The sequence below is a fragment of the Cornus florida genome, unplaced genomic scaffold, assembly GCF_030987335.1.
Source record: "Cornus florida cultivar Cherokee Brave unplaced genomic scaffold, ASM3098733v1 CherokeeBrave_3.0.0_Hap2_Chr10, whole genome shotgun sequence".
Lineage (NCBI taxonomy): Eukaryota > Viridiplantae > Streptophyta > Magnoliopsida > Cornales > Cornaceae > Cornus > Cornus florida.
This window is the reverse complement of record NW_026775580.1, coordinates 90,362,342-90,430,799: the sequence shown is the minus strand read 5'-3', so window position 1 is coordinate 90,430,799 and position 68,458 is coordinate 90,362,342. Positions and strand designations below refer to the sequence as shown.

At 34.6% G+C, this 68,458-nt stretch overlaps 6 protein-coding genes and 1 long non-coding RNA gene across 10 annotated transcripts in view; 3 read left to right on the top strand and 4 right to left on the bottom strand.

Moving 5' to 3' along the window:
- Nucleotides 1–20: 20 nt before the first annotated feature.
- On the bottom strand, nucleotides 21–3,319 carry LOC132280103 (uncharacterized). 2 transcript variants are annotated; one of them, XR_009471451.1, is made up of 3 exons: nucleotides 3,025–3,240; nucleotides 1,855–1,950; nucleotides 21–412 (listed from the first exon to the last, which is right to left on the bottom strand). It is a non-coding gene; the product is annotated as an uncharacterized LOC132280103 (long non-coding RNA). The 2 variants fall into 2 exon arrangements; XR_009471450.1 differs by lacking the exon at nucleotides 1,855–1,950 and having other exon boundaries at nucleotides 3,025–3,319.
- A 20,310-nt stretch (nucleotides 3,320–23,629) lies between these two features.
- Nucleotides 23,630–24,869, bottom strand: LOC132280101 (uncharacterized). Its single transcript, XM_059782226.1, has one exon. The coding sequence runs from the start codon at nucleotides 24,608–24,610 to the stop codon at nucleotides 24,002–24,004; it is 609 nt and encodes a 202-aa protein (XP_059638209.1). The 5' UTR covers nucleotides 24,611–24,869; the 3' UTR covers nucleotides 23,630–24,001.
- Nucleotides 24,870–32,453: 7,584 nt separating this feature from the next.
- Nucleotides 32,454–35,159, top strand: LOC132280098 (uncharacterized). Its single transcript, XM_059782223.1, has 2 exons — nucleotides 32,454–32,762; nucleotides 33,935–35,159. The coding sequence occupies exon 2, from the start codon at nucleotides 33,977–33,979 to the stop codon at nucleotides 34,919–34,921; it is 945 nt and encodes a 314-aa protein (XP_059638206.1). The 5' UTR covers nucleotides 32,454–32,762; nucleotides 33,935–33,976; the 3' UTR covers nucleotides 34,922–35,159.
- A 654-nt stretch (nucleotides 35,160–35,813) lies between these two features.
- On the bottom strand, nucleotides 35,814–37,558 carry LOC132280096 (pentatricopeptide repeat-containing protein At1g77170, mitochondrial). Its single transcript, XM_059782221.1, has one exon. It carries the CDS (start codon nucleotides 37,463–37,465, stop codon nucleotides 35,951–35,953), a length of 1,515 nt encoding a protein of 504 aa, XP_059638204.1. The 5' UTR covers nucleotides 37,466–37,558; the 3' UTR covers nucleotides 35,814–35,950.
- Nucleotides 37,559–48,336: 10,778 nt separating this feature from the next.
- On the top strand, nucleotides 48,337–51,520 carry LOC132280094 (protein phosphatase 1 regulatory inhibitor subunit PPP1R7 homolog). Its single transcript, XM_059782216.1, has 6 exons — nucleotides 48,337–48,787; nucleotides 49,369–49,599; nucleotides 49,880–50,026; nucleotides 50,153–50,295; nucleotides 50,390–50,504; nucleotides 51,081–51,520. The coding sequence occupies exons 1-6, from the start codon at nucleotides 48,488–48,490 to the stop codon at nucleotides 51,159–51,161; spliced, it is 1,017 nt and encodes a 338-aa protein (XP_059638199.1). The 5' UTR covers nucleotides 48,337–48,487; the 3' UTR covers nucleotides 51,162–51,520.
- Nucleotides 51,521–52,916: 1,396 nt separating this feature from the next.
- LOC132280093 (protein unc-13 homolog) lies at nucleotides 52,917–59,649 on the bottom strand. The gene is made up of 5 exons (XM_059782214.1): nucleotides 58,877–59,649; nucleotides 56,946–57,812; nucleotides 55,806–56,261; nucleotides 54,561–54,750; nucleotides 52,917–54,461 (listed from the first exon to the last, which is right to left on the bottom strand). Exons 1-5 carry the CDS (start codon nucleotides 59,318–59,320, stop codon nucleotides 53,527–53,529), a joined length of 2,892 nt encoding a protein of 963 aa, XP_059638197.1. The 5' UTR covers nucleotides 59,321–59,649; the 3' UTR covers nucleotides 52,917–53,526.
- A 6,368-nt stretch (nucleotides 59,650–66,017) lies between these two features.
- LOC132280090 (pentatricopeptide repeat-containing protein At2g22070-like) overlaps nucleotides 66,018–68,458 on the top strand; it is a 4,808-nt gene continuing 2,367 nt past the window's right edge. For all 3 annotated transcript variants that reach the window (XM_059782212.1, XM_059782210.1, XM_059782211.1), the window contains exon 1: nucleotides 66,018–68,458. This exon is cut by the window's right edge and continues 266 nt beyond it. In XM_059782212.1, the coding sequence (XP_059638195.1) occupies nucleotides 66,222–68,309 (2,088 nt within the window). In that variant the 5' untranslated portion in view covers nucleotides 66,018–66,221 and the 3' untranslated portion in view covers nucleotides 68,310–68,458.

Genomic DNA, 68,458 nt, shown 5'->3' with positions numbered 1-68,458 from the left:
GGATGTCTGCCCCCTGCCCATTACTAATGGTAAGAAACATACTTTTTCAGTTTAAAAGAACAAAATGTTTCATTTTCATCGCAGCACAATGTTTGCTTAATAATATACTATATGCCTTCATAATGATCTAATTCCTATAAAAATTGTGCATATGGCCAGATATCGATACCTGAAGGCAATCAACAGATACATCAAGAAGAGATGAACAAATACCTGCAGATAGTTTCATAGAGTTATTGTGGAATTCAAAGCCTTCAGTTTAAGGTTGCACAAACAGATTTTGTGTAAAGATAATCTTATCAAGTCTTCCCACCAGATAGAAGAGCAGGAGAACTCTAGCAGTTGGATGTCATCAGATAAATCTTGCGGCCCTGACAGCCCCAGAATCCAAAATTTTTGCTGCCTTCTGTAACTGGATTATTCAAGTTCAGAATTTCAGATACAGAATCAGAAACAGAAGTAAAGGGGAGCAAAAATGAAATGAAATAAGAAGGCAGGAATACATGTATGCTTGCCCCAACCATATGGCGATGACGCAGGGGGAGAGGCCTACAATTACTACTTTGTGAGAAAGAATAAAATACGGGACACCCAATGAACCACATAACCTCAAAGATGGACTTAAAGAGAGATGATTTGGTGATATCCATACAAAGGAAAGATGGTTCATGTATGGCCTTATTCCACTTCTCAAAACAACCCATCTTTCGACTTATTTAGCAATAAGAAAGAGATCAGAAAACAATTAAACTAGAAAAAGTTCAAGAAATAGTAAGTGAACAAAACCAAATTTTTGTAGGATATTGTAGCACCAGTTTCACCTAAATTTTATTACCTACAAATATATCAGGAAATAATATAAAAATAAAATCAGTCAATTCCAAATATCCAGTAAATCATTAAGTCCAACTAAAACCTTTAACATGGTTCCAACTGCCACAGTAAGATCCACTTTAGTCTGTTCTCACCTCTCCAATACGATGGATCAAATACTTGATTTCTCATTTCCCAATGAGAAATCAGTTCTCCTCAAAAGGCGACTCCTTTTCTGCAATTTGCTTAAAAGAAAGATTGCATTGCATTCAGTAAGCTAAATGTTGTCATGAATAAGTTAGTTTGAAAGCGCGGTCAAGTGATTTAGAAACAAGGGGACTGTTGAGAATCTATCTGGCCTGGTCGTACTCCACAATTTCAGCTTATTCATATAGTGTTGCTTTGTTTTAGTTGTATTTAGATGGGATGGCTTCATCACAGGGTTAACGAAATTGCATTGGCGTGTAGGCACTATATTGCAACATTGATAAATTGAAACATGAATAGGCATCCTATCAAATCACATGATCATTTCTTATAATCAAGGACTCTCATGTGCATGCAATGTTTGCGTCAGTGGCCTTTTGGTGATAAAATCTTATCTTGATTTCTTAGCATATATTATGATGTAATAGTAAATAACACGCAGAAGCTCAAGGTATACTCTAGATGGCAGAACATCAGCTACAAGTACATTCTAAACCTCCAAGGTATAATTGTGATAGTCCACATTCTGTAACTCTGAAGTAACAAAACAATCTAAATTCCGGTTATGTGAAGCTAAAATGCCATCTTTTTTAACACATTGAATATCAACATTCTAGAAGTTCACGGATGGAAAAATTCCTAATTTAATAAGGAAGCAAGTGCTTTCATGTCAGTGTCTTCTTCTCAAGATGATGATGCTCGATGAGAAGATCTTCTCCTTTCTGCTTCTACCTAGTATTAGAATGCAAATTCATTTGTAAACTATTAAATTTTATATTATAAATTACTACAAGAACGGAATATCATTGACATTAATCAATACGCAGAGCAGACCTTCGCTTCTTGAAGACGCTTTAACTCTTTCTCCAATTGAAACTCTTCGACATCTTTTTCACTAGCCATGGCTTCCAACTGTGTTTGCTTGTAATACTGAACCATTAAATAGTGATTATGCTTATTACAAGACAGAGAAATTATTGGTTTAACAATGTGACCCAATGAGCAATGTCTAGTTTTGAGTAACAATCCAATAAATTAGTTAGTTACCGTTTCTCTAATTCCATATGCTCCTGTTAAATGGTAAGCATCACCTTAAGGATTAATTTTTAGTATATACTGAGTAATGTAACTAAACCTACTAGAGAACAATAATTTATTGAAAAAATGGAGGGCAAAGGGAAAACAGAAAACGAGAACCAACTAAACCTCTAGGTTCCATGATAATATACATAGTAGACCTTCAGTTTAAAACACAAAATTTAGCAATATAGAAAAAAATTCATTTTTTTTTCTCAATCATTGTGTTGTGGTAAGTCCGCAAGTACCCAAAACCCTAGCTAAAAAATTATGAAATTAATAGTTGCTTCTTTTCTCCTTCTTTTCTAAAGCAAATCATGTCATCTCACTACCACAGAAATCTATCCTAAAGCAACATCGCTGCACTAAATTAGATGCCACATGCTAGTAACCATCATAAATTTGTTGCAGTCATCGCAAATTCCCGAGTCATAATTTTTGGAGTCATGAAATTCCCACATGTCTTCATCCAAGCCAACCATAAACAATATATTCATGAATCCATGATTCTGAGTTCCAAATTCCAAAAAAAATATATATATAAATGTGCAGAATAAGCTAATACATTGAGCTACTCTATGTTTACAATTAGGCAGATATAAGCCAAATTATTAGTGTTAGCTATATATATATATATAACCAAGTGAATTATTTCTACGCTGTGAGAAACTCCCAATGCAATTAAATCCGTAAAAGGCAAGCAAATTTATGCCTCTCACGGGCTGTTTCTAACAAAGCTTCATCAGTTAAAGTTTACAACATAATGTTCAATCATACATATTCCATATCAAACAATTCGAACCAAAAATATCAAATTTAGTATATATTTCGGGCACATGCCACTTCATATCAGAATTTGGAGAAATGAAACAAACAATGCACAAAAAAATTGATCAAATAACATATATATTGTCACAAGTTTCATACCTTCAGCGGCTTTAAACCACGAAGCCATCAAATGCAGAGGGTTTGGACCTGAACAATGATGCCCTAGTGAGGGAGATCAAATGACCCTGTTTCTGCCCTTGTTTTAATTTCCCACCCTGGCCCTAACCACCCTGCTCTGATTAACAATATTTATTTTTTTATTATTAAGAAACAATATGAGTTTCTGAAATGGTAAAGAAATAAAGATATTTAGAGAAAGAGTTTAGGTGTTTTAATTTATGAAAGTATGTTTTAGTAGTTTTAGTTTTATACAAGGATATTTAAGTAATTATAATGTGATATAAGGTCACCGGATGGGTTTAGGGATGATAATGGGTTGTTTGGGGATGGGATCTCATTTTGCATCCCCATTCCCATTTACTTTTTTCACCTTTATAACCGTCTCAAAACTCACAACTTTTTCAAAATAGCCCCCATTTATATAATTGGTTCCCCAAAATCGTCCCAAACGGGACGGGACAACATCACCCGAAACTGTCCAAAAATTCGTCAAATTTTTCAATATAGCTCATATCCCTGTCCCCATTTACAAAATTGGTTCCCCAAAATCGCCCTAAACGGGGCGGGGTGGGAATTTTTGCCATCCCTCATGGGTTGTTTATCTCCGATTCCACTCTTCATACTCTAAATCCCATCCCGTATTCGAAAGAAAATGTAATTTGTCATTCCTAATTATAGGACACTAAAAAAAAAAAAAAAAAAAAAAAAAAAAAAAAAAAAAACTTTATTGCATCTATAACCCCAAATTACCCCTGGCTCAGTCACAATTAGTCCATGTATTTTACGAAAGTTGGTGCATATGGTGGTTTGAATTAATTTTCTTAAAATCCATATAATTGATGTTTGTACATTTGATGATTGGAAGAACAAGTAAACATGAAATCTGGTTGAATAAGGCCCATCGAGCACTGTTGGGTTGGGTTGGGTTAGTTGGGCCTTCAACATTGGGCTAAGCAACTAGGCCTAAACTTAGTGTAATGTAGTACAGTATTAATAAACCAACCATTCTGCAGATCCATAAGTTATGGGTTCGCTACCCCCAAAGGCCCGAAGTTAAACAATGCTCATTGGATATATATACTTTGAAAAATAAAAAAATAAAAAATTGTTGAAATGCATTTTATACAGAGTCACATATACACACTTTAATTAACTCTTGAATTTTAAGGAATGTATTTGTGTTTTTTAGTCTTTCAAATTAGTGAAGTAGAAGGATGTGGTGAAAAGGTTGGTCCAGTAAAATAAGCAAGACTTTCAGATATTGGAAGGACACGTAGTTTTAAAATTCAGATAATACTACTAAAAGATCGATCATGTACGCAGACCTGATTAGAAATTGATTATTACTATATCTTAAGAGAAAAAGTAACTTTTGAAAAGAAATTCATAGTAATTTGAGAACCAAAAGAGATTAAGATCGATATAGACGTTTGCAAAAAAATGAAAAAATTCAGCCAATTGAAGAAGCCGGGAATACTAACGCATTTTGGGATACTAAATACTGACACGTAGTACTTTTCATACATTGTCTTCCACTATCAAAATCGAACCTCTGCCATTTATCACATCATTTGTGAATTTTATAAATAAATAATTAAATTTAGTATTGCATTCATCAAATATTCAAATATGAAGAGAAGTCATAAATTAAAAAATAAACAAGACTTTCAGATATTGAGGAAGGACGCGTAACTTTAAAATTCAGATAATATTACTAAAAGATTGATCATGTTGTAAAGCATAATTAATTTGTGTTAGAATTTAATCACAAATAATCATAAATTCCTAAGTCTTAAAACTTCAATTAATTTCATGATATCAAACTTTATTGAGATTAAATCTAACGTCTAGATCATTTAACCACGAATTAATTTGTAACTCTGATCAACAGGTAAAGGTGAAAACTGGTTTCTCTCTCTCAGCTTTTTGCACATATAAAATTTTTACGTGTTGTATCATTAATTGTACATAATTAATGGAGTATATACACTTTTATAAAGGTAGGGAGATGACCAATTTTTTTTATTAGTAACTTAATTCTACTTTCCATCAAAGTAAGGAACAATAAAGGAAAACACTTCTCCAATAAGTAATTACCATAAAAGTAATTATAAGTTGACCAATAATAAATAATATTAATTGATATCTATTTACTTAGCCACCAAGTAATATGTCGCATATCCAAATCATGTGGGTTACAATTAAATAAATAATCTTACATTCTCCCACTTGGCACATATGATAACTTCTGTAGTGGTTTAATAAAATAGTCATCAGTGTGCAGTATAAATCAAATTAAGATATTAAATTGGTCATCATAAATACCATGGTAAACGAACTACCAATGTGAGTCATGGCGATTGTATGTCACTAAATGACACAATCCCTTCTATGTACCACAACACTAGTAACCCATTTAATATAGTCTATAAGTAAGAAGAAACAATAAAGGTCTAACAATAATGTCTATTCTAAGACTATTCTCGTTTTCATCATTTAAAGTAATACATGCATGTACATATATAAATTAACAGGAAATATCATAAACACATTTTTAATGAGCTTAAAATGTCAAATAAATATAAGCATTGTTAAGCAATCCACAACAAAAATAATAATTAACTTTGATTACATTCAAGACCCATTATTTCAACATGCCCTATGAATGTCATGGGTGGTAATCCTTTTAGTAATGGATCTGCAACCATAAGTTGTGTGCTTATATTTTCAAAAGACACTCGTTGTTTCTGAACTTCTTCTTTAACGATAAGATATTTCAGCTCCATATGCTTAACGCCATTAGAATACTTATCGTTTTTAGTAAAGAAGACAGCTACGGTAGTATCACAATAAATTTTCAGCGGTCTAAAAATTGAATCCATAACACCAAATCCCGAAATAAAGTTTCGCAACCACAAACCATGATTTATAGCCTCAAAGTATGCTACAAATTCAGTTTCCATAGTTGATGAAGCAATAATGGACTGTTTTGCGCTTTTCCATGATATTGCCCCTCTAGCTAAAAAGAACAAATAACCAAAAGTGAATCTTCTATTATCCACACATCCAGCAAAATCTGAGTTTGAGTAACCAATAACCTCTAAATCACTAGTCCTTCTAAATGTGAGCATATAATTCTTTGTTCGTTGTAAATATCTCATGACTTTCTTTGCAGCTTTCCAGTGAAACATTCCTGGATTGCTTTGGTATCTGCCTAGCATTCCAACTGCAAAACCAATATCTGGACGAGTGCAAACCTGTGAATATATCAAACTTCCCACAATAGATGCATAAAGAATATTTTGTATTTCTTTATGTTCTAATTCATTCTTTGGGCATTGTATCAAACTAAATTTATCTCCTTTCTGTATTGGAACAATACTAGCTGAACAATGTTCCATACCAAATCTCTCTAGAATTCTCTCAATATATGTTTTCTGAGACAATCCTAACAATCCACGTGACCTGTCACGGAATATTTATATCCCTATCACGTAGGATGCCTCACCCATATCTTTTATCTCAAAATTCTTAGAGAAATAATTTTTAGTTTCATGCAATAAACCAAAATCACAACTAGTAAACAAAATATCATCAACATATAGAATCAGAAATATAAACTTACTCTTACTAAGCTTCTGGTATATACACTGATCAACAGTATTTTCATTAAAACCAAAAGAAGTAATAGTATCATTAAACTTAATATACCATTGTCGGGAAGCTTGTTTAAGTCCATATATTGACTTCTTAAGTTTACAGACTATGTGTTCTTTACCCTCTAATCTAAAGCCTTCAGGTTAATCCATATAGACTTCTTTTTCTAAACTCCCATTTATGAAAACTGTTTTCACATCTATTTGATGCAACTCTAAATAATAATGAGCTACAAACGCCATGATAATTCTAAAGGAATTCTTCTTAGATACAGGAGAGAAGATTTCTTTCTAATCAATGCCTCCTATCTGAGTGAAGCCCTTAACTGCAAGTCTGGCTTTATATCGTTCAATATTGCCATTAGAGTCACGTTTGGTCTTAAAGGCCCATTTACACCCGACTTGTTTAAATCCTTCAAGCAATTCAACGAGTTCCCAAACTTTATTTTGTTCCATTGACTTCAACTCCTCATTCATGGCATTAATCCAATTAGTAGAATTATTAATATTAATGGCTTGTGAATATTGTAATACCGCGATAATTTTAAAAGATTTATTAATTAGGATTAATTATTTTATTTTATTTTTCAATGATTTATTTTATTTTATTGAGTGCTAGATTAATTATCTTATTTTAATTAAGTTATATTTCGTGATTATGTATGATGATTGATTGTTTGTGTGGTTGATTATTGATTGAATTATTGGTGTGTTGATTTTATTGGTATTATATGACTTAGTTGTAAATTCTTGTTTGTTTATGTGCTTCATGTAATTAGTTATTTTAATTTCTGTATTTAATTAATTATCTTATTTATTTAAATTAATTGGATTGGGCTTAAGGAAAGTTGGACCAAAAGATGTGGTCTTGGGCTTGTATGAAACCTTATTGGGTTAATTAATGAAGGTCCGTGGTTATTTAATTATTTAAATGATCACTTTTGTATCAATTATATTTATATATATATATAATTATATATAAATATAATTCATTAATAATTGTTATGGAAAGATATATATATAGATATATATTTATTGATATTTATAAGTATATATGATTTAATTAACTAATGAGTTAATTATGGAAGGAATATATATTTATATATATATATATATATATATATATATATGTTTATAGATATAAATTATTTAAAGATTATTATTTTAATTCATAATACTAGTTGGAATAGGATTTGGAATTTAAGGTGTATAAAAATACACATAAGGCTTTAGGGTTAAAGGTTTTACACGTTAGAAAAATAAAACAGACAGAGAGAGAGGAAGAAGAAGGGCTGACAAGGAGGAGGTCGGATCTGAAAAGGAGGACGTCGGAATTGGAAGAGATAATTAAAGCTTAAAGCGTCGGTTTCGTTTCGAAACCTTCAGGCGAGTTTTCTCTAACTTTCCTCTTAGAACTCATAAGGATTTCACCTTGAGTATCAAGGCTTTAATTAAATTTATTTGTTTAAAAATTATGGTTAGATCGGAATAATTAAAAAGTATAAACTATTATATTTGATTTTTAGATTATTGGATTTTAATTGATATATATAGGTGTTAGATTATTGGATTTTAATTGATATATATAGGTGTTATGTATATTTTAAAATCAATCTATAGGTGGATTTGTGACCCAAGAGAGTTAATTATGGTTTCTTTATTTTCTAGAATTGTTCTGTAATTTTCTGAAATTTTTCTGATATTTTAGGAATTTATTAGGATTTATTTTCCTATTATTTGTTAGGAAAATAATTTTATATATATATATATATATATATACTAGGTAACTGACGCATGTGGAGCGGCGGCACAATAAAGAATTGATCCAGTGCGGCGCGGTGTAGGATAATAGGGTGTATACGCCAATTAGGGCCATTAGATTAATTAAACTTATGTGAATTGATATGGTGCATCGCGGCGCATAAAACTTTGGTGCGCATGTGTATCTGGACCATAGAAGTGGTCTGGTCAACTATGGGATATTTGGTGTATTGCAGACCATGAGAAGATGGTGCACTCGTTGATCTGGACCTTAGATCTATTATAGTTAATAGAAAATAATCTAGTGTGAGCGTGTTCATTTGCGCACTCATTTGTGACCATTGGATGCGGCATAAAGGAAGTGATGGATTCAGTGTGGTGAGCTCACGGTAGCTGAAAGAGCTTAGCCAATACCAGCACACAAGGAGGCTTGAATCCAGCGCGTGCAAGTGCATAGTAAGCACGTGGGCGCGCGTGGGAAACTATGTTGACCTAATTCGACACTAGAAATTAAAACGGTCATAACTTAGTCATTTTAAATCGAAACTGGGTCATTCTTGAGCTCAAATTCAAGGATTTTTCGTCCTCTTTCCAATGGTACCAATTTCATTATCAGATTCTTATCCTAATAAGAGATATTTACGTTTTAGTGAGACGGTGTCGGAAAACTATTTAAACCGGTATGGAGTATTTAAAGGAAACTATTTCTGACATATTTAGTTGTACTAATTTGTGTAAATATAATAAATTAATAATTTGTTATGGAAGGAAGTGTATGTATATATATATATATATATATATATATATATATATATAATTATTTATATATGGGTATATATAATTTGTCTATGAGTTGTATGGAAGGATGAATATATATATGTATGTATGTATGTATGTATATTGATTTTAAATAATCAAGGATTATTAAAGAAGGTGTTAAACACATATATACATTAAATAACATATGTGTAGGTATATATATATATAAATCATTTAAGATGATTAATATTATCATTCTTATTTGGCATATCTTAATAGGCTGGTTGTTAAATTAATGATATGCGTATAATATGCATGTGATGGCTATGTATGATTTAGCGTATTGTTAATTTTAAAGTTAATTCATGGTTAAAGTGTTGGCATGGATGAATTGTCAAATGATTAAATATATTACCTAAATATTTGTATGAATAGAATACATATATGGAAAGCATGGATGAATTGCTAATTAAATGTATGAATAAATATACCTGTGGAGGCATGGTTGAATTGCCAATGTATAAATATACATACACGGAGGCATGGTTGAATTGCCAATGTATAAATAAATATACTTATGGAGGCATGGTTGATTTGCCAAAGCATAATTACGTTGTTATGTGTTAGGTGATTAAAATATCATCTATGGTTGTTGTATGTATGGATTGGATTAGGGTTAGATATTCTTAAATGAGAATAGTTTAGTACTTACTGGTTAGTGTATTATTTTACATTAATAAAATAATATTGGGGAAGACGTGGATGATTTGTCAAAACTTGAATTTTGGATATGTGATTTAAACAATTTAAATCATTATCGGGTTGGGATTAAATAGAGTATTTCTTTTATTATAATTTGTTGTTTAAATGATTAGACAACTGACTAGGATGGGATTAAGGTCAAAGGAGTTTTTATAAAATGAAATGGTAGATTGGTCTAGGTATGAATATTATTTTAATAATTATTTAATAGGTATGGAAATTTAATAAACCTATTAATGGATGTGATTAGTATAGTATATATAATTATATATAGACATGTATATCGTGCTTTATTAAAGTTAAAACTTTATTAGGTTTGGTTTTGATCAGAGATGATCTGCTTATTGGTTTTCAGAGGCCTGGTAGAGTAAACTTGCTCGTAGGGTTTAACCCACGATTTATTTTTCAGGTTATTAGAGGTTCCAGTCTCGAGGTTGAGGATCCGCAGCTGGGAGACTGTCATTCGTCTATTCATCTTGTGTACTTTTAAATAGTATTGGATTATTGGATAATGTTTTAAGGGGTCCTTGAGTTATGGGATTTCCGAATTGTAATTGTTGGAGAATCATTAAGTAATATTTATTTATTAGTTTTCTTCAGCGGTTTATTTATTTTTTATTATTCATCTTTGTATTCTGTGCTTGTTAAATACTTAAATTGTTTTGATATCCCTTGATTTTGTGCGCGGACTTGATCAATCCGTGTTCCAAAATTAGGGGGTATCACAGTTGGTATCAGAGCACTCCAGGTTCAAGTGTCCCTAGGGTGTCTTTCGTTGTGTGACTTCCGCGTTGTGTACTCTTTTACTTAGAGCTTAAGTTTAGGATTCATTGTATTCTATATTCGGTCCGTTAGTGTGTCCTAATGGTAAATCATTGAGTCTTATCAGGAAAATGGTAAGACACCGATTTAGAAGGTATTGGTAAATCGTTGAGTCTTCCACTAATTTTGAAGTATGGGTTTTATGGATTTATGCACCAATAAAATAATATGGAGGTATTTTAGGGACGGATTAACGGAATAGTTAAGTCCTACCTATTTATTTATGAATTTTATGGTTTAATACACCGGTATGGAACGGTGGTATTTCAGGGACGGATTAACCAAAGAAGTTAAGTCCTACCTATATATTTATAAGGGAACGGATTAACCATAGCGTTAAGTCCTACTTATTTGTGTCAGGTCAACGGAATAGTTGGATGGTATGCCATTGAAATAATATGGTTGGATAGTTTACTTTTATGTGGATATAATGGATTATATATATATATATATATATACATACACACACACATATATGGGCCATGATATAAGCTTGAGTCTCAGGATCAGTGGTTAGGATGGAGGCGTATATTGCCGATTGAGATGTGTAGCTGGGTTTAAGGATGTGTGGGCTCTGGTAGAAGGAGGACTCGTAACCACCTTTGTGTGCGTTTTACATGAGATACCCACTATCCGGTTGAAACTGCTTTAGTCCAGTGAGAGTCTCTAGTATGTACTTATATTTATCAATTATATAAATATGGAATTAGCTAATTACGTGATGTGTCTGCTAATAATGAATATGTGTGGATAGGTTAATTTCCACACGGATAAAAGGAATAATGAAATTTGAAATTAAATAATCAAAGTTTTTATTTCATGGATTTGTGAATTCCGAGGACGGAATTCCGTTTGTTAGGGGGGAAGAATGTAATACCCCGATAATTTTAAAAGATTTATTAATTAGGATTAATTATTTTATTTTATTTTTCAATGATTTATTTTATTTTATTGAGTGCTAGATTAATTATCTTATTTTAATTAAGTTATATTTCGTGATTATGTATGATGATTGATTGTTTGTGTGGTTGATTATTGATTGAATTATTGGTGTGTTGATTTTATTGGTATTATATGACTTAGTTGTAAATTCTTGTTTGTTTATGTGCTTCATGTAATTAGTTATTTTAATTTCTGTATTTAATTAATTATCTTATTTATTTAAATTAATTGGATTGGGCTTAAGGAAAGTTGGACCAAAAGATGTGGTCTTGGGCTTGTATGAAACCTTATTGGGTTAATTAATGAAGGTCCGTGGTTATTTAATTATTTAAATGATCACTTTTGTATCAATTATATTTATATATATATATAATTATATATAAATATAATTCATTAATAATTGTTATGGAAAGATATATATATAGATATATATTTATTGATATTTATAAGTATATATGATTTAATTAACTAATGAGTTAATTATGGAAGGAATATATATTTATATATATATATATATATATATATATATATATATGTTTATAGATATAAATTATTTAAAGATTATTATTTTAATTCATAATACTAGTTGGAATAGGATTTGGAATTTAAGGTGTATAAAAATACACATAAGGCTTTAGGGTTAAAGGTTTTACACGTTAGAAAAATAAAACAGACAGAGAGAGAGGAAGAAGAAGGGCTGACAAGGAGGAGGTCGGATCTGAAAAGGAGGACGTCGGAATTGGAAGAGATAATTAAAGCTTAAAGCGTCGGTTTCGTTTCGAAACCTTCAGGCGAGTTTTCTCTAACTTTCCTCTTAGAACTCATAAGGATTTCACCTTGAGTATCAAGGCTTTAATTAAATTTATTTGTTTAAAAATTATGGTTAGATCGGAATAATTAAAAAGTATAAACTATTATATTTGATTTTTAGATTATTGGATTTTAATTGATATATATAGGTGTTAGATTATTGGATTTTAATTGATATATATAGGTGTTATGTATATTTTAAAATCAATCTATAGGTGGATTTGTGACCCAAGAGAGTTAATTATGGTTTCTTTATTTTTTAGAATTGTTCTGTAATTTTCTGGAATTTTTCTGATATTTTAGGAATTTATTAGGATTTATTTTCCTATTATTTGTTAGGAAAATAATTATATATATATATATATATATATACTAGGTAACTGACGCATGTGGAGCGGCGGCACAATAAAGAATTGATCCAGTGCGGCGCGGTGTAGGATAATAGGGTGTATACGCCAATTAGGGCCATTAGATTAATTAAACTTATGTGAATTGATATGGTGCATCGCGGCGCATAAAACTTTGGTGTGCATGTGTATCTGGACCATAGAAGTGGTCTGGTCAACTATGGGATATTTGGTGTATTGCAGACCATGAGAAGATGGTGCACTCGTTGATCTGGACCTTAGATCTATTATAGTTAATAGAAAATAATCTAGTGTAAGCGTGTTCATTTGCGCACTCATTTGTGACCATTGGATGCGGCATAAAGGAAGTGATGGATTCAGTGTGGTGAGCTCACGGTAGCTGAAAGAGCTTAGCCAATACCAGCACACAAGGAGGCTTGAATCCAGCGCGTGCAAGTGCATAGTAAGCACGTGGGCGCGCGTGGGAAACTATGTTGGCCTAATTCGACACTAGAAATTAAAACGGTCATAACTTAGTCATTTTAAATCGAAACTGGGTCATTCTTGAGCTCAAATTCAAGGATTTTTCGTCCTCTTTCCAATGGTACCAATTTCATTATCAGATTCTTATCCTAATAAGAGATATTTACGTTTTAGTGAGACGGTGTCGGAAAACTATTTAAACCGGTATGGAGTATTTAAAGGAAACTATTTCTGACATATTTAGTTGTACTAATTTGTGTAAATATAATAAATTAATAATTTGTTATGGAAGGAAGTGTATGTATATATATATATATATATATATATATATATATATAATTATTTATATATGGGTATATATAATTTGTCTATGAGTTGTATGGAAGGATGAATATATATATGTATGTATGTATGTATGTATATTGATTTTAAATAATCAAGGATTATTAAAGAAGGTGTTAAACACATATATACATTAAATAACATATGTGTAGGTATATATATATATAAATCATTTAAGATGATTAATATTATCATTCTTATTTGGCATATCTTAATAGGCTGGTTGTTAAATTAATGATATGCGTATAATATGCATGTGATGGCTATGTATGATTTAGCGTATTGTTAATTTTAAAGTTAATTCATGGTTAAAGTGTTGGCATGGATGAATTGTCAAATGATTAAATATATTACCTAAATATTTGTATGAATAGAATACATATATGGAAAGCATGGATGAATTGCTAATTAAATGTATGAATAAATATACCTGTGGAGGCATGGTTGAATTGCCAATGTATAAATATACATACACGGAGGCATGGTTGAATTGCCAATGTATAAATAAATATACTTATGGAGGCATGGTTGATTTGCCAAAGCATAATTACGTTGTTATGTGTTAGATGATTAAAATATCATCTATGGTTGTTGTATGTATGGATTGGATTAGGGTTAGATATTCTTAAATGAGAATAGTTTAGTACTTACTGGTTAGTGTATTATTTTACATTAATAAAATAATATTGGGGAAGACGTGGATGATTTGTCAAAACTTGGATTTTGGATATGTGATTTAAACAATTTAAATCATTATCGGGTTGGGATTAAATAGAGTATTTCTTTTATTATAATTTGTTGTTTAAATGATTAGACAACTGACTAGGATGGGATTAAGGTCAAAGGAGTTTTTATAAAATGAAATGGTAGATTGGTCTAGGTATGAATATTATTTTAATAATTATTTAATAGGTATGGAAATTTAATAAACCTATTAATGGATGTGATTAGTATAGTATATATAATTATATATAGACATGTATATCGTGCTTTATTAAAGTTAAAACTTTATTAGGTTTGGTTTTGATCAGAGATGATCTGCTTATTGGTTTTCAGAGGCCTGGTAGAGTAAACTTGCTCGTAGGGTTTAACCCACGATTTATTTTTCAGGTTATTAGAGGTTCCAGTCTCGAGGTTGAGGATCCGCAGCTGGGAGACTGTCATTCGTCTATTCATCTTGTGTACTTTTAAATAGTATTGGATTATTGGATAATGTTTTAAGGGGTCCTTGAGTTATGGGATTTCCGAATTGTAATTGTTGGAGAATCATTAAGTAATATTTATTTATTAGTTTTCTTCAGCGGTTTATTTATTTTTTATTATTCATCTTTGTATTCTGTGCTTGTTAAATACTTAAATTGTTTTGATATCCCTTGATTTTGTGCGCGGACTTGATCAATCCGTGTTCCAAAATTAGGGGGTATCACAAATATGTAACCGGATCCTTACATATCCCTATATCAAAATTAGATTCATGTAGATATACCACATAATCATTTGGAATAGCAGGTCTCTTTTCTTTTTGAGATCGTCTTAATGTTATTCCTTGTAATTCTTCTATAACATCATTGGTAACAGTTTCATTATGGAGTTGTTGATTATTTAATTGTTCTTCGTTATTATGCATTTCAACAACTGGAGAAGCAATTATTTTTTTAGAAGTTGTGGGGCAAAGGGATTTGTACCCTAACTTCTTGAATGATCACATTTTCATTTCTATCACTCCCACTGATTTCACCATCCTTAATGAATTTGGCATTACCGGGTTCAACAATTCTTGTACTATGTGTAGAACAGTAAAACCTGTACCTTTTGGATTTTTCTGGGTAACCAATAAAGTACCCACTAACTGTTCTAAAATTCAATTTCTTTTCATGTGGATTATAGATCCTAACTTCCGTTGGGCAACCCCAAACATGCAGGTGCCTTAAACTAGGTTTCCTTCCTGCCCACAGTTCAAATGGAGTTTTTAAAACTGCCTTACTAGGAACCCTGTTTAATACATACATAGCAGTTCTAAGAGCATACATCCACAATGATATGGGTAACAAGGAATTACTTAACATACTCCTAACTATTTTCATAAAAGTAGATTACGCCTTTCAGCTATACTATTCTGCTATGGCGTGCCTGGCATAGTGTATCGAGCACAAATGTCACGTTTTTCAAGGAGTTTAGCAAATGGTCCAGGGCATTGACCCATTTTATCATACTTTCCATAATATTCCCACCTCCATCTGACCTTACTATTTTCACTTTTTTATTTAGTTGCATTTCAACCTCATTTATGTATACTTCAAGAGTATTCACTGCTTGAGATTTTTCATGCAACAAATAGATATATCCATAACATGAAAAATCATCTATAAAGGTGATAAAATATTTTTCTCCACTAAAAGATGGAACATCAAAAGGTTTACAAATGTCTGTATGAATAATTTCAAGAAACTCTATACTTCTTGTGGCTCCTTTCTTTGTGTGTTTGGTTTGTTTACCTTTAATACAATCCAGACATACAATAAAATCAGTAAAATCTAGATTCCAAAGAATTCCATCTTTTACTAATCTTTTTAACCTTTCACTGGATATATGACCCAATCTTTTATGCCACAAGAAAGATGAATTTTCATTAATTGAGCTACGTTTGGTTTCAACATTATGATGCAAGGTCAAAAGTGTTTCAAAAAATAAATCATCAAGCATTATCTTGTATAAACCATCAACAAAAATACTAGAACCAACAAATTAGGATTTTTTGAATAAACTGAAACATTCATTACCAAATTTAAATGAAAAACCATCAACATCAAGTTTGGACATAGAAATCAAATTACGGGAAATTGAAGGAACATAAAGAGTTCTAAACAAATCTAAATAAAATCCACTATCTAAAACTAAACGAAATGTCCAAATGGCTTCAAATGGAATTTTCTCCCTATTCTTTGCGAACAAGAAATCATCATTTGGATTTGTGGTTTGGGTTGAAAGGAATCCCTGCATCGTATTGGAAATATGAACATTAGAGCCTGAACCAACCTACCAAGTATTAGAAGGAACTTCAATTAAATTTGATTCAAAACATACAAAAGCCCTTACCCTTCTTTGCGAACCATTCTTTATGTTTAATGCAATCTTTTTGAAAGTGTCCAGATTTGTTACAAAAATGACACTTATCATTCTTGCATTCCTTCTTTTGAGTAGCTTGATCAGAAACCTTTATTTGGGGTGTTGCTCGCTTAATGCCTTTTCTAGGCCTTTTCCCAAATTTCTTTCTAGCTTCTTAAGTCATGAGATGAACATTATGATTATCTTGTTGCTTAAGCCTTCCTTTCTCCTGAACTAACATACTGGCCAATTCATTCACATTCCACTTGTCCTTAATAGTGTTATAGTGAATTTGAAATAGCCCATACTGAGTAGGTAAGGAATTGAGAATAAATTGAACGAGAAAAGTTTCATCCACATTCATCCCTAAAGTTTTCAATTTCGCAACAAGAGTAGTCATGTCAAGAACGTACTCATGCATACTGCAAGTACCATCAAAACGCATAGTAGTGAGGTCAACCATTCATTTCCCTGCAAAAGACTTATCTGTAGTACGAAAACGTTCTTCAATATATTTCAAATATTCCTTAGCATTATTAGTTTAAGGAAAAGTTGTTTTGATATTGTTTGCAATAGTTATTCGCATAAACATAATACTCAATCTGTTCGATTTCTCCTAAACTTTATTGAGAGTTTTTCTTCCTCACTGCTTTCACCATTAATAGCAGTAGGTTTCTCAATTTGAAATGCTAAATCAAGATCTAGCACACTTAAGTTGATCTGAACTTGCTCATTCCATTCTGAGAAGTTAGTCCCATTGAGAATTAGAACAGATGAAGCATGCGATTCACTGAAACAAGAAAAGATACTGCAATAAAATAATCATAATAAGGTAAATACTCATAACATTAATACTTTGAGATAACAACACATATAAAAATAAATAAATACATTGTACAATTATGGTACCCCTTTGGATAGTAACTACAAAATGCAAAAAATGATACTTAGATGTATTTATTTATATATAGCTTCATTAGTGATGCACTAATTAATTAAATAGACAAGTTACTTTTGGATATCCTATATCTGCCCAATTAAAAATTACATACAACTGCTTAATGTTTATTTAATTACTTGAAAATTAATTCCCTTTGAGGAATTATTTCTAATAATTGAATAAACCCAATATTCATGAATTTTACAAAAAGTTATTAGCATCATTATTCATGAAATATTGCAATTATGTCTACGACTGAAATTAATATCTATTAATCATTATGATTAGACTATTTTGATAGCTACCAACCTTTCTATAATATGAATATTTAATTATCCAGTGATAAAATTAACATTAAGTTACCCATCACATTATACACACAAAATTTACAAAGTCAAAAAATTTTCCATTCTGTATCATTGAACGCGAAAATAAAAATAAAAAAAAAAAAGAAAAAGAAAAAGAAAAAGCTTGTTTTGTCTCTGTATCATTATACGAAAGAAAAAAAAAAACAAGCAGTTTGTTTTGTCTCTGTATCACTGTACGAAAAAACAAGAAGCTTGTTTAATTTGTCTCATTACGTTATATATATATATATATAAAATCTACAATTACCCAGATTTGGTTTCATAAAGTAATCATATCTTTTTGTTGTTTATTATTAAATATACAAGTTTTAACTTTTTGTATACTCATCCATTATGTACGAAAATCACGGCAAGCTTAAATTGTCTTATAATATAAAACTTTCAACCATTCATTAGGTACCAAAATCAGGGCACGCAATTTAATAATAATCAACAAATCTGGTAATTGATATATTATGTTGACTAAGAGATATATTTCATGAAGCCGAAATTTGACAAAACTGATCATATACAAACATATATATATATATATATATATAATGAGACAAAACTGATAACATACAAACAGATCCATATATATGCATGTAACTTTCATCTCTAAATTCGAAAATCAATGCAACTAAACTAATCATTATATATACAAACAGATTCATGACAGTAATTAAAAAACGCTACTAATGTACTGATTAGAAAATTTTGATCACGAGCCTCTATTAAACCAGTGTTCGTATTTAATAATTTTATTTAAATTTACATTTATTATTTATGCAAGGATAATGAAAAATAATAAGTTCTAAAATTACGAGTTCTGATACCACATGTAAACTCTAATTAATTTGTGTTAGACTTTAATCACAAATAATCATAAATCCTTAGATCTTAAAATTTCAATTAATTTCACATCCTTATAACGCATATAAATATATATAGTTAAATATACATACCTCGATTCGTGATATCAAACATTGTTGAGATTAAATCCAACGTCTAGATCATTTAACCATGAACAAATCTGTAACTCTAATCAACAGGCAAAGGTGAAGACTGGTTTTTCTCTCTTGGCCTTTTGCACACATAAAACTTTTACGTATTGTATCATTAATTGTACATAATTGATGGAATATATGCACTTTTATAATGCAGAGAGATGACCAGTTTTTCTTATTAATAATCTAATTCCACTTTCCATCAAAGTAAGTAATAAGAAAGGAAAACATTTCTTCAATTGATATCTATTTACTTAGCCACCAAGTAATATGTTACATGTCCAAATCATGTGGGCCACAATTAAATAAATAATCTTACACATGTATGTGGATCTGATTATAAATTGATTATTATATCTTAAGAAACAGTAGATTTTGAAAAGAAATTCATAGTAATTTGAGAACCAAAAGAGATTGAGATTGATATAGAAGTTTGCAAAAAAATTGATAAATTCAATCAAATGAAAAAGCCGTGAATATTTATACATTTTGGATACTAAATACTCACATGTACTTTTCATAAATTGTCCACTATCAAAATTGAACCTATGTGATTTATCACGTAATTTGTGAATTTTATAAATAAATAATTAAATTTAGTATTGCATTCATCAAATATTCAAATATGAAGAGAAATCATAAATTAATAATAATTTCAAAAATAAAAGAAGTTTCAAAATATAAAAATGTATATGGAAAAGAAAAGTCCTGAACATTATTCATATACTTACTTAGTATAGAGGTATGGACCTAAACCAAACCTTTTGAGATAGTGATAATAACACACACCCCAAAAACCTAAGAGAAAAAACAAAAAGAAACAAGTAATTAAAGAATGAACGCTATAGACGGCCTCTATCCAACACCTAACAAAATAATGGCCTTGATAAATCAAAGTACAACTTCTAGCTAAAACCACGGCCACAACCTTCTCGTGACACAGACTCATCATCAATAGAGGGTGTCCGTGTCCCTCCATAACCATGCACCAGTGCCCAATCACGGAGGGATCTCTGTGTCAACCTTATATGTGTGTGTGTGTGTGTTTCAACGTGTGCGTGTGTGTGTGTAGCACGTGCCCATTAAAGTTGATCGGAATGAACTCTAAAGTAATGTCCCTTGCCCAGAAAAAGAAAAAGAAAACCTTTAAAATTGTCAGAGCCTCAAAGTAAGCACTAAATTTGCCTTTGGCCCACCAAAACCCATAGTTTCATTGAAATTGCTTCTCAAAACAAAAAAAAAATAAAAAAAAATAAAAAAATAAAAATAAGGTTTATAATGCAACGTGGATGTTATTGTTGGAAGGTTTAAATTGATTTTAATTATCTCCACAACCAAAAAACATAAGAGCTTTCTAAGTTAGATATACCATCAATCCTATCTGAATCTCCATTGAACAATTTTTTAAAAATAAATAAATAAATAATCAGTAATAAATGTAAACCATTTTTTCATAAGACCATACGTGTTATGATGTAGTTGAATCTTGATGTGGATATGTAGACTCTTTTCCAATTGGGTGGGCAATGATTAATTTGGAAAAGCTTGGCGTGCCAAGTTTCAATAAACTGATTGCTCCATTTCAAATAATTGTGCATGGCACGTGTACTCTCTTTTATTATTATTATTTTTTGGCGTGTGAAGAAGATTTATAACGTGTCCTCTCTTTTTTGCGTGTTAAAACTTTAGATCTTTTAATGATCAATAATGTTACCAAGAGAGAACAAGAGCATAAACTCATATAATTGTTAATTATTGGATTGAAATATATTGTGTGAAAAAAAAACTCTCCTATATAAAAAATTACAAAAAACACACTTGCATTTTAATTTCTATATATAAATTTCTAATATTTTAAGATATATACAAATTGTCCATTAATCATCAAATTTAACTTAAAATATTATTAATAATCAGATTTTTATAAAATCTATATTTTTTTAAACGGTATTTGAAGTATTTTGATCTTCAAATTGATAAAATATCTTTATTGGTTCTATTTTTTTTTTTTTCGGCACTTTACCCATTTTATATTTTTGAAAAATCAAACAAATTTCTTAATAAATCTATTGCCAATAAAAAGGATTCATGACTTTTATTACAAGAAAGCTTTCTTAATAAAATTACTTTATTTGCTTCCATGCAAGAATCAAGATAAACTTCAATCACATTATCAACTTAGAGATAGAGAGAGAGAATTCTTAATCAAGGAGTACCATATCCATCCACAACTCTTCCACCTACTCTTTTTCAAAGAACTTTCCCCCCTTAAATGTCTACAACCAAATTAACAGTATGCTATAATTGCTATTGCAACTCCAATCTAAATGTACGTTATATAAAATTATAGTTATCTGAAAATATGTATTTTTATAATTAAATTTTTAAAAGACGAAACCAAACAGAATATTTTTTGTACAATTTTTTGTTTTCAATTTTCTAATAACAGAAAACTATTTTTATAATTACAACTAAGCATATTCTTAAACTATATTAAAAAAAAATATGATTTGTTTTCAAAAGAAATAGAAACACACACATACATAGTTTTTGATAATTGTATGAATCTTGAAAGTTGAAATACACATGAAAATAATAAAGTAGAAGTGGAAATGATTTGACGGAAAAAAAAAAAAAAAAATGGTATAATTTAATATGGTTGTGTTTCATGAAGAGACTAGCCAAAAAGATGTAATGTTGGAAATTGAATTATTAAGAGAGTCTGTGCAGGTGAAATAACACCACTAACACAAAAATTCTGATGGGTGGGGTTAAAAAGCAGAACCACTACCTTGACTTTTCAAAGTGATCAACCAACAACCCTCTTTATTTTGTTTGGACACTGTCTCTGTGTTGTTGCTCCAACCAAAAAAGGTCAAATGAAGCCAAAGGACTGGACTACTATGAGTGCCAATAAGTTCAAAAGAAGCCAAAGACTAGACTGCTATGAGTGCCAATATTATTTTATAGCATTCGAAAGAAATCATGAAGGGTCAAATGGTTGGTAACTAACATGTACAAACAAATGATAAAACTTGATTTGTGGATCACCATAATTAGTCATAATACTTGTTGAATCATAATCAAGACTTGAAAAACACATATACATATATTTAAGAAGAACAAAAAAAAGTAATGATATTAATCAAGTCAAAAAACCAATAAATTACGTGCCAACCATTAGTGCGGGTCTCATACGGTCATATGATTTTGTGTTACTTCTCTTTCGTATTAATTAGCCTGACTTAATTGTTCGTATTTAGTGTCATTTTCATTGAGAAAATTACAAGCTAGTCCTATAGGTAATTAAAGCAAAGAACCATGTCATGAGTTATGACCACTTGATCTAAATTTTTTTTTTTTTCTTTTTTTTTTTTTCCACCATTCATTTTGATTGACAAGATAGAAGGACAAGAACCATCTCGATGATTAATACAAATTAATCAACAACTAATATAAGATGTATTAAAGTAGTGCTGTACGTATTTAAGGCATATTGTGAGTATATATTATATATAAACTGCATGAATCCCCACAACATTTGTTTTTTCTGCACATATATTCCTTGAAGACCCTTGTCATTTGCATATTGTTATAGAATGGACGGAATAGTATCACGTCCATAACACATGTGATTTTAAGTTGTAAAATTTCTATAATATTAGAGTAAATTGTGGATAAAAAAAAAAAAAAAAAAAAAAAAAAAAACCTCTCCAACTTTTACGACTTTTTAGATTATCCTCTTAACTTTTGTTTTTACACATAACTCCCTTAAAGTATTAAGAAATGCCGTCCTTAAAAGTTGAGGTTTTTCTTTTGTAGTTATGGTCAAGGGTAAAATGATAAACGTAGCATTTTAATAGATTGAGGCAAGTGACTATTTGCATCAGTAAGAGATATTTTTGTAAATCCTTAAAAGTTGAGAGGTTTTTTTATTTTATTTTCTTTTTGCTTTTCAATATTATATTCTCTAGCTTGTTAATGTTATGTAATTTCTGAAAAAAAAAAAAAAAAAAAATTCTGATGAGCCTAAGGGAGGCCAGGAGGAGCTTCCCCTCCCAATGATTGGCTCGCACAACTGGGTCAAGAATGATTCCTACCTAAGCTTGACCAAGATCCCTTACAACCTGTAAGCCACAAAATATATAGTATCTTACCCTTTTTTCTTTTCTTTTTTTTTTTTTTCTCATTTTTTTTCTTTTCCCTTTTTTTTTTTTTTTTTAATGTTTTGAGGGGTTCAGTGTTAACCCTAAATATATATATATATATTTATAAAAATAAAGAATGAAAATAAAATAAAAAAATTGTCACATTTTCGTGTATTGTGCATGATACGTGACATCCAACTACTTGAATAAACCACAGCCACTAAAAGAGAGACCATTACACAGCCAAATCCAGGTCATAAACATCTTTTAAAAAAAAACCTAATAAATCCAAAGCGCGCTCCCAACCCACCAACCACTGAATGGAAATAAATTAAAAAGCTAGGCTGGAGAAAGAACTCATGAACCAGTCATTCTTTATTGTCAAACATTGACATTTAGAAAAAAAAAAAAAAAAAAAAAGATCGAGAGAAGGAAAAAGATTAATTATCGTGGGAGAGAGAATGTTATGTTTGGTGTTGCAGCCATTGCACTCCACAAGCAAATTAACCCTAATTCGTGGCATCAAAAGAAGTCACATGACTATATATATTAGAAAGTAAATAAGCATGGTCAAGCCCAAAATCATGTGACTTCATTTGATGTCGCAAATAGTAACCAGTTCACTCAGGTGTGGTAGATATTTGGCATGCACTTGTACGTTCAGCACAAATCATTCAACCCTAGCCCGGAATCAAAACAAATTCACCAGAAATTCGATATGATAATCATCGGGCCCATAGGTGGAATGGTGATGGTGATTGTAGGGCAGCCATCCTCTTTTGATGCTTCAAGTCCTTGTAAAACTTCTTTATGAACTCTTCAGCTTTCTTGTCCACTTGACCATCATCCTTATCATCATTTTTCAATGGAAATGGCGAGTCCGTTATCCTCAACTGCCTCACCATCGGGCTTTTTCCGAACCCCGGTAGGGTTAACGGGGATGCCTCCACGGCCATCTCATTATTCAGCATGTCAATCACCTTCTGAACGATGTTTATGTCGTCGGAATTTTGGTAGTGGCCTTGGCGGTGGTGGTTATAGTGGTGGCTTTTGCGCCTTGTGTGGTACGAGGGATAAACAGGGCTGTTGCTGCAGCTGAACTCGTACTCTTGTGGAGAGATGAAGGAGAAGCGTACGTCGTCCGACCGACAACTCAAGGCGGAGTGGTGGTGGAGCTTGAGGTTGCCGGCGGCAATCTTGCCGCGTTTCAGCATCATGTGAAGATCAGCCATTAGTTTGCTCTTTGATATGCCTTTCCTCAACATGTAGAACAGTACCCGTACTATGTTCCACATTTTTTTGGCTATAACTGGTGTACTTGGTTCCATCTCCATGTCTAGACAGAGAGAGAGAGAAAGCGAGTGTCGTTATATTTGAGAGTGAGAGAGAGAGAGTTCTTTGTATGTTGTGTGAGTCTGTGTGTGTGTGTGTGAGAGAGAGAGAGAGAGAGAGAGAGAGAGAGAAAGTTCTTTTGTATGTTGAGTGAGAGGGATATTTACTGCTTTGGTATATATGTTGAGAGAGAAGGGAGAGAGTTCTTTGGAATGTTGTGAGGGGGGGAGAGAGAGAGAGAGAGAGAGAGAGGAGGAGGAGGAGGAGGAGGAGAGAGAGAGAGAGAGAGACTTGTTTACTTCTCTGGTATGTTGCGAGAGAAGACAGAGATGAGAGAGCCATATATATAGGTCCGTATAAGAAAGGAGGCAGCCACAAAAACAAATATTGTAAAATATAAATAATATGAATGTTATAATCACTCTCGGTGGTAGAGCGTGGTTACAGTCTCGGGTCAAAAGATAGTGCACTGCCCAATAAAGGAGTTCAAAACTGGCAACCATGTCAATGCTTTTTAGACTTCAAATTTTCTAAAGTTTATTATAAAAGTGGTGATTGATTTTCACGCGTTTAGATCACGTATGGGGTTGGCCATAAATGTGGTCGGAATTTTCTTTGATTGATATTTTTGTTTTTGCTTTATTTAGAATTTTGTTTTTAATGGTAATTACTGGAAGGCCCCTTTAATTATAATAAAATAGCATATTCGTTCCGTCTTCAATGATTAAAGATATTTAGGGTACGTTGTCTTCAATGCCAAAGTTAGCCTCTTGCCTTGGACATTAAGGTAAGGACCAATGAAAGAGAACACACTAGCTTGTGACTTGAATATTGTACTAGTTACATCGTTTTAGTTAAATATTTATAATATATACTAATTATATATATATATATATATGTGCATGTATAATTAGTGGACGACTTAATTCCATTTCTTTTATTAAGTACAGTAATTAATTAAAGTGATATGTATAAAAATAAGGGGAAAAAAGGAACTGAATATATAATATTTTTTTCAGTAATTAATTTTGTGGTGGCCAAGAAGTGAATAGCTTAATGGAGCTTAGGATTTACTCTCAAATAAAAATGGTCTTCTTTTGTTGCCTCTGGAATAGTATCTTGATGTTCAAAAATGAACACAGAGCAATCGAGAATATTCATGATTCATCGTTCAAGTACTAGACGTACATTTACACACACAGTATATATACTATATATATATATATATATATATATATAATGTAGTATATAATAGCTAGAGTTGTACGTGAAAGTTCATTAATTATAGTATATGTTGAAGTTCTCCAATGTACAGTGGAATAATTAAGTAGTTCATGCGGCTCCACCGTTGTTGGTGAGAGATCGTTGCGTGCCAGCCTGACTAAGTTGGCGGGAATGAATAGCAACACCTACTCAGAAAGACATGTGGCATTTCTATTGAGAATTAGAATGAGAGATTCATAACAATTACTGATTCTCTTTTTCGATTCTGTTTTTTTGGGAACAATTACTGATTCAAGTAACAATAATTGGCGGCTGTTATACATGAGTAAATCCTAACCCTAATATATCATCGGAAACATTTTACAAGGAAAAAGAGTATATTTGCCCTATTGAATTTTTTTTTTTTACAAAATTACTTATAAATCTTGTTAAATTTTAAAATGTTTTTACTTTATAAAAATGCCTCCACTCAATTTCTAATAATACACTATTATATATGATTATTATTATTCAAGGCTCTCCTCTTTCTTACAATTCTCTGAATTTGTTAGTGCTGGTTTCTAATTATTATTATTCAAAACCGTCCTCTTTCTCACAATTCTCTGAATTTGTCCGTGCTGATTTATCTATCAAAATCGCTCATGTTATCTATTGAAATCGGTCGGACATAACATTACTCAATTGCAATTTACATGCTTTTCAGCGAGTCTTAGAAGTTAGCAGCCTATAAGCATATCCATACACACACAAACTCACACACACACACACACACACATACATACATATATACATACATATGTATATATATGTGTGTGTGTGTGTGAGATTATTACAGCTTCATAAGCATATCCATTGGTACATGAAATTAATAGTAATGATAATTTGGACAAATAAATAATATTTTTTCATGCCTACGTCCATTAACATTTTGGTAAACTTTAATGTTAAAAAAAATCATAACTTTGACTTCATCAAATAAGAAATATGAGTCCGTATGACCATCTCTTCGTAATGATTATACCAACATATAATTATATACTTCTTATTATATGCATAAACGCGCATATGCCAGTGGGAAGCTGAGGCGAAGGAGTGGAGAGCAAATGGAACGTTTTGGTCGGTAAGCTCCTTCTGCGTCCCTTCTCATCAAGTTCAAATAGTATAAACAAGAAAAAGGGGAGCTAGACAGCTAGCAGGTGTTTTAATTACTTAGTATAATGGGAGCTCTACAATTTTTTATTTTTACTTTGATTAATGAAGATTTCTTTATCTATTACTCTGTATTTAACTATGGAATTTTTTTTCTTTTTCTTTTTCAATGGAAATAGAATATATATTTATATTTTGACACCCTTATCAGACTTTCCAACTCTGACACTAAAGGTGTAGCCCATTTGTGTATATATATATATATTTTTGAAAAGTACCATTTTCTTTTTCCTTTCAAGGTAAAAGATAGAAAGACAGAGTTAAAAAATATATATATAATAATTGTGAGTCGCAATTTTAAAAATAGAAGATTTATTTTAAGACGGTAATTTTTATTTTTTGTTTTCTTGATTCAATTATATAAAAGTTCGGTTTGCAGTTGTAGTGTGATCTGCCTCTTGGATCGATGGAAATGAAATAGTGAAATCTAGATCCCTCTTCTCTCAACCTTCTCTCTAAGGAAGAATGAATTGATGTTACAATCTAAATTAAATTCTTCTCTCTCTCTCTCCATTTGTGAAATATAATTAGTGAAAATGATAGGACAAGCCGCCTTGCTGCCCAATTGATATATAATATATATATATATATGTTCACACGTACAAGCGGAAAATAAAATGGCAAAAAAGTATGTTTATTGGAGATATTGAATTGCTTCTAGAAGCTAACATTTCTAAGGACTAAGGAGCGCTAGTTGTCGAGGCGAAGGGTCCACCATTGTCCCAACTTAACCATTAATCCTGCTTCTTTCCTCAGTTTATGGTATTTGGGGGAAACCTTTATAGGGCAGGTCATTAGCCTCTAATTATATATTTAACTTAAAAACTTTTGTTCCTAACTATTTAAGGTGGATTACATAAAAGATGACTGACATTCTTTTCTAAGTTTATGAATTTTTCTTACATAAATAATGTTTTGGTATATTCGATCCGCACATAATAAGATATATACATAATCAGATAGTCCCTCTTTTTAAAGTACATATTTTATAATTATATATATATAGAGAGGCAGAATTGAAATCTTCTTTTAGAAATTTTTATGTTCATCTATGCATGTAGCGATCCCACCACATGTATTCTGTAAATGCAAAAATCATTGGTAGAAAACTTTGATTTGACTGAAGTATTGAGTTCATATAGTATAGTCTTTATTTGAATTAATGATTGTCACATCCTTATAGTTTCTAGGTTTTCAATTTAATTTCTTCGTTAACTTCTTGTCGTTTGGTCCTAAGCATATACTTGAGGGAGGTCGATCTAGTGGGGTCGATTGATCATCCCACTCATATATTGAAGAAATATTGAGCATTGTATCCTTAAATTTGAGGGTCTAGTACTGCAATTGATTCTTGCGAATCTTTCGAAATATAAATAATAAAAACGTAAAAAGTGGGGGATTAAAAAATATTACTCCGTAATAGGGTGCGTGATATTTCTAAGAATATATAGAAAATTTTTAAAGTTAACACTTTATGGTTTTTTGTTTTGCTTTCATTAATCTACTTTTTTTTTTTTCATTAATTTGGGCTTGAGTTTCTTATGCTCATAAGTTCATAACTTAACTTCAAATTATCTGCAAATCGTGATTTAAGAGAGAGAAAGAGGTAAAAGAAGAAGGGAAAATGAAAATGAAAATGAATTATGCTTTAATTTTTTTTTTTTTTTTTTTCATGAAATATGTATCATGTATTTATTTGCATACTTTAAGTAGATAAATGTTTACATATTAAATGTTAGACGAGAAATGACTGTGTAACCAAATGGAAAGTAGATTAATGAATCCATTACGTGGTTTCACACATTGATGATGTACTTAATTAATGACATTAACAATGAAATTGGGATTAATAAGGATTAAAATAAAGAGATAGAGGGGATTATTGGGCCAAAGATTGAGAGAGATTGAAAGAGCATGTTAACGTCAACCAAATAATCTTGTTCCCCTTTTTTAATCCTTCTCTATCTAGACCCTTGGAAGATATGGGATGTGGCAGAAGATGGAATTAATTAACACCGAGTTACTATGATTTAAAATATGATACATAGAGAGTCCGAGTTGATATTTATAGATATTTACGTTTTCAATATTGAAATTCAATTTTTATTGTCTTTCTAAAAAAAACTCCGACACTCTCTATCTATCACTAAAATATCACAAGTCATAGTTAAGCAGATTAACAAAGTCATCTTCTATTGGGACACACACACTAGGACACACACACTATAAAAATGGGGCCTTTCAAGTTTGTTGTAGAGAGTCACAATAAATGGAGATGGTAATAGAAAAATTTTAATGAAATAATAAAAAATTAAAAAAAAATAAAGAAATAATTCAGCTGATCTGATCTCCAATTGGTGGATTTCCTTTTCCTTAATAAAGTAAACTGAAAAACATAAAGTCATAAAGAGAAGTAATCAATCCCATCAACATCAGTAGGGCCTCTGATGTTCACACCTTTTGAATAATTCATGTGAGAGGGTTGGCTTTTTGGCCTTTGCTTTAATATATAAGAAATTAAAAAATGATAATAATAAGTATATTTAATTTTGAACTTTGTTCTATGTTGAATCTGGTATGTATATATGAAGCAGTGAACTTTGAAATGCTTTTAATTGGGGATTGGACTTTGGGAGTATCCTAAGTTAATAAAACAAAACCTAATTAATATATTACTTCTCGCTATCCTTAGTCCATACATAATATATGTTTTTGAGTGTGTATATACACAGTTACATACCAATCCACACATATATAACAGTGTTCATTTAACTCTCACAATCAACCATTTTATAGACCATTTTAACCTTCATAATTCTCAGATATTAGCATGATATATTGGATTCTTGTGTGTTAGAATCCAACAAGAATCCAATATATCATGATAATATTATTGAATTAATTAATTAAATTATATTTTTCTCAATCAACCTATTCGCTATACTCTAGGATGATTTGTAAATTTTAAATCAAGCTATTCGCTATACTCTAGAATGATTTGTAAATTTTAAATATGACACACGCATTATAATAAATTCATATATTTTTGCAACTTATAAAAATCGAATTTCTGTATTCACCTACAAAATGAATTTACTTGAGTTTGAAATTAATTAATAGATAATTCAATTGACAAGATGGGAGTATATTAGGAGAGTTTGTCCTATATAGGATTCAGATGAAAAAATGATTAGGTATGCAGCACTACCCAATAACTTAAATTTTTGGGTAAATGGGTAAGCGTCCTCTCGTTTCAGTTGTTATCAAAGTCAGATTCAATCCTTAATCCGGTGTCACTCCAAGCGCCCGATCCGGAAGACGTACGGATTTTCTTCCCGGATAGAAAGGGTGACTCGAGCCGCAATGAGGGCGTTGCGAGTTCGGGTGGGAGAGAATGTTACAGGGGGGAGTTTGTTCTATATCGGATTCAGATGAATAAATAATTGGGTATAAATGGGTGGGTATGTAACATTACTCAATAGTTTAAGCTTTTGGGTAAATGAGTCATCCACATGTTTTAGTTGTTATCAGAGGTATACTCAGTTCTTAATCCGGTGTCACTCTAAGCGTTTGGGTTATCTTTCTGGATAGTCAGAGTGGCCCGAGAAGCAATAAAGTGTTGCAATTTTAAGTAAAAAAGAATGTTATAAGAAAGAGTTTGTTTCACATCGAATCCAAATAAAAAAATAATTAGATATAAATGAGTAGGTAAGCCTACCTGTGTTTCAAAGTCCGATTGAAGATGAGGTTAAACCCAAAATAAAGGGTGCCAACGTGGCAAAAAAACCATTGTTTATGGTCTCAAAGTGGAAGAAGAAGAAGAAAAATAAGGAGCAAAGAAGGACACGAAAATTAAATAAGAAAGCAAGTGGGAAATGAGTTCCTTCGCATTGGGGAATAGCAATGAATGCAAGCGTGTCCACTCAGAACCACTCGTAACCATCCATCCAACCACTTTTGATGATTTTTCTTCTGCAAATTATTTGAGATATTTAAGTCCTGAAATTATTGGTGCTCCGCCCAAAGACCTATACTTAGAACCTTTCTCTTCATGTCATTTTCATTTTCATTTTCATTTTCCATGAGTTTTCTTGATAAACTTCACACTTAATTAACCCACCTTCTTATCGTCTTGAACAACTTTAAATCCAAGAGCTTTAAGGCTTTTCAATCTCAATCATTTTTATATTTATTTGTTTTTGCTTTAAACATTCCCTAGTTGCCATCTGGCACAAGTGCGGTAACAATGGTTTGACTTTTATCTCGTGCAAATGAGTGGAGGATCTTGATCGTAACTTTTGTCAAAGACAAAATTCTCCCCACATTGTTTTAACGCTTTTAAATAGACAATACAAGAATTATATAAAGTTAAATTGACAATACAAAAATTATATAAAGTTGTTATAATTTCAATTTAATGATGTTGGAATATCATACGTTGTTGAGTATTAAAAGGGTGTTATATCACTGTTACATATGTGATCTTAATGTTATTGAGTTGAATTAAGTTACTTTGTTCTTCCTATCTTAATCAAAGATTCATTCAACATAATGTGTAAAATACTCCCATGTTGTTAAAAAAAAAAAAAAAAAAAAAAACTTATTTTTTTTTTTAAAAAAATTGAGCAAATAAAGATATTTTGTCAATTTGAACACTGAAATACCTAAAATGTCCTTAAGACAAAAGAAGAAAAAAAAAATGATTATTAAGGGTATTTTGAGGTTTTAATAAATTAAAACTTGGTTAAAATTGACCAGAGCAATTTGCACATATTTTTAAATATTGAAGATTTATATGCACATATTAAATAGACTGACCCTTTTTTTTTTTTTTTTACCACTTTACCCAACTACGTTTTACAAAATAAGATCCTTGCCCAAAAAAAAAAAATCATTTCTTGGCATAATTATAAGCTTGATTTTTAAAGTACATATTAGCTTGGTCTTGGGTTGGGTTAGATACGATCTCAACCCAAGCTGAGCAAGTCCTTAAGTTGGGTTGGACTTTGTAAGCCCAAGCCCATCCTTACCACTAAATACGCACAAGGTTTCAGATCAAATAGTTTGATCTGGATTAATATTGGGCCAATCAACCCCAACCCAAGTGACTGAAGGCCCAAACATTACATCAATGTGATGTTACAATGCATACGATCATCATCATTTCAGCTCAGCAAAATACGACCAGTAGGTGGAAGTTGGGCCTTCTCATCCAATTCATTTATTGGTCCATCTAAGCTAGGGCTCTTCCTAGCATCGGTAAATTAAGTGTTGCTTGAACGTGGCAATAGTTTATTGGCTTGCACGATTAAATGTCAACGGTCTCAGCAACTCAAGTTACTATTTTCCACTCCCTAACTTCGATGAAGCCGTTTCTGAAGGCGGCACTGACGGCAATAAAACACTTGAAATCTCCAAATAGCCCTCAACACCTCATTTTATTTACTGAACATCCTTACCGTAAGTTCTCACACAGAGATTGTTCAGTAGGGCTATTTTGGGGATTTGGCAAAAGAATAACCGCTGCTTTGAACTTCTCAAACTTCTCTGAACATTCAACGTCTATACACTTTCTCAATCGAAAGAAAAGAAAAGAAAATAAAAGAGAGAGAAAGGAAAGGAAAGGAAAGAAAATTTAGAGTTTAAAGCTCAAACTCGTCTTTGTTTTAGGGTTTCTCGGCGAGCGATCTGAGTTGCTCTCCGTTTGGTTTCTCGGAAAAGGTGGGTTCCACTCTACTGTTTCTTCTTTGTATATATTGATTCTTATTTGAATATGTGATTTATATGCTTATTGTATCTAGTATTACTAAGAAGTTCATCGCTTGGGCTTTTAGAATCTTGACTTCTTTTGTAAACTGAGTTGACTTTTATGTACCAATCTTGGGTCTGATATCGTTCATCATCACTTCACTCTGTTTGGTGGTTGAGAAAATGATGGAAAAGGTAAGAAATTGAAATCTTGAAGATTATATTTCCTGATTCCACGTAGTGAAAATGATGAAGAGTGTGAAATGGTTGTTTTAGTATCAGTTGGGTGGAGTTGGTCACTTTCTCATGTGTCACAACTCACAAGCAATGAAAAATTCACTATTCAAAATGTTAATTTGTTCTAACTGCCTACATTTTCTCGGGAAACAAACAGAGTGGTTGTTTATTGTCATGATTTCTTTACACACTTCAGTTACAACACATTGAGAGAAAGGAAAAGGAAAGAAAACAAAAGGAAATTAGAATTCTTTCATTTGGTTGGTTGACCAAACCAATTGAGGGGATGGTGGATTAATTTTCGTGAACCAATTTAGCTTCCTGAGAGTTTTTATTTTCTCTTTTTTTTCCCACCCACTGATAACAAAAATGTCAGACTTTGCTCTGTGCCACTTGATTCCTTGATCTTTTTTAATCATGTACAGGTTAAAGGATGTATAGAGAAATTATTTCTTCTTATATATGCTTAGTTCCTTTCATGTTAAAAATGAAAAAAACGATAAAAAAGAGAAACGATAATGAAAATTATAGGAAATTCTTTCATAGCGAAAATGAAAGTTTCTTTTCTGCTGCAAAATCTTTTCACCTATAGCTAATTTCCATGGAAACTAAAGATGCTGTTGTTCAATTAGCTTTGCCATTTTGGTTCTTTTTCATTTCTGTGAGTTATTTCCACTTTTGATGCTAGCAGTGGAACTTATCTCACCATTATAATTGTTACATGTTTAAACATATTTATTAAAAGATTCTGTAATTAATCATTAAAATCCCTGTGAATGAATTTTTTAAACCTGTGTATATTCCAGTCATGACAGTATTTTTTTTCTTAATCTCAATTTGCTTTGCATGTTAGGTCCCCTTAGTCAAATACTATGAATGATAATTTAAATGATTTTTCTTCTGTTCAGTTTTTTCTTGTGAATTAGGAAGTCCAAGGGACACAGATTGCGATGAATTGCCAATCTAATGCCCGAAACCAGCGAGCCAAAGGTTTTAAGGTTAAGCATGCTGTTCAGTTTGTGTTACTATTGGCTTGTTGTATCTGGTTGGCTTACCAGATCAAGCAATCTCATGATCAAAGAAGGGACAATGGTGCCAGCATGCAAAGCAAGCTTAGTGAAAAACATGGAGCTATGGCGTTGGGGCGTAAAGGGAATGCAGGCTGGTCAAGCAGTGGAGGTGAGTCAGACTCGGAAAATGTAGTAGACCTGGTGAAAGGTTTTGAAAAGAAAGAAGAAGGGGGTGTGGGAGACGATGAGTTGGATAGAAATGTTGAAGAGAGGGCTGAAACACATATAGAGGAACCACAGAATGCTGAGAAGAATCTCAGTACTCTAATACAAGACGAAGATGAAGCAGTTGAGAAGAATGATGAGGATAAAGGCCCTTCAAAGATTGAAGAGAAGAATTTAGTGCCACCGGGTGGAAGTTTTAACACCTCTTTTCCCATTCAGCATGAAATCGAAGATGACATTCATGGCTTTAACGATGAGAATGGGATTCCACAAGATGGTAGTGGTGTCATAATAGAGTCAATTCCTACATGGGCAACTGGTGATCATAAGAACATTTTAAGCCGGCAAATTATCTCAAGTTCGGATAATCAAAGTGGAATCATTGAAAGCATAACATCTGAAAGAGAAATAGTTGAAACTAAAGAAGGAATCAGTTCTGCTGATGCTGAAACTGAAAATAGGTCCATACTAGAAGAATCAGAAAATGAAGAACCCACTAATGCTAAAATTGATGCGGAGACTAGTGTTGCTTCAGGCATTGATCATCCTTCGGAACAGGTACAAGAAAAAAGTATTGTTTCAGAAGATTCACATTCTGTTTCTTCTCAAGAAGAACTAGAGGATGTTACTGATAATAGCATGTTTCCGCAAGCTGAATAGAAAAGCAAAAACAGAGATTCCTTCCAATGGAGTATCAAAGCACAAGAATCAGTTCTTTGTTTCCTTCTCCTATAGATTGTACACTCTCATCTCAGTTAGTCATTTCTACTTTTGGTCCACCTTAAATTTGGAATTTTCTTTGGTGGGATTTTAATGTACGGACTATAGGTGTACATTTTCATACAGAATTTCAGATATACAATCTCATACAGAAGAATAGCATTTTCCCCCTTTACAATCTTCACGCCTTGTGTTGGTCTTATTTCACATGAGTTTGCCATCTAGTAAAGAGCAGAAACATTTTGAACATTTTCCCAAGATCATTTCTTAATTCTTACTACTTATTGCAGTCAGTTGATTATATGTATGATGATATTCTTCTTTTGATCTCATAATTCGTGTTGCTTAATAGAATTGTTGATAATCTAAGTTGTTCTTTTGACATGTTGATTCTAGACAGTGTGTTCTATACTTTGTTGAAGACATCATACATTCCACTCCACAATCAGTAGTATTAAGTTGCTGAAATTGGAGGTCACGCAGACACCACCAAGAACTTCATGTTTACCATGAATTGCTCTAGAAGTTGGAGGGGTAACTAATTTACTTGCAACTTTATATGAGATTAACACTGTAACATGTAATCATGTATTCGAATTCTTTCCCCTTCATGGAAATTGTTCTCCATTACAACGAGTGTTAGTCATGACAGTATAAGAATGTTCCCCCACAACATTAAGAAGTGAGAAACATGGTAACTAAAACATTTTTTATTTTTAAATACTCATGTCCAATATATACAGGTGAAGACAGGCATCATATTTCTTAACGTAACAGAATGCGCAAGAAGGGAAGCATGGATTGAAAGCCATGATGATTTTAAATGAAATAATGGTGAAAGAAATCCTTCATTACGATAAATAAATAAACTTCTTTGATAAGAGGTACACAATTGGATGGTGTTAAAAGGATAAGAATGAACACATAATAATTGAAATGTCATAGACAAAATTGAAAAAGACCTGTGTTTCAATCTGATCTTGTTGCCAGACTATAACCAGGAATTTTAGCAAGTCTTATATTTTTCATAATCCCTCTTATCTTCTCAACCTCATCCCACAAACCATTAGCGGCATATATATTGGACAGGACCACATAAACCCCATCATTCCAAGGTTCCAATTCTTGCAAATTCTTTGCCACCCACTCCCCCATCTTTACATTTTCATATTTCTCACAGGCCCCCATCAAACACCCCCAAATAACTATGTTTGGTTTCATCGGCATCCTCTCCACCATTTCTCTGGCCTCCTCAAGCAACCCCGCCCGCCCAAGTAGATCCACCATGCACCCATAATGCTGCAACTTGGGTATCATCCCGTAATCATTCTTCATCATGTTAAAATAATATCTTCCATCTTGCACTGTCCCGCCATGCACACATGCACTCAAGACCCCAACAAAAGTCACAAGGTTAGGCCTCACGCCTGCCTCTCTCATGCAACGAAAACATTCAAATGCATCATTCACATGCCCATGCATGGCATAGCCCACGATCATGGATGTCCACGACGAAACATTCTGCTGGATCATCCTCGAAAACACCCTATAAGCCAAGTCCATCCGGCCACATTTACCATACATGTCTATAAGTGAATTCAACATCAAAATGTCCGATTTCTCCATGTTTTTTGCTTGGAAGACGCATTTATGCAACTGAAGAGCCAAGTCCAAATCTCCTAAACTCCCACAAGCCGACGTCACACTTACCATAGTCACACCATCAGGCTCAAACCCACTTTTCTTCAACTCCATGAACATGCCAATAGCTTCCTTAGCACGCCCACCCTGTGACAAACCTCCTATCATGGCATTCCAAGAACCCAACTTTCTATGAAGATTTTGTTCGAACACTTTGCGTGCATTGTCAAATTCGCCCGCTTTAGCATACAAACTAATGAAACCGCTTTCAGTGAACTCACTCGAATCAAGACAATTCTTTATCGCTCTGGAATGAATTTGCCCACCCAATTCAGCATGAAACGCTTGGCTTATGGCCTTCAAGACAATGGGAAATGTGTAAGAATCGGGCATGACACCAGCTCGAGACATGGCAATGTATATACATAGAGCCTTGGAAGGTGAATTAAGCCTAGTGTATGATCTTATAATGTTGTTCCAGTGAAATGGATCAGTGTACAAATCTAGCATGCGGGTTCGGATGATATGGGCATATATTTGATTCAGTTCTACTAAGTTTGTACAATTTGACAATTGGGTTGCTATGATTTTGGCTTGATCTTGGGTGGAATTGAGAGAGCTTGTTGGAGAGTGAGCATTGGGATGGGGAACTTGAGGTGTGATATTTGTTGCAGAGGTGTGATTGAGATGGTAAAAAATGGTGAGGTGTTTGGGCTGTTTGATTCTAGAAATCCTGAGCATGAGATGAAGATGTGAGGTCATGCGTTGTGGGATGGACCAAGTGGTGCGAGGAGTGAGAGATTTGGTACAAATTAAAACATGACAAAAGTGATATATGGTCATTCGTTAGGGCAAGGGGTAGAGCCACATCAGTCCATTTGGCTAAGAGGTTTGGCCAGCTTTATGTGGATTCTCCATTTTAGAAGAGAAAAAAGATAGGTATAAATAAAGTGGAGGCCACACTTTTTTAGTATTGTCGTTACTATTAGGCTTCGCTACATTTTTTTTTTTTACAAGTGTTGTACGATCACAAATATAAATAAATAAATAAATAATAACGGTGATATCAAATCAACTTAACAAATTATTGTCAGGATTAATCTAAATTTATTTAAAAATTAGATATTTTTTTATTAAATTGACAAGTTTGTGAGTCTTAAGACTGGAAGGGTATAATTAAATTTTTTAAAATTGGGATGGTTTGAATTGAATTGAATTGAAATGAAATGTGGAGTCATAAATTGTCACCTGTCTATGTTTTTGTAACGAGCCACTCCATCACATGGTATGATATTGTCCGCTTTGGGTCTGAGCTCGCACGATTTTGCTCTTGAACTTTATCCCAAAAGGCCTCATACCAATTGGAGATGACACATTTATATATAAGCACTTCACCTTTCCTCTACCCAGGAAATGTGGGACTGTGTACCCGTAACTTGTCAATGTGGTAGCATGTCAATGTCTCTCGCACCCACCCACGACACACCTGCTCACAAGGTCATTACAATCCACTCCCTTGGAGGCTCGATGTCCTCGTCGGCATACTTCTGGTTGGATCAGACTCTGATACCATTTGTAACGACCCACTCTACCACATGATATGATATTGTTCGTTTTGAGCCTGAGCACTCACGGTTTTGCCCTAAGGCTTTACCCCAAAAGGCCTCAAACCAATTGGACGTGACATACTTACATATAAGCACTTCACCTTTCCTCTACCCAGGCGATGTGGGACTTGTGCACCCGTAGCTCGCCAGTGTGGTAGCCTGTCAGTATCTCTCGCACCCGCCCACGACACACCCGCCCACAAGGTCATCACAATCCACCCCCCTTGGAGGCCCGACGTCCCCGTCGGCACACTTCCGGCTAGGTCAGGCTCTGATACCATTTGTAACGACTCACTCCACTACATGATATGATATTGTCCGCTTTGGGCCTGACCCAGCCGGAAGTGTGCCGACGGGGACGTCGGGCCTCCAAAAGGGGTGGATTGTGATGACCTTGTGGGCGGGTGTGCCGTGGGAGGGTGCGAGAGACACTTTCAGGCTACCACACTGGCGAGCTACGGGTGCACAGTCCTACATCGCCTGGATAGAGGAAAGGTGAAGTGCTTATATGTAAGTGTGTCATCTTCAATTGGTATGAGGCCTTTTGGGGTGAAGCCCAAGAGCAAAACCGTGCGGGCTCAGGCCCAAAGCGAACAATATCATACCATGTGGTGGAGTGGGTCGTTACAAATGGTATCAGAGCCTGACCCAGCCGGAAGTGTGCCGATGGGGACGTCGGGCCTCCAAGGGGGGTGGATTGTGATGACCTTGTAGGCGGGTGTGTTGTGGGCGGGTGCGAGAGACACTGTCAGGCTACCACACTGGCGAGTCACGGATGCACAAGTCCCACATCGCCTGGGTAGAGGAAAGGTGAAGTGCTTATATGTAAATGTGTCATCTCCAATTGGTATAAGGCCTTTTGGAGTGAGGCCTTTTGGGGTGAAGTCCAAAAGCAAAACCGTGCGGGCTCCGGCCCAAAGCGGACAATATCATACCATTTGGTGGAGTAGGTCGTTACAAATGGTATCAGAGCCTGACCTAGCCGGAAGTGTGCCGACGGGGACGTCGGGCCTCCAAGGGGGGTGGATTGTGATGACCTTGTGGGCGGGTGCGAGAGACACTGTCAGGCTACCACACTGGCGAGTTACGGGTGCACAAGTCCCACATCGCCTGGGTAGAGGAAATGTGAAGTGCTTATATGTAAGTGTGTCATCTCCAATTGGTATGAGGCCTTTTGGGGTGAAGCCCAATAGCAAAACCGTGCGGGCTCAGACCCAAAGCGGACAATATCATACCATATGGTGGAGTGGGTCGTTACAAATGGTATCAGAACTTGACCCAGCCGAAAGTGTGCCGACGGGGACGTCGGGCCTCCAAAAGAGGTGGATTGTGATGACCTTGTGGGCGGGTGTGCCGTGAGCGGGTACGAGAGACACTGTCAGGCTACCATACTAGCGAGCTACGGGTGCACAGTCCCATATCGCTTGGATAGAGGAAAGGTGAAGTACTTATATGTAAGTGTGTCATCTTCAATTGGTATGAGGCCTTTTGGGGTGAAGCCCAAGAGCAAAACCGTGCGGGCTCAGGCCCAAAGCGGACAATATCGTACCATGTGGTGGAGTGGGTTGTTACAAATGATATCAGAGCCTGACCCAGCCGGAAGTATGCCGACGGGGACGTCGGGCTTCCAAGGGGGGTGGATTGTGATGACCTTGTGGGCAGGTGCATCGTGGGCGGGTGCGAGAGACACTGACAGACTACCACATTGGCAAACTACGGGTGCACAGTCCCAAATCGCCTGGGTAGAGGAAAGGTGAAGTGCTTATATGTAAATGTGTCATCTTCAATTGGTATAAGGCTTTTTGGGGTGAGGCCTTTTGGGATGAAGTACAAAAGCAAAACCGTGCGGGCTCCTGCCCAAAGCGGACAATATCATACCATGTGGTAGAGTAGGTCGTTACAAATTGTATCAGAGCCTGACCCAGCCGGAAGTGTGCCGATGGGGACGTCGGGCCTCCAAGGGGGGTAAATTGTGATGACCTTGTGAGCGGGTGTGCCGTGGGCGGGTGCGGAAACACTGTCAGGCTACCACACTGGCGAGTTACAGGTGCACAAGTCCCACATCGCTTGGGTAGAGGAAATGTGAAGTGATTATATGTAAGTGTGTCATCTCCAATTAGTATGAGGCCTTTTGGGGTGAAATCCAAGAGCAAAACCGTGCGGGCTCAGGCCTAAAGCGGACAATATCATACCATGTGGTGGAGTGGGTTGTTACAAATGGTATTAGAGTTTGACCCAGGCAGAAGTATACCGACGGGGACGTCGGGCTTCCAAGGGGGGTGGATTGTGATGACCTTGTGGGCGGGTGCGTCGTGGGCGGGTGCAAGAGACACTGACAGACTACCACATTGGCAAGCTACGGGTGCACAGTCCCACATCACCTGGGTAGAGAAAAGGTGAAGTGCTTATATGTAAATGTGTCATCTCCAATTGGTATAAGGCCTTTTGGGTGAGGCCTTTTGGGGTGAAGTCCAAAAGCAAAACCGTGCGGGCTCCGGCCCAAAGCGGACAATATCATACTATGTGGTGGAGTAGGTCGTTACAAATGGTATCAGAGCCTGACCCAGCCGGAAGTGTGCCGATGGGGACGTCGGGCCTCTAAGGGGGGTGGATTGTGATGACCTTGTGGGCGGGTGTGCCGTGGGCGGGTGCGAGAAACACTGTTAGGCTACCACACTGGCGAGTTACGGGTGCACAAGTCTCACATCGCTTGGGTAGAGGAAAGGTGAAGTACTTATATGTAAGTGTGTCATCTTCAATTTGCATGAGGCCTTTTGGGGTGAAGCCCAAGAGCAAAACCGTGCGGGCTCAGGCTCAAAGTGGACAATATCATACCATGTGGTGGAGTTGGTTGTTACAAATGGTATCAGAGCCTGACCCAGCCGGAAGTATGCCGACGGGGACGTCGGGCTTCCAAGGGGGGTGGATTGTGATGACCTTGTGGGCGGGTGCGTCATGGGCGGGTGCGAGAGACACTGACAGACTACCACATTGGCAAGCTACGGGTGCACAGTCCCACATCGCCTGGGTAGAGGAAAGGTGAAGTGCTTATATGTAAATGTGTCATCTCCAATTGGTATAAGGCCTTTTGGGGTAAAGTCCAAAAGCAAAACCGTGCGGGCTCCGGCCCAAAGCGGACAATATCATACCATGTGGTGGAGTAGGTCGTTACAAATAGTATCAGAGCTTGACCCAGCCGGAAGTGTGCCGACGGGGATGTCGGGCCTCCAAGGGGGGTGGATTATGATGACCTTGTGGGTGGGTGCGAGGGACACTGTCAGGCTACCACACTGGCGAGCTACGAGTGCACAAGTCCCACATCGCCTGGGTAGAGGAAATGTGAAGTGCTTATATGTAAGTGTGTCATCTCCAATTGGTATTAGGCCTTTTAGAGTGAAACCCAAGAGCAAAACCGTGCGGGCTCAGGCCCAAAGCGGACAATATCATACCATGTGGTGGAGTGGGTCATTACAAATGGTATCAAAGCCTGACCCAGCCGGAAGTGTGCCGACAGGGACGTCGGGCCTCCAAAAGGGGTTGATTGTGATGACCTTGTGGGCGGGTGTACCGTGGGCGGGTGCGAGAGACACTGTCAGGCTACCATACTAGCGAGCTGCGGGTGCACAGTCCCATATCGCTTGGATAGAGGAAAGGTGAAGTACTTATATGTAAATATGTCATCTTCAATTGGTATAAGACCTTTTGAGGTGAAGCCCAAGAGCAAAACCGTGCGGGTTCAGGCCCAAAGCGGACAATATCGTACCATGTGGTGGAGTGGGTTGTTACAAATGGTATCAGAGCCTGACCCAGCCGGAAGTATGCTGATGACGGCCGTTCTAATACGCCAAACTGAATGTAGTGAATGTGTGGTTCAAGAAAAGCCTTTTATGTCAAATTTAAATTTATAAAAACTACTACCAACACTACTACTAACGTAGCAAGAGTGAGTAAGTATCGTCCCAAGGGATTATACGTGTTGGAATTTCAACTTCGACTCTAGCGTACCAAATGATTGCAAAAGAGAATTGGGTTGGTTGATTACTTCTAGAAAAGAATTAATTAAAATGCAATAAGATAAAGAGTAAGTAAGAAGGAAATGTCTTGGGGTGTAGAGATCACCACCAAACAATACTATTCCAAACCATAATCAAGTGACTAATGAGGGAAATGAATGTGTTGCAACAATGTTATGTGTGTAAAAGACATTCAATTGGTAAGGGTGACTCAACAAGTGCAAATTGTCTCAATCAACATGTGTGAGGCCACAATACATCTATTGGTAGAGGAATATATTGTCTAGACATCATGTGAAGAGAATAAAATATCAAATCAAGTCATTGAACCTTTCATTAAGCTCATAGTCCAAGCAATCCATAAGGATGACTTAGTTAAACATGCATTATCTAAACATCATGTGAGAGGCCACAATTTATCTATTGGGAGAGGAATAAATTGTCTAAACACATGTGAAAGATACAACGTATCATAACTAGTCATTAATCATTCATTAAGCTCACAATCCACATACAACACACTATTAGAGGAATATGCCGTTTGGACTCACAAGCATGGAACATCAAACATCAAGAGTAGATTGTCCTCCCATCTAACATTATACTACCACTACACTAAATCTACACTACTAGCATGAAAATAAAGCTATCTAGACTAGGGGAGAGGCACAAGCCATCAAGAATAGGCATAAACCATCAAATGAACCAAAATAGCATTCATTAAGCATATCATCTTGATAATCTCTAAATCTATAGCATCAATACACATAGACATGCATAAAAAACACTAAATCTAGAGATAAGCACATGAATATCCTACTCTAGCATACATAGACATATGGGTAGAATAGAATAGTCAATTGGAAGCATTCAACCATACAAACCATGAAATAATCAAGATTTATATATACATGAATATCAAGATGTATCATACAACACTAATCCCTCAATAATACACAAGATTAGAGTATAGAAAGCATGCTTGGGGCTAACTCTAGCCCCAAGAGGATGTTTAGCCACTCATGGTAGTGATGATCCAACCCTCAAGGGCTAACTCCATGGCTGCTCCTTGTTGGTGAAGATCTCCTCCAATGGTGTTCTAGCTTCCCTCCTTCCTCCTCTCCAAGAATAGCCTCCAAGGTGATTTTCAATGTGTGACAAGCGACTCTAGACTCCTTTCCAAAAAGTGTATCATATTCCTTATATAGGTAAGTCAAATACACCCTATGATGAGCTGTGGTCGTGCAAGGCATATTCTCCAATGATTGGGTGAAGGACGGAATAAATGAGCTGGACTTTAACTTTTTCTCACTGGAGGAAGTTCGATCGATCGAACCTTAACTTGGATCGATCGAAGATGGGTTCGATCGATCGAACTGCATCTTGGATCGATCGAAGTGGTCTGACTCCTCCGGATAAGAATAAGGCTGAGATATTTCGAAGATATTTATGGGGAAAAGGACAAAAGTGGTTGGTAGGCGTACAGCTGTGGATAAGATCAATCATTTGAATATGACAAAATAAGGTTCGATCGATCGAAGGTGATGTTGGATCGATCGAACTTGGAATTTCAGCAAAGGTCAAGGTTGGATCTATCGAGAAGTACTGTGATCGATCATAGATGTTCGATCGATCGAACTCTAAGTTGGATCGATCGAACTTTTCAGCTGTACAACTTTGATTCCTTTTTGCTCCTTGCTTTCTCCACTTTGCTCCCTCCTTTGGTTTATCTCAGGATTGCTTCAATTAAGCTCTTATTTGGCTGAGTTAGCTCAATTTTGGGATTAGTGCCTGAAAATATAAATAACACGTAATAAGTTTAAAACGGCAAAGTAAGATAAATAAAGGTACTAGAATGCTTAAGCTTAACGGGTTTAAATGCGCACTTTTCAGTGCTCATCATATGCCGACGGGGACATCGGGCTTCTAAGGGGGGTGGATTGTGATGACCTTGTGGGCGGGTGCGTCGTGGGCGGGTACGAGAGATACTGACAGATTACCACATTGGCAAGTTACGGATGCACAGTCCCACATCGCCTGGGTAGAGGAAAGGTGAATTGCTTATATGTAAATGTGTCATCTCCAATTGGTATAAGGCTTTTTGGGGTGAGGCCTTTTGGGGTGAAGTCCAAAAGCAAAACTGTGCAGGCTCCGGTCCAAAGCGGACAATATCATACCATGTGGTGGAGTAGGTCGTTACAAATGGTATAAGAGCCTGACCTAGCCGGAAGTGTGCCGATGGGGACGTCGGGCCTCCAAGGGGGGTGGATTGTGATGACCTTGTGAGCGGGTGTGCCGTGGGCGGGTGCGAAAACACTGTCAGGCTTCCACACTGGCGAGTTACGGTTGCACAAGTCCCACATCGCTTGGGTAGAGGAAATGTGAAGTGCTTATATGTAAGTGTGTCATCTCCAATTAGTATGAGGCCTTTTGGGGTGAAGTCCAAGAGCAAAACCGTGCGGGCTCAGGCCCAAAGCGGACAATATCATACCATGTGGTGGAGTGGGTCGTTACAGTTATTGTCAAATCTAATAACATTTTCTTACGAAAGATAGGCCCAAAATTATATTAATAAATTAAGAGGAGTGCTAATTGTATTCACGCTCTCGATTGTTCTTCCATAATCTCCTTTTTTATTGGTCACAATTTCTATAATTACCCGTTCATTTATGAAATGTCTTTGCTTATGAAAATTAAAAATATAAAATTTTAAGACAATATTACCCTTTAACCTTTTTTATCTCTCCTCTTTTATTCTCCTCTTCTCAGTTTTATCTCTTATATCAATAACATTTTAGATTGACAAAAAAAAAAAAGGGGGGGGGGGGGGGGGGTTATTTTATTTCCTTTTTTTAATTATATTTTAACTATACATATATATATATATATATATATATATATATATATATATATATATATAATATGTGTGCGCTATATTTGGATTCATGTTCAATTCTTATAATCACAATTTTTTTCTTTTTTAATTTGCCAAAACGAGTAACATTTCGATAATTGATTATTTTATTTCCTTTTTTTAAATTATCTTTTAACTATATATATACGTGTTATATATTGATAGCAAGTGATATATATATATATATATATATATATACACACATGAGATGAATCAACGTGCGTTACACGTAATGTAAATTATCTGTAATTATTTTTATTGTTTTGCAAATATCAAATATCACCCTATGACTTCAATATGAAAACAAATTATTTTTCCCCAACAAGAAATAAAAAATAAAACAGATATCCATATGAAGTTTAATAAAATAACAATGAATTTGGTTTATTTTCAGTGAATAAACCAAAATACTTTGTACACGCGTATTTTGATAAATGTATATACTTTTAGCAATTTTAAAAGTTTTTTGCAATTATAAAAGCATATAAGACCACTAGTTATAATTTGGTTCCAAAATAATTAAAATATGTCTTAAAAGGTGAATATGGAAGAGAGTATTTGATTTTTCTAAGAATAAATAGTCATAAGAGAGTAAAAATCCTTTCTCAAGGGGAATAAATAGAGTCAATGTTGCTATTTATTATTTTTAAATAATAATTTATAATTATGATCTAATTTTAGTGTTTCTAACTAGCTGTTTTGTTTTGTTTTTTTAGTATGAAATATTGTACAAGAGGTGCTTTAATTTTAAATGTAACTATTCCATTTTACATTGTTTCACATGAGTGAGTAGTTACAACAAATCTAAAATTAATCATTAATTTAAGTCACAACTATCATTTAAAATTTTTAGAGTAAGAAGTTTATGAAAATTATAATTTATTAACATTTTATGATATTGAATTTCAATGCATCAACTATCAAACAAAGTTAAAAAACAAAATTTCTTTTTCTTTTAATAAACACCAAAATGTAAACACAATGTTAAAATAAGTGTTTAAATTGAAAAAGGTCTCTAACTCATAAATCTTTCATATGAAAAATAACTAAAATTACAATCTAAACACTAATAAAGTTACTCAAACACTGACTACGTAGATAGAGAAATGTGACTTTTAAAATTCAATTATTTTTGTGATGAGTCATCTCTTTTGGAAATTTAAAAAATAGATTTGTAGAAAGAGAAATAATGCCACTTTTGGATGAAACTAATTTTTTGGAATTGATTTACAAAAATGAGAAAGGAACTTGGAGCATTAGAGATTTTATAAATTATGAATATAAGAATCATCTAATAATGTTGTGTATCAAATCTCGCAAATGTAACAATTTAATCGCTAAAATTTTGAGAAGGAATATAATTCATCAGTTAATCAATTAACTGGCCACAAAATTTGATCCTACTAAGTATCTTTTGTTTTTTAAAAATAATTAAAAGCGTTAAAATCCTAGAAGAAAGAAACTCTTCATGAATGAAAGCAACTTAAAATATATAAACTACGTATTTATTTTAGACTGGGAGTCTGTAAGTATCTTAATAGGTGTGACATTTATGAATATAAAAACATAAACTGAAACGTCACAAATCATGTAATAATATTTTTGTTAATTAAATTAAGTGTTTTAAAATGCATATAAATATTATAAATTGAATACACTTTTTATAGGGTAATAATAATAATAATAATAATAATAATAATATAAAAGTGGCACTGCATTCACAACAACTACTGAAACATACCTTTCCAAAAAGTTAAGATTTTGAGATTTGATTTGATGCACACAAGTTCGAAGTTGTTTGTGGAAGAAGAAAATTTCTAACATTTTTTTCTTATGGGTTCACGCTAGAGGGATTGTGGAAATCAAGAGACTCTTTTAGATTTGAAACTTTTTTAAGGTTGTTTTGGAGTGATGCAACTCTTTGATAATATAACTAATAAGTAACGAAAAGTTACGTGAATTAATTAAGACACATGTTTTAATAAAACAAGAAAAGTCATTTTTTTAAATAATAAAATTTTAAATAATTAAAAGCGTTAAAATCCTATAAGGAAGAAACTCTTCATGAATGAAAGTAACTTAAAATATATAAACTACGTAACGTTTAGGAATATAAAAACATAAACTGAAACGTCACAAGTCATGTAATAATATTTTTGTTAATTAAATTAAGTGTTTTAAAAATGTATATAAATATTATAAATTGATTACACTTTTTATAGGGTATACAAATATAATGACATAAAAGTATTTGTTTACACACACATGTGATTAAGTGAGGAGAGAAAAAAAATAGAAATAAAAAACTTATACGTATATGGAGGGGTAGTTATTTAGATGCACATATATTTACATATTACATATTATACATAAACATGTACATCAATTAAGCGAGGAGAGAAACAAAATTAAAAAAAAAAAACTTAAATGAATTTTGATTATAAGAATTGGACGTGAATCCATATATAGCACGCGCGCGCACACATATATATAGTTAAAATACAATTAAAAAAAAGAAATAAAATATTTCATTCCCATAATATTATTTGTTTTGGCAGTCCAAAAAGAAAGAAAATAATATATATATATATATATATATATATATATATATAATGTTATTGATATAAGGGATAAAATTAAAGAGAGGAGAATAAAAAGAGAGATAAGAAAATGTTAAAGGGTAATTTTGTTTTAAAAATTTATATTTTTAATTTCATAAATAAACGTGTAATTATAAGAATGGTAACTAATAACAGTCGAATGCAATTAGCACTCCTCGTAAATTAAAACTAGGCAGTTCCTCCTCAATCCATTGGGCAAGAGCTGCAATTTAATACTCTGCAGTACCTTTTAAAGTATGAAAATCAATCAATTTTGAAAAAGAAAAATACATATAGCAAACTATAACATCTTAAAAACCTTATAAATCAAATAAACACAAATTATTTTTCAAAATCTACAGTTAATCAAATTTTTAATTATTTTTGTTAATGAACTTTTACTTCATTACTATTTTCTATACTCTACAGCTTTACTTTTATATAAAGTTTCCCTTTTACTTCTTGTATCGACATTATTAAGGAGTATTATTTTTTTCAAATTTCATTATTTAGGAAAAAAAACAAAAGAAAAAAGAAAAAAAGAAAAAGAAAAAGAAAAAGTCTTGGTTTGCCACATCGACATACCAATCAGCACCAGAGCCGAACTGTTTCCCCGTACAGCGAATGCACGCACACAGTATACACAAACTCGAGCAAGCAAACAAACCCTCTCCATCTTTGGGCCTTCCTTCCTTCCTTCTCACAATTAGGGTTTCACTGGCTCTGATTCAATGGAAGACCAAAATCAAACATCATCGGAACCAAATCAAGAGCCCACAGACGATCCGATGGTCGACGATGAATCGTCCCCAACGATTCTCGATATCACCAGCTTTCAGCTCCACGATCTTAGCTCAATCGAGTTTCCTCCGAGTTTGATCGAGTTGGACTTCACGGCCAATCGTTTATCGGCTTTGGACCCTCGAATCGCCCACCTCTCGAACCTCAAAAAGCTCTCGCTTCGCCAGAACCTCTTCGATGATGCCGGCGTCGACCCCATTTCCTGCTGGGATGCCCTTTCGGGCCTCGAGGTATTTGGTCCTGATTTTCTTTCTGTTATGTTTGGTTACGGGGAAAATGTTGGAAAATTAAGGAATTTTATAAATTAAAATGAGCAAACAAAACGTTGCTCTGACTTCTCTGGCTTGTCTGTTTGGTTGCAGAACGCAGAAGATTTTACGGGTCATTTTTCAATTTGTATATTATAATTTACAATATGGTGCTTGTAGAAACATATATCTAAAATCAAAATAGGCATTTTTTTTTTTTTACTTCTTCAGAAACCAAAACAAGACCAATTAACATAAATTAACTCAACGAAGCATTGCCCCAATTATTTGGGGTAGACTACAAGAATACTGTTTTGCCATTCAGCTCTATCTAAAATGAACTTTAGTTAAATAATGTATTGTTATATATTTCTTTCCTATCTTGACCCATTTTATTATCAACCAAACACACATTTTGCATAGTCGTATGTTTGCATATTTGTCCATGTGTTGTGTATGTATGTATGATATGCATATGTATGCTTATACGTGTGGTGTTAGTATTTCTTTCCCAGCATTTGTGTTAATTATTGCTGAAATAATACAAATGGTGTTATTTGCAGGAGCTTGTTCTCAGGGATAATAAATTAATGAAAGTACCTGATGTTAGCATATTCAAGAGGCTATTGGTATTTGATGTCTCTTTCAATGAGATTTCATCATCAAATGGACTGTCTAAGGTCTCTAACACACTCAAGGAACTCTATGTGTCCAAAAATGAAGTTACCAAGATGGAGGAGATTGACCACTTTCATGAGCTACTAATTCTTGAATTTGGCTCAAACAGATTACGGGTAAGAGTTCAATCTCTTAAAGAATATTTCTCTTGTAAAATTAATAGTTGTTTGAAGTTTGGCCATCAACCAATTAGTACCAGCTTGTTTTAGATTTAATTGTTCTTAAATACCTAATCATTGATAACAAGTGTGGGTGCAGTGCACGTGAAATATGTTTATGAAAATTAAAAAATCCACCCATTTGAGTGTTTTATATGAAAGGAGAGTTTGAAAATTAAATGAAACAATGAGTGGTGAATATATGGTCAATGCTGAAGTATTTACTTTGCTAATTCAGGTAATGGAGAATTTGCAAAATTTGACAAATTTGCAAGAGCTATGGCTGGGTCGGAATCGTATCCGTACTGTTAACTTATGTGGGCTCAAATGCATCAAGAAGATTAGCCTGCAGAGTAATCGTTTAACTGCCATGACAGGGTTTGAGGTATCTTGTTGCTAAACATATGTGACGTGGTATTTAGACAAATTGTATTTCTTAATTCTTACTCACTGCTTTCAACTGGAAATGTGGATAACAAGCTTTTCTCTGATTTTCTTTCCCAATTTCAAGGCATGTGTTGCCCTGGAAGAACTATATTTGAGCCATAATGGTATTGCCAAAATGGAAGGCTTATCAACCTTGGTAAATCTGCGGGTCTTGGACGTATCATCGAATAAGCTAACTGAAATTGCTGACATTGGAAACCTGACCCAGTAAGAATCATCTGACATACCCAATCACTTGGACCTTGTCTTTTTGTCCTATACTCTTAACCTGTATTACCTCCATCATGAATCTTTGTTGCAGATTAGAAGATCTATGGCTTAATGACAATCAAATTGCATCAGTAGAAGGTATTGATGAGGCCGTTGCTGGTTCAAGAGAGAAGCTCACCACCATCTACCTTGAGCGCAATCCATGTGTATGATTATTTCTTTACAACTCAAAGTATCTGTTATATGAATTGGAGCCTCATTTTCATTCTCCCCTAGGTTTGAAAATGCCACTTGTTGTTTATCTACTTTTGAAATGCCACTTCTTGTTTACAAATCGAAGTACGTTGTTTTACTTTATGATTCCTATGACCAATCCTACATAGTTGGAAAAAGAACTGTGTTGAGTTGGTTGTTTTATTAGTATTGAAAAATTAGTGGGTGTATAATTTCTAGCAATTTTTCACAATTCGGATATAAATTTTCACAATTTTTTTTTTTTGAATAATGGGTAATAGTAGAACATGAAACTTCATTAGTCTTATCTGGTCTTTGTTTTCTTAATTATGCCTCTACTCCAATGCTTCTATCTTCCAATGTTTTATTGTGTGTAATGTGACAAGGAAGGTACAGCTTAATGGTTGTAGCATGTTTCCAATTGCTGAAGAGTCGGTTTCAAAGGGTGCATCATTTTATTGTAGTGTCTGGCTATAATTAATGTTTTTATTTTTTTGTTTCTTTCTCACATCACTAATTTCAAGTTATGTTTCTGTGACATCCTGCAGGCAAATGCTCCAAACTATTACACTAATTTGAGGCAAATCTTCCCAAATGTTGAGCAAATAGATTCTGAAATTTTTGCCTAGAAGTTTTGTGGCACCTGATTTTTACTCTTGTTCAGAGGACACTGATACAGCAAGTTTTCACTTATGTCAGAGTACTGTTCCTCAAATGTCTTCTATATGTATGTGACCAAGCAATTGATTGTTACATTTACATTTTATCTTTCAGTACCGAGTACACAGATTTTTTTTTGGGGAAATTGTGGTTCATGAGGTTTGGTAGAAGTTGATTCAGTTGTGTTTGCAGAAAAATGCATGCCAAGAAATTAGAAACTGATCAAGGGCTTGCGTTATCAGACTTCCAACCATATGCATTACCTTTCACCATTGTTTACAAGTTTTCAAGACAATTATTTTTTCCCTAATAAAGAGCATTCTCTCAATCTGTGTGTTTTACTTTTTACTTTTTTTATTTTTATTTTATTTATTTTATTTTTTTTGTGGCATGTGTGTGAAAAAAGGGTATAGCTTCTAAAATGGTGCAATTCTGGCTCCAAAATGAGGATGTTTAGTCGGCATGCTCATTAGGTCTTCTGCAACCCTTCTAGAGTGGTGAATTTGTTCACTTTGGAATTGAGGATGGCTTTGTTTTATCCTCAAAAGGTGCCAACAATTTAATTATTGTAAGCAGCCTGCTAAACTTGCATAGACTTCCACTGTCCATTGATTTATACAATATGGAACCATGAACTTGTTTTTCCGGTGGCTCGTAAGGATCATAAAAATGTGGCATCCGCGAATATATTCCCAATATTGTACCCGGATGGAATACTCTAGGCTGATTTCAATAGATAAAAGAATAGTTTTCAAGAGACTATAGGAGTATTCTTGTGTTCTTTTTTAAATTTCTGACCAAAAAATTTGGAATATTTTTTTCCTTGTTTAAAGATGGAACATCACTCTTACATGAAGAACTAAAACAGAAGCTAGTAACCTTAATTTTCAAGAAGTTTTTCATGTTGTGACAAACTATTGTAGCTCAGTAGTCAACCACCTTGTCATATATAACCAACGGTTTGATGTCAGCCAGAAAGAGGCCGTATCAGTGTGAATGGGGTTGGCCTCGTATCCATAAAGGAAGGAAGTTTTAAGTGCACAACAGTTGCTTCATTATGTTCCATTGAGCGATGTTAGTTTCACTGAGAACTTGATTGAATGTCGGAGTTGGCTTTTCATGATTGTAAAAATTTCCATGGCTGTAAACATTTAAAATAAAATAAAGGAAGTAGACTAACCCTAAAAGTAAAAGATCATAAGTAAAGGGGATTCGAACTCACACTCCGTGCACCCAATATATTTTCGGAATTCGAATATGCTAAGTAAGAGATATGTGAGTAAGAATGTGAATCCCATCATATGATGTTATGATGATGTCATATGGTGGAACGTGCACCTCCACTCATAACACACAGTTGCATCCTCCGAATTAATTCGGAAATGTATCATTTTTCAATCAATAATTTGGAACTTCGACTGGGTTTGCTCTGCTATCCGGAGAGAACATTAAAAAATCTGCCCTAGAATTCATTCTTGAAGGCACTCCCCTAATGGGGGTTGAAGACTATATCAACAGGTGCAATGAGCTGTGCAGAAGGCAAGAGGTGATTTCTAATGTTAGATTAGGCCCCTATTATTTTGAAAAAACAACACGGCTGTGATCAAGAAAAATTTCACATTGGCCTAAAAACCAACTTTGGCTTAGCCCCCTACCTACTTATTATGATCAAGAAAAATCAAGTCACACATAACAAAAGACACCACACAAAGCAATGTGAAATATTGGCAAAAAAACCTCATAAAAGAACTTTACATTATTATACACAAGCAGCTACAGAACACACTCCCAGACTACGAAACAAGCGTATACCTTCCAAATTTCTGTAATTAATAGCTTAATCTCTCTCTATCTATCCCCCAAATTGTCCTGACCTGAAGTGGAAGAGAAGTATAAGAAAGCCAGTGGAAGAGAAGTATAAGAAAGCCGGAAACTTTCATGGGGGCGAAAGAACCTCAATAAGTTAGATGTGGTAGAACGGACATATTCTCTAATGTGGAAGAATAATAATCAATGTTAACTGCCTTCTGTTGAAATTCAACTTCACAAGCCTTCTCAACTCCTGGATGACTATGATGAGGAGCAAGTCCACTGTGCCCGTCAAGTTCTTGCATGACTAAAGTGGCAAGGACTTCAACCAAATTCAGCCATAAATATCTGTACAATAGAAGCATTTTTGCTTCCAATGTAGACATGCTCAGTTCCAAAAGCCCCCCCTTAAAGCATATCATTGGAAACTCCGATGTTGGATACGGTGGCAAATACCAGTAAAACTACAAGAATGTCCCAGAGCTACCGAAGCAGTATGGTATCCACTGATGACTCAAAGTTCTGTTACAGTTTCTTTGGTAAGTTGTAGGTTTTCTTTAGGAACTTTGTTGCCATCTTATCATTTCGATAACATAAAACTCGCAAGAGTGTGTTTGGTTCACTTGGACTCCACTGACCTGAAGTTGGAGGCAACGGAAGCCTTGATTTAGCAGAGGCGGCACAGCTTTCTAGTGTTACACCTCTGAATTGCTCAATTAGGCTCTCAGTATCAGTATGGAAAAGGGGAAGGACACGCTTCACATTAGTAGAAAACTTATCTATCAAGTCAGCTGGCAATCCATCACCATTAGACCAGAAGAGATCCATGAGAAACTTGAAATCCTCCTCTACTACAACAGAATCTTGCTGAGTAAAAGCACGAGAAGGGCCTCCCGCAAGCAAAACCAATAAGAACCCATTAAATGAAGCTTTCATTATGTCAGTAATCACACGTGTTCGGACTCTGTCATGCACTGTTGATGATATAATCTCCAAATTTTGCTCAAGTTCTTGGAGAAAAGGCTCAATCCTGGAAGACGAAGCTTCGCCCACATACAGACTATCCCAAAAGACAGGACTTAGGTCTTGAAATACGACCTTGTATGCAGTCACCTCACAGAGTTGCTGGATCCCTTCCACACAAGCAGCTGCTGAATGCTGAAACATTTTTCCTGACCCATTTACGGCATCATCCACATGAGTTGACCCAGATTTCCTCAAATGGATGATTGTCCTCTTTTCTAGAACTTCCAACTCCTTCCGAATGTACTGTAGAGTATTAATGCGAACACATAGTTGTGGTATACCGAAGGAGTTATCCCCATTTATGGTCCCAACCTGAGGTTTCCTCCTCTGAGCCATGTGGTACTTTTCTTTCTTCTTAAATACACCATTGAATTTTGATCCAGTTGTACATCTGGTCAAACCTGGCATGGTTGGAACAAAAGTATTTGGGGATCCTGCAAAATACATGACAGAATCAATAGTTACTAAGGAGAGCAAACATTTGACAATTGCATTTTTTTTCTTCTCTTTCTAGCAGACAATGTAATATTTACCACAGCCAGATTTTGCCTTCAATATGTAATGTTGAAGGCATTTATCAAGCCCACTCATCAAGTCAGATAGCAAAACCGGATGCATCGGTATAGGCAACAAAAAGAATGCTTCCAAAGTTTCGTCTATGCTTCGTAAAACTTCAACTGAAGAGGGAGCAAATCTCTCTTTGTTTGCCCGAGGATTCCACACCTATAAAGAAGATGTTGGTTAGGTCATATAAATTTAGCAAAATGTTTACTGGATAAGTCATACAAGACTGGTCAAAAACTACGTTTCAAATTTGTATTAAGAAATGTGATCAAGCGGCAAGCGAAAAATGATGAGAAAATTATTAAATCGGTCTTTAAGTTATTAAAAGATGCATTGTGTACCACAAGCAGTGTGAGTGGAAAAATATTGCAGGCTTTAGTTTTCATAATTTTGGCATACTATCTTCACACTTCTGAATGGAAAATAGTTGCGAGTAATTAACAAAGCTTGCCCATTTAGGTTGGAAGAAAGATAATTTTCTCCCTCTTTTTCCAGAATAAATGTGGTAATGGTTAGAATTAGCCGAGGACAATGTTCAAGCTCAGGCAGCCAGCCAGCTTGCAGTACTATCCAAAACTATTACCAGACATAAAGCTTGCATCTTACGATCTTAGCACCTCTGGAAGACAGAACAAATATTCTCCTAAAAAATTACCAACTAGAACCAAACAATAACTAGATATGTCATTGTCAAAGGGAGAAAAAAAAGAAGTCAGGATTACTACAGTTGTTCTGTCATTGTATACTTGATATTCAGATGATTTTAAAAAGTCAAAATGTGCAACAGGTGTAATACTAATACTGTACATTATTTCATATAGATATTTGCTTTTACGCACTTCTTCATGCTTGACCTGAAGCATTTGGTATGGGAGAAAATTATTATAACGTGAAACTCTCTGATAACAGTGAAACTGCCTGAAAGGCTTTGAAGTCATTCACATTCTCTCCATATGATAGAAAGAAGGTATGAGTGTATTCATGAGTGGATTCATGCATACAGAGCCCAGTCAATATAAACTCAGATCCTCCGGAGTCTCGGATATGTTAATCTCTGTTCATATATGGACTCAGATCTGTAGGATGTAGTAGCTGGATCCAGATGTCAGTCAACCTGAATCCATTCTACTGATAAATCAATCCCCATCCATGTTCATTGAGGTATCCAACCAAAGGAACAAAGTTAAGATGGAAAAGGGAGTAGAAAAGGGTACCTCTTGTTGCAGATTTCTATCAACCCACTCCTTCAGTCTGTCCACTCTTGTCCTTATCCATGTTTTCACCAGATTGGCAATTATACCTTCAGCCTCATAAGGAGTCATCTCCTGCATGATTGCCTTCCCACCATCCTCACTATCCGCAGAATCTTGAACTGCAATTTGCACAAGATCTTTTTCCAACTTGTCAGCAGCAAGTAACACTTGTACAGCATCAGGTGTCAACTCACTAATACCCGAAACAAATTTCTTCAATTCATTCCCATAGCAAGAATGAAGGGTGGCTACAGCTACACCTGTTGGAAGCGGGTGCCATCTCTCCAGTATGGGACTGTATATCTCCTTTTCATTAAAAGCCAGTTCATAAATGCCTTGAGCAAGTATGCAAAGGACAGGAAGAGGACTTTGTTGATTTTTAGACAACCGCTTGCTTGAGTTTACCTTCTCCATTTCCTGTGTTGAGATAGATCAAACAAAAAATTGAGTTTGAATCAGGACACAGAATAGACGAAAAGCTCAGCCGAGTAGCAAGTCTATCTGAAAACAAAACTGGAAAAACCTATATTGCTCGAAGCAAGTAATATTTTGGATAATGGCACAGATATATGTGAACATTCAAAAGTCAAACAGCAGCAGAGATTCAGGAATTGGGAAGTAGTCAGGACAATAAATTAAAGTTACAACAGAAAGTTTAATCCTGCAAATGAATGAAGCGAGACTTTTTGGCTGTTAAAAGCAGGTAACCCAATTACAATAGTCTAGGTTTATTGGTAATATATATATTCATCTCAAAATCAGTGTTTCAATATTTCTTAGTTATTTCTAAGGGGTGTGTTTGGAATGTCATTTCTGGAACACATTCTTGGAAAAATTTTATTACATTACTTGCTTCTGCTTTTGAGTTAATGTGGATCTGTTTGTAAAAATGAGAGTTGTTGGCCGATAAAACCACACCCTCCTCAACCTTTCTAGGGATAATCTTTTATTCTATCATTTTTCTCTCTATTTCCACTTTTCTCTTTCATCTTCTCTGTCTAAACTGATCAGTATCCTATATTTATACATATGATACGAATAATAATTCATTTTATTTTCAAAAGCACCCCAAGGGGATCAAGCTCAAAGACAAAAACTTGCCTGAGCATAAGCAGAACGTATAGATGACCTGATGTAAGTTTCAACCCTGTTGTGTGCTACATCAACATCTTTCCTCTTTCTACGGTATTCATGAGAGATGTCTTCAACCAATATCTTGGCTGCTGAGACGCCCAGTGATATGACATTCTGCATTAGATCAACATTTCCACCGTAAAACGTATCATGGTAAGCAAGTAGTCTTTTTTCTGCCCAATCCAACATCAAACTCAATGTAGAGCTCAATATATTGGAGTAAGCTTGATCCTTTGTCGCCTTTGCATCCTTTTCAACCTCCAATAACAAATTATTGGCGGCAAAGAGCAGGTCACTCTGAACTTGGTCAGTTGCAACATAACGGTGAAATAATATCCATGAAAAGCAAAGATTATGCAGCATCTGGTTTATTCCAAGTATTACCCATGTCTTCTTTATGAGCTCTAAAACCTCATCAACTTCTTCAATGACGGATGTTTCTACACTTGCATCAAAGCAAGCTTCTAGAAGCATTTCATAGAGTCGGAGATTCAAAGGAACTCCGTCCGCCCAGTGGCATGTTCCAGAGATGGACCCGTCAAATGATCTGCAAGCAAGAGACATCACAGAGCTGCGAAGAGCTTGCATTGATTCACTGCGCTTTCCAGTCTCTATGGGCCTTTCTAAGGCCCCGTAAATAATCTGCCGAAGCTGTTGTGAAGCAGCGTCTCTCTTATCCAAGGGCAGATGAGGATGCAAAATTAGTCCAGCTTCGAGAATCTTCAAATTTCTCCTTTTCCATGCTTCATATTCTCGCGGATTTGGAAAATCTGAAGACTTGAACTGCTGCAATAGCTCTAGTGGTAGAACTATTGACTCAATGCGCCTTCCAAGCTGTGAACAAGTGCAGAAACATAAGCCAATTATCAAGTAACTGAAATTTGTACAACATTGTTAGTCATCAAACATATACATGTTAACTCTTCATCAAAATAGCTATAAATATAATTTCAATTTTTCGGAGACGTGTCACACAATAAATTAATCCCAGAGCATTAAGCAACAGAACGAAAACTCTGGGAATTAATCCAAACGAAGATGGAAGTGCAGCTACAAATTCATGACAAGCTTTTCTAATACAATATGTGGTTTGTCACTTAAATAAACCAAACAATAGGACCTGCCACATTGATCATGTATACTGTGGTGCTTAATATATAGCAGCATAGTCAATATTAAGATTTAATCACGATCAAAACTGCAAAGCCGTTCCACTCAAAAGCACAAACACACAGGACGGAAAAAATGCAGCTCTTCAATTTTGCAAGGTTGAGAAAAGGTTTCATAAACAATAGGTTCCGAATTCAAACTTCTGTCCACATAATTGAAACACAATTATAAATTATGAGTACAAGTAATAATAAGGTGAACTCAAGATAATAATCCCCAAAAATTGACAAAATATCCCAATAATTAATAGGAGAAATAAGATTCTAAAGCCAAAAGGACCCCAAAGTCCTGTTACATTAATGCCATGGAGCGAGTGTGTGAGACGAATCAAACAAGAAACAACAGACAACAAGAGAATAATCCAAAAGAGCCACAATATCAGCAAGCTTGGTTGCTGAGAGAATGCAACAAAATAAATATATAAAAAAGAATTAATCCAATCAGGAACTATAATTTATCACTATTAAATTTCGCTCATAATTTGAGTTTAACGCAATTATTCAGCTTAGTTGAGTCAAATTTCACATTTTCTGTTAAAGAAACTAACATAATCAAAAGCTGAAACTTTCTGTTTCCTCTACCTCTATTTTCTCAGCAACCAAACAGCAAAACTCAGATTTACCCAAGCAGAGGTTAATGAATAACAAACCCATTACGCACAAGTTAAAATTTATGTCTCTGAATCTATATGTGTTCAAATTAATGTGTGTGTATATATAATTGAGTACCTGTCCAGCAGCAATTCTCAACAGGGCACGCCTAATCCTGGAATCAGTCTGCTCCGAAACCCTCATCTGAAACCTCATGAGCTCACCAATAGTCACGGGTCGCTTGGCCTTCCCCAAACTCTCTGAGTCCTGACTCACTGAGTCGGAGCTCTTCTTTGACGATTTCAACCCCAAGGCCTTCTTGACCTTACTCGCCGCCGTGGACGTCAGCGACCTCTGCAACGAGGGCGAAGACGACATGGACGTGGACCTCTCAATGGCCCTCTCGGACTGCGAAACGAAAGTCAACGGCCTCCCACCGGAGCTCCGGCAAGCTCCCACTAATATCTCGTAGGCGGTTTCTCGGAGCTCGGTGTCGGATATGTCCAAACCCAATTGGCCGAATGGGTTGGAGAGGTCGTCGGAGGACACAATAGGAATATCATTGCCGTTTTTGATTACCATCTTGGATTCTTAGAAGAGTGGTTGTGTCTCTGAAAACATGAAAAAGAATGGAAGGGCTTTAGAGAGAGAGAGTAGATATAATAGACAATAAAAACCCAAACTTTCAAGGCTTTCCGTGTGGGTATCGAGTGGGGGGTGAGCCGTGGTCTCTATCTGGGTATTGCCTTTTCTCTGTGAGATAAAAAGTAAAATGGGTTGGGTTTATTCTTGCTTCACTTTAAAGGAATGTATGATTTGTGTTTTAGAGAGAGAAAGAGATGGGTGCGGACTGTGGAGAATGGAGATGGAATTGAAATAGTGAGGTTGGCAGAACAGTTGAGAGAACGTTGAAAAAGTAATTAGGAGTCGGATTCTACTCGTTTTTGATTTAGGCACAAATTGGACGCGTTCTTAGGAGAAGTTGGGATACTCGTCTATTCATTAGTCATATTTATTTTTTTTGTTTGGCTGTGTTATTGTTGCTAGGAAAAAAAAAATTAGTCATATACTGGAATTATTATTATTATTATTATTATTATTTTTTGATACTCGTATTTGATTTAGGCACAAATTGGACGCCTTTTTTTTATCCCCAATAATTATTAATCTTCGAGGAGCTTTAGCGGCGCGACTGACGCTCGTCTCTTGTGACAAGTCTCTGAGATACATGAACAACTAGTTTAACAAATTATGATTCTAAATAAAGAAAAATAAAAGGAAATTACACAACAGCTGGTCAAAGAGGCGAGTTTGGAGCCATGGTCGCGCAAACAGTTAACAAATCAAGCTGCCACTCTCTTATTTGTTTTTGGGTGCAGTGAAAAAAAGAAAAGAAAAATAACATTAGTTGGTTAGGAGAGAAAAGGAAAAAAAAAATTGAAAAAAAAAAAAAAAAATCATTGTTAACTATTTATTGTTAAAGAAAAACAAAGGAAAAGATTAGTAATATATTTGGAGAAAGAAATGAAATGAAACAAAACTATTTAAATAAATTTATTCTTATATTTGGAAAATTGCAAAATTATTCTTTTCTTTTTTTAAAAAATTCTATATCAAACACGCTATTTTATTTCCTTTCATTACTTTAATATTTTTTTCTTACCTTCACCATCCAACCAAACTTATCTTGGAAAAAGAGGAAGTACCGCCAACGTACACTAAGGTGCGTGTACCATACAAATTACAAGGAACACAACAGGCACAAAAAAACAAAAAAAAAAACAAAACAACCATCCCTATCCTAAGTTTATATACTGATTACCGAAGCATTCAATTACTTAAAGAAAGTATCACTATATTATGGTCATGAGTGTTTGACCATAATACAGTGATACTTACCAACATCCACTAGAGTATTAATTTCAAAACAAATTGTGAAATCGGGCAGAATCTTTGAACACAGAGAGAGAGAAAATTGTGCCCAAGATCCGCCATGGTATTAATTTCAACCTCAATTTAACCTATCTTGGTGTTAAATATATGGTAAAGAACGCAACCAAATAAATGTAAAAGAAAATTCTTAAACATTAATAAGTTCACATTTTAACTGTTGTGACTTGTAACGTTGGGACAGTATATTTAAATTTATGGGCGGGTGGGTGGGTTGGAAAAGGAAGGACCAACTGTCTGGCCTTTCCTTTCCATCAAAATTTAATGACAGAAACTTTCTAACATTAAAAAAAACTTGTAGTCGATGTGGAATAAATGAAAATAAAGTTTGGGCATCTTGTATTTGTGTGTCTTATGCTCGGTTTGGTAGGAAGAAAAAAAAATTAAATGGAATGGAGAGAATAAGGGATGACTAAAACATTCTTAGGGAAAAGATTAAAAGTATTTTTCTATTTTGAAGACACCAAAAATGATCCGGGCTTAGTATGATTCGTATTGTTAAGAATGGGTTTGGTATGGATAGCCAGGATGGAGCAAGTCTACGCTGAATGGGCCCAGATCCAAGAAGTCATTACGAAAACCCATATTATAATGAAAGAAGTTGAGCCCAAACAAAAAGAAAAAGATAGGTCCAGCACAGGAGTGGTTATAACCGTCTAAGTGGTTGTAAACGTTTATAAATAGAGGGAATTGAGAGGGAAAAGAGGTTGAAAAGTTTCTCTCTCTACAGGGAAAATTCTTTGTACTTTCATATTTTTATTCAATTAGATGGAAGAGAATAGAAAAAGTTGACAATTTAATTTGATATGTAGGATAAAACCTATTTTTTAAGTTATTTTTACCATTAAACCCATCACTACTTTATTTATGAAATTTATTAAATATTTCTAAAGGGTGGTGTAATAATTTAAAACTTATATAATAGGCTTATTTGTCTTCTCTCTTATCATTTCTTTGGACGGATGAACATTTGTGAAAACAGAAGAATGACTTATCTTTCCTATTATCATTTCTTTCCTTATATTATATCTACCGAACAAAAAAAAATTATTCATTCCTTTATGTTTTTCTTTCACCTATCTTCCTTTCTTCCTATCCAAGGTAGCATGAAGTGGTAGGAACATATTATGAAGAGTCAAAGCTAGGAGAAGAGGCCATTTAAGCAAAGCCAAATCAATTGCGGCCTGCAAAGCAGGCTAATCATAGATGGGCATTAAACAATTCTTCTTCTTCTTCTTTTTTTTTTTTTTTTCTTTTTTCAATTCGCACTTCAAAAAAGTGCTTTCTCATCTGGTTATGTTTGTACCATTGCATTAAAAAATTGTGCCACCCATGTGGTATATATTATTGGTCTCTTTCTGGCTAGCTGTTTGGTGGCATTGTTTACGTGGTTCGAAGTGCTTGATTCTTTTTTTTTTTTTTTTTTTGGGGCAAACAGACAAATTATAATTATATAATTACCTGCTTTTATTATCAAAAAAAAATAAAATAAAATAAAAAAAACAAATTATATAAAATCAAACAACATTACAATCCTCCTTGAGGACGTTTAACAACTAAAGGGGCCAAACATCCCAATCAAAATTCCCTTTCCTACATTGAGCAACCCATTTGCTTAAACCATGGATTACCTCGTTACATTCTCTAGGACACCAAAACAAAAAGCACTGAGGGAATTGTTGCACTAAGAACTGAATATCATTACATACAGGAGCCAACAAACCATTAGTGGGATTTAGAGACATTATTTGTTAACAGTCTCCTTCAATCTCAACTAAATCAGTGTAGCAAACCTTCCTTAAGAATAATGGCCTCCGCAGCTTCAGCATTACCAATGTTGTGGAAACAAACCGTAGCAACTTTTAAAGCTCTCCTACCATAATCTCATAACACCATACCACCCCCATATACTTTAGACATTGGGCAAAAAGATGCATCCACATTAAGCTTCAAAACACCCCTAGCTGGAGTTTTCCAATGCCCAAGAACCAGTTGAATAGCAAGATTAGTTAATTGGATAGAAGTTTCCTGTATCACCAAGCCCTGAAATTCATAGTACTGTATCATAACTCTGTCCAAAATTGCAGAAGGGTGCCATGTCTTCCTGCTGTAATACCAATCATTCCTACACTTTCACAACTGCCAACAAATAAAGGATCCCAAAGAGAAGTGGTCAGCAACATTCGCTAAGCCGACCCACAAATCGTGGAGGAAAATCCAAACCTGCTGCATTATAAGGTGCCTATCACACCCGAAATCAACCTACAATGGACATGTTTTCCATACAAATTTAGCAGTGGGACAAAAGCACAGCAGATGAGAAACCGATTCTGCTCGACTACCGCATAATGGGCACCAATCGTTGGTAACCATAACCCGCACCTTTTAATTACTAAGAACCGACAACCTTTCATGGCAACACTACTATATGAACAGTTGAATCTTCCTTGGGACTTTAAGCTTCCAAATAGTCTTCCATAGAGTAGGGAACTCTTGATCACAGCTAACAGAAGTCTTCTCGGAAGTTAATGGAGGGCTGTGATGCGTTCGCATTGCCAATCTGTAAGCACTTCGCATTGTGAATTTTCCAGTATGGGAAGCACCCCAAACTTTTGTTGGAAACGGGGGCATTAAAAACATAAACTTTGGATAAGATTTGAAATAGATTCCGTTAATAATTTTTTACGGATCTCTAGACAAGCGCGTTTCTCTCCGTAAGGAGATGAATGTGGTATATTTACTTTCTGAAATCCGTTTCCGGATGAATGAGAAATTAGCTCCAAAGTGTGGTGTTTTGATAAGCCTAAATGGGTATGCAAAATGTGGGAAGTGTTTGTCCCACATGGAAAAAATGTTGAAACAAATTGAAATTTAAATAAGCTGAGTTTAGGATTTGGGCTTGGGCTTGGGCCTAATTGTAAAGTCCAGATTATTCTTTTTTTGGAATTTTGGATTGGGCCTAATTTTGGGCTGGGCTTATTTAAATGGGTTTCACAAATGAGTAGGGTTTTTGGGTGGTTGGTTTTTTGAATTAAAAAAAACTACTTTTTAGTTTTTCTAAAAGGTTACACCTTTTAAATTAAAAAACCATATTTTAGTTTTTTCTAAAGGGTTACACCTTTTAAATTAAAAAACCACTTTTAGTTTTTTCCAAAGGGTTACACCTTTTTCCGAACCATCATAACCCATAGTTGCACCCACTCGAAAAGGCACATTGTAACCTATTGGAATGGATGTGTCTATTGGTGAACAGACACCATGTGAACCATTGCAACTTATTGGAATGGATGTGTCTATTGGTGAACAGACACCATGTGAACCATTGCAACTTATTGGAATGGATGTGTCTATTGGTGAACAGACACCATGTGAACCATTGCAACCTATTGGAATGGATGTGTCTAATGGTGAATAGACACCATGTGAACCATTGCAACCTATTGCAATGGTTGTGTCCAATGATGAAAAGACGCACCCCATCCGAAAAGACATTTCTATTTCTATAAATACCCCCCTTTAGATCATTTGCAAGTCATTCATTTTCATTTTCTTCTATCTCCCTCTCTAGACTAGAACCCAACTCAAGTGGGTTCAAACCTTAGGTTAAGTGGTTCGAGCCACTTCGATCCTAATCCAATTTCATCGAGCTATATTAAGATTGGTCCGAACCATTTGGTTCGGATTACACCCAATTCAGCATTTATATAGTATATAGATGCATTTTTTAGTCAGAGAGAGTATTACACGGAGGAGGTTCGCCGTATCCACGAGTTTGTAGTGCTGCTACTGGTGGATGTAGACCGTTGTATCCTGGGAGATAGACGCCACTGATTCCGTTAGCACCATAGCGGGGCGAATCTGTCTTAAGGACATAGTATCCAATACTAGCCTCGGTCCAGGTTCATTCCTTGCATATTATTATTATTTTATTGCTTTATTTTGTATATTTAATTAAATATAGAGTTGCATATTTAATTAATGATTTATTAGCATATTGTTAATTATCTCATGACATATTAGTATAAAGGTTGTTATATCTTAAAAGTCACATTAAGCATATATTTTACCAACAACTTTTTGGTCACTATCCATGCATTCTGAAATAAGAATCTAAAAAATTAAATCGGCATAGCGATGGTTAAAAATAATTCTAATCAAAGGCTGATTCCGAGTCTTGTTGGATGAGATAATCAAATCAGAAACTTGCGAGACACCACTACGATAACTGGGGATAGTAACGCGAGGATTAAAAGGATTAGGAAGCCAATTATGACTCCAAACATTGACATTTTCCCCATTCCCTATACGCTAACTTAAACCCTTGGTAATAAGCTCCTTGGTCGACACAATACTTCGCCAAACCCAACTGGATCGAGAAGGACAGGTGGAGTCAAGGAAATCCATACGAGGAAAATATTTATGTTTAAAAATCCTCACAAATAAAGAATTATCACCCACTTCTAATCGCCAAGTAATTTTTGCGACAACAAAAAAAGAAAAAAAAAAAAATTGAAAAGGTTATTACATGGTTCCGGAACCTCCTGGGCCATTCACCATTGCACACGTATACAATTGTGTCTTGTAATTTTTTTAAAAAAATTTTTTTACTTACGAATTTAATAATAATAGATCAAGATCAAAAATTTCGAACCATCCAAAAATTTCTCCATACAATGACAGCGTTGTCATCCCTACCCATAGGGTATACCATGATTAGGCGCAAGGCATGCCCAAACTTTATGGCTTGGGGTGATGCAATTGACTCATGAAAAGCTTCAAGTGCAACAGTTAGCTATAAAAGTTTATGGCAGAAAGCAGGGAAAAGGAGACGAGAGGGAATAAATTTTTCTTCATGTAATTGGCTGGAATGAATCATTCTGACATGATCCTTTTTTTCTTTTACAATCAAGCGATGGGAGGTAAACTAATCAAATTCTGAATGAGAATCTTTTATAATAAGGTTTGTTTGGATTTAAAATATTTTTTAGAAAATATATTTTTACTTTTTGGTGTTTGGTTGTAGTAAAATATTTGTAAATATATATATATATTAAAATTTAATAAAAAAATATTTGAAGAAAAAAAATATTAAAATTTAACAAAAAATAATTTACAAGTTATTTTACATGCCCCGCCTGATAGACTCCACCTCAACCTCAACCTCAACCTAAATCTTTGTCAAATACCAAAAAAATAAAAATAAAAAATATTTTACCTAAAACCAAATATATATATATATAGAACAAACAGAGTTATATGGCATTCATTGTTGATGATTTGTTATAAATTAACCATTTATGTTATTATTTTTCTTTTCTATTTATTCGGATAAAAAAGCTCACATTATAGTCATAATAATGTCAATCTCATTCACAGAAAATAATGGCTATTTACCCTTCCAATTTACCTAGCCAAACCCAGCACAAGAAAATAGAAAAATTTACAATAGGGCGACTCTTTCTCATGTACCATTCGACTTAAAAGCGCCAAAGAATAACAGAAAAACTAGAATTCAAATTAGAAATAAAAGAAAATGAAAGCCAAACAGAAGCTTCGAGAAGCCATAGACTCGCTCTACTCTCGTGGCTGTGCAAGCTCTGAAGCATACACTCGCCTCGTGCTCGAATGCGTTCGACACAATGACTTCAATCAAGCGAAGAGACTGCAGTCTCACATGGATCTTCACTTGTATCAACCCAACAACACCTTCCTTCACAATCGTCTTCTTCAACTCTATTCCAAATCCGGGCGACTCTCGGACGCTCAGAACCTGTTCGAGAAAATGTCCCAAAGAGATATATTTTCCTATAATGCTATGCTGTCTGTGTATTCGAGGTTGGGTTCTGTTCAGGATTTGTGGGCATTCTTTGATGGGGTGCCTTGTCGCGATTCTGTCTCTTATAACACGGTGATTGCTGGTCTGGCTTCAAAAGGGTGTTCCAGCAAGGCTTTGGAGGTTTTTATCAGAATGCAACAAGAAGGATTTCAGCCCACGGAGTATACCCATGTGAGCGCGTTGAATGCATGTTCACGCACGTTGGATTTGAAGCGCGGGAAACAAATTCATGGTAGGATTGTTTCTTGTAATTTGGATGGGAATGTTTTTGTCTGGAATGCTTTGATTGATATGTATGTGAAGTGTGGTGTGATTGATCAGGCTCGGTGGTTGTTTAATCGGATGGTTAACAAGAATGTGGTCTCTTGGAATTCTATGATTTCAGGTTATTTGATCAATGGGCAGCCTGAGAAATGCATTGGCTTGTTTCATGAAATGCGATTATCTGGTTTAAAGCCAGATGCGATTACAGTTTCAAATGTTCTTGGTGCATTCTTTCAAAGGGGATATATAGATGAAGCACACGAGACTTTTAGTGAGATCAAGGAAAAAGACAAGGTTTGTTGGACTACAATGATTGTAGGTTACACACAAAATGGAAAAGAAGAGGATGCTTTAATGTTGTTCAGCGAGATGCTTTTAGAAAATGTTAGACCTGACAATTTTACAATCTCAACTGTGGTTAATTCCTGTGCCAGATTAGCCTCTTTGTATCATGGTCAGGTAGTTCATGGAAAAGCAGTGCATTTGGGAGTTGATTTTGATTTGCTTGTTTCTAGTGCCCTTATTGATATGTATTCCAAATGTGGAGAAATAAAAGATGCTTGGGTTGTTTTCAAAATGATGCCTACAAAAAATGTGGTCTCTTGGAATTCCATGATAATAGGTTATGCACAAAACGGAAAGGATCTAGATGCCTTGGCCCTTTATGAAGAAATGTTGCAAGAGAAACTCAAACCAGATAATATTACCTTTGTGGGTGTTCTTTCAGCTTGTGTTCATGCAGGTTTGAGTGAACGAGGACGGGAATATTTTAATTCAATCAGCAAATTTCATGAAATGACCCCTACTTTGGATCATTATGCATGCATGATCAATCTCCTCGGTCGTTCAGGTTACATGGATAAAGCAGTAGATCTAATAAATGGCATGCCACATGAAGCAAATAGTCTAATTTGGTCTACCCTTTTATCAGTTTGTTCAACAAATGGTGACGTAAAACACGGAGAAATGGCGGCCAGGCGCCTCTTCAAATTAGACCCACTCAATGCTGGACCTTACATCATGCTCTCCAATATGTATGCTGCTTGCGGAAGATGGAAGGACGTGGCATCCATGAGATCTCTTATGAAGGACAGGAAGGTTAAAAAATTTGCTGCCTACAGCTGGATTGAGATTGACGGAAAGATCTATAATTTTGTATCAGGAGACCGAACTCATCCAGAATCAGAAAAAATATATCAGGAATTGAATAGACTGATAAGAAAACTTCAGGAATCTGGATTCTCTCCTGATACAAACTTGGTTCTACATGATGTGGGGGAAGATGAGAAGTTTGAATCCATCTGTTACCATAGCGAGAAACTTGCTCTTGCATTTGGGTTGATCAGAAAACCTCAAGGAGAGGCACCTTTAAGGATAATAAAAAACATCCGAGTTTGTGGCGATTGCCACGTGTTTATGAAGTTTGTATCTAAGCTTATTGGACGACCTGTCATACTGAGAGACTCAAGCAGATTCCATCATTTTGTTGGAGGGCAGTGCTCCTGCAAGGATCTTTGGTGATGAAAAGTCTGCTGGAGATGGATATCTGCTGAACTGAAGAAACATACATCTCAAGAAGATATAAGCAGCAATAAGGCTATATGATCGGAAGCAGCAAGAACTTTTTTCATATAAGATGATAAGAAGAGGATTGCCAATATTTGAATTAT

Coding starts and splice junctions, on each gene's coding strand:
- LOC132280093 (XM_059782214.1), bottom strand. CDS start 59,320: ATGGTAATCAAAAACGGCAATGATATTCCTATTGTGTCCTCCGACGAC. Junction 57,813..58,876: donor TGAGAATTGCTGCTGGACAG/GTACTCAATTAT, acceptor ACTTGTTCACAG/CTTGGAAGGCGCATTGAGTC. Junction 56,262..56,945: donor TACGTTCTGCTTATGCTCAG/GCAAGTTTTTGT, acceptor ATCTCAACACAG/GAAATGGAGAAGGTAAACTC.
- LOC132280098 (XM_059782223.1), top strand. CDS start 33,977: ATGAATTGCCAATCTAATGCCCGAAACCAGCGAGCCAAAGGTTTTAAG.
- LOC132280101 (XM_059782226.1), bottom strand. CDS start 24,610: ATGGAGATGGAACCAAGTACACCAGTTATAGCCAAAAAAATGTGGAAC.
- LOC132280094 (XM_059782216.1), top strand. CDS start 48,488: ATGGAAGACCAAAATCAAACATCATCGGAACCAAATCAAGAGCCCACA. Junction 50,296..50,389: donor GACATTGGAAACCTGACCCA/GTAAGAATCATC, acceptor TCTTTGTTGCAG/ATTAGAAGATCTATGGCTTA. Junction 50,505..51,080: donor ACCTTGAGCGCAATCCATGT/GTATGATTATTT, acceptor GACATCCTGCAG/GCAAATGCTCCAAACTATTA.
- LOC132280096 (XM_059782221.1), bottom strand. CDS start 37,465: ATGACCATATATCACTTTTGTCATGTTTTAATTTGTACCAAATCTCTC.